The sequence below is a fragment of the Atractosteus spatula genome, chromosome 5, assembly GCF_055471065.1.
Source record: "Atractosteus spatula isolate fAtrSpa1 chromosome 5, fAtrSpa1.hap1, whole genome shotgun sequence".
Lineage (NCBI taxonomy): Eukaryota > Metazoa > Chordata > Actinopteri > Semionotiformes > Lepisosteidae > Atractosteus > Atractosteus spatula.
Genome location: NC_142710.1, coordinates 18,859,546 through 18,911,896, shown reverse-complemented (window position 1 = coordinate 18,911,896; position 52,351 = coordinate 18,859,546). Strand labels below are relative to the sequence as shown.

The following is a 52,351-nucleotide window of genomic DNA, read 5'->3' as shown; positions in this document are numbered from 1 at the left end:
AGCACTTAATTAAAAAAACTGAACCCTTAGTAGACAGCATGATAGGTTTAATTTAAACTCTCAAATTGTTTTCAGTCTCTAAAGATGTAGGGGGTTGTATTTTAACCATTGCGCTTCTTTAGTAATGGAAAATCTCCAATCAAGCAATCTATTGAATCAATGTTAGTAAAGAGAGCGGCTGCAATGAAAACCAGCGGGTGTGGGGGTCCCCAGAACCAGGGCTGGGAACCCCTGTTTTATGGTACACACTCAGCTGTGCTAATGAAATAAGAGAGGCAATAAAAAATACATGGCATCTAACATGCGCTGGACTATGCTCACAGAATTGAATGCATTTAATCCTTGACTTTTAATTACAACTTAATTAATTAAATCTGCTACAAAAATAAGACTTTTATATATTTTACAAGGGCTGCAAAAACTTTAATATTGATTTTCAGAACTGAAATGGTATTGCTTCATGAATCGTATTTTATTTACCATCACTTACGTCTCAATGAAAATGCACACCTTTGTAAATAATGCCAAATTCTAAAAACACAGTGATTCCTATGAAGCTGTCACAACCCCACCACTGGAAAATGGAACCTTACTGTGCTCACAAGCCAACTAGTCCCAGACAAACTGTATTTGTTTCACAGCAAAGGCCACCTGACAAAGATTCACACATTGCTGTAGGAGCAGGTGCACTTCCTGAAATAGCGAATGATGAAAGGACTTGACGGAGAAAACTAACAAGATGCTGACTAAACTGTTATTTGCAGAAGGGAAGAGTGTGATTCTGGAATATTTTTATTGTGAGCATAGCTGCTTGTTGTCACTTGGTATGCAGGGCACAAGAATGGCAGACTGGTGATGAGAAAGGGCAAGTTATTTTCATACTTCTTTCCCGACCCTGTTCGTACTGTATGTTAGTCGCTGTTTACTTGGAGCTGTGAAGAATGGAAGCTTCTAACACGCTGAAATCTTGAATTCTGTGTTGGCAGTCATATCCTGGCATTAGCACTGAAAATAGTATTGGTAATTCAAGCTAGGCTATTAGAAATGCTTTGTTTTTCAACCTGTCATGATTGTTCATAATTACAGCTTGCTCAGAAGTTAGGACAGAAACAAATCTGCTCATGAAACAGTTACTTGTGTGGGCAGAATATTGCATTTGTCTTATTCAGTCAGATAGATACTTAATAAACCTTAAGATAATGAGTGAGATAAGCCACATTAAGTGTGCAAGATTTCATTATTAGAAACTGTTTTTAGCAAGGCCTCAGAAGATGCGCTACTGGAGAAAATGCTCTAGTGCCCTGTAGTTGTTGATTTCAGATGATGACTGAAATTTCTCATCAGTGTAAATATGATTGGTACAGGTTTTACTTTCAACTCTGATTTGCTCTGTACTGCATTTTAAGGCTTAGGAGAGTTTAGTAGAAAGCAATGTGTGAAGTTAAAAGACAAACTTCATCAATGTTGATCAATTAAACAGGGGAATTTTTTAGAATTAGAATTAGAATAGAACATTGTAACATTCAATTTTCTATTGTGGTTCAGATTTAAAATGCACAGAAGTATTAAAAAGAATAATGAATGAAAATGACATCACTTTCAACTTGAGCTAATGTGCTGTGTTTGTACAGTGTACAATACATTACAAAGGACATTTGTTATGGTTTGTGAAATATTACCTGTTGATGAGATCCAAATGGATTGCTTAAGAATCTTAATCGCCATGTAATTATCTCTGAATGTTCCCGTTTGGTAAATGCACTGCAGATGTCCTCCAATTAACCTTTAATTATTAAAGGAGTCAAATGAACTGTTCATGTTTAATTGAGTATGTTAAATGAATTAATTGTTAAAAGTCTGTAGCCTTTAAATAAGGACACAAACGTAAGCAAGATCTTTGCTTAAACTAAATAGACATCGAAGGGGCTATGGTTAGAGAGAAAAAGTCATGACATACTGTAATCCTTCCGACCCATAAGAAGGCTTTAAATTGAATCTTAAGATGACATATAGTAGTGACATATGAGCTAGGAGGATCAATTTCTTTAGCTTTTTCTGGGAGGACAATTTCCTCCTTTTTCAATCTGGGATTTTAAAAAAATGGAGGAATTAACTCCTGCTGGTTTTTAATCTTCTTGACAAGACCATCTTCATAAAAGTAAAAAAAATTAGATAGGTTACATTTCAAATTTTAAATATTCATTGCTACATCATGCACATCTCATCATTCTAACACTACTATAGTAGAGCTGCAAATTTAACAATGATGCTGATCAGCAGAGAGATTGATTATTCTGTAAATAACCCAAGAGGACCATGTTAATGTCACTAGGTGACAGGGGTGGGCAAATCCCATTACTGAGGGTTGGAGTCCTTCTGGTTTTATAGGTAGTTATCAATTTGCAACTGATTCATACCTAAACAATAGGTGATTGGACTTCGCATCCAAACAGCGAAAAAACAGAGGTCTCTGTAGCTCTAGGGCTGGAGTTGCCCATATTATTAGTATAATAGCACTTTGTTATTATATTTTATATTTTTAAATAGTAGTAAAAAGGTGTATTTACACCAAATGAATGTGTATAATAGCAGATACAGTATGTTTTGTTTCTAGGCAGAACTAGTTATTTTAATTCAGCATTGTATAATACACAACAGGAATCAACCTTCTTTAAGTGGGCGGTATCAGTTAATAAAAGTATTTTAAAAGTTAAAGTAAGTTAATTATTAATATAAAAGCACTAAATGTCTGAGAATGTAAGGGCCTGAAGACTGCTTTCCATATTGCTATCTCTGTTCATAGGCTTCAGCTCAGCTAAAGGGCCATGTGAGATTACTTGAATGCTGCCCCCTGATTGTCCATGTTTCCTCTAAGGAACTGAACCCTCTTTGAACAAGGAAGGTACAATATTCTCCATTGTCGCTGGATTTGAAGCCTCTTTTCTTGCTGCAGTGCAGAGATGGCAAATTCTTTGTTAAACCACAGCCCTGGTAAAGATGCCAAGTCCACCCAAGTGTTCAGGCTTCATTCTACATCTGGGCAGCAGCCTTGAAACCTTTGACTACTTCAGATGTATTTTCAGCCTCCCCTTCTCCCTGTCCTGTGGGGTGACCTCATTAATCTTTTTCATAGTTCAGAGATTTCGCCACCTGAATGCTTACCTAAAATTAGAGCACATCTTAGCAGGAACGCAGAAGACAACTACTGTATATGAGAAAAGCTCCTGAGAAAGAATGTTAAACATGGGTAACTATTCAGTATGAGCCAGATATAACAGCACTATTCCAGCAAAAATATCATAGAAATTGCATTTTTTTTTCTTTTCTTTCCCTCCTACCCGCTGAAATGGTTATGCTGTTAATATTTAGAATCCAAAAAACAAAGGCAAAACTGATGCTGTTGAATGATTACTTTCCAATTCTGAATTCTCCAGGTGAAGTAAAGAACGGTGGCCTTTTAATTGATCAAAATGGACATTTTAAAAATAGATTGAATATTTGTATATGGCAGCTGCAAAAGTTTCCAGTCGAATTTTAGGATGACTAGGTTCATCACAGAATAATCTTCAACAGCTCCAATAAATAGCACTAATCATTTCTCTGTCTTCTCTAAGGATGATCCATTAGAACAAGTTTGCATTCTACATTTGAACTGTGAAAAACAAATGATATATAGATTACCAGTAATATTAATTTCGAATGGCAGATGATGAGGAAAAACAAACGTCTTTTGTCGGGCTAAATAAGGTGTCTTTATTTGATCATTTGCACTGGGCTGAATACTAAAGCAAAGCAATTTCAGTTGACAGGGAGAATGTAATTCAGTTACATCATGTGAGGATTTTTTTATTTCATCAGGTAAGTCTAGTAGAACAAATTCTCATTTACAGTGATGACCAGGGGATCTATTTATACATCAGAGTGTTTACAGGAGCAATCTGTGTGAAGAACCTTGCTCAAGGGTACAAGAGCAGAGTCTCGCCCAGGATTTGAACCCATGATACTCTGGGTGGGAATCCAGAGTCCTAACAACTGTTCATCACTCCTGCCAAAATGTGGAAAGAAGCATCTAGGAAGCTACGATGTGAGGAAAGAGTAATGGTCAAGCTGAAACTTATACTTACTGTACACCTGGTCTGTCTCAAGTGTCAGGCTGTTGAAAACAGCTCTTATCCTTTTATGCCTACCTCCTTTCACTTTGATCCCTGTTAATTCTGTTAATCGAGAAGAAGATCAGACTGAGAGCTTAGCGCTTTTTTTCTTTTATTGTGTGATTTCTTGTTGTTTTCAATACACAGGAGAAATACATTTGAAGAAAATACTTAAAGCAAACATAAGCAGGTAACAGGGTGGTTTTGATTTTCCAAAGAGGGGTCGAATTCTCTTTTGATACAATTTAAGCATCTGTCTCAGCTATTGAATTAATAAAGAAATGTTGTTTATTTTGGAAGGTCAATAGGAATGCTTCTTTTTTTTAAAAGAGGACAGTATTGTTTCCACACTTCTGTTTTCAGTCTTTAGGCTTGTTCCTGAAGAGACGATCCCTTTTTAAAGTTCAAGCTCCCTGGCCTTCACACCTTTACTGGCCTGCTGTCTGCACAGTAATTGTAGTGGAGACAAGCAGACACGTTCTCTTGTGATCACTGGGTCATAGACACACTGCATTTTCTTAAACTGGAGGAAATTACACTAGAAACACTCTTAGTGGCACCAGCAATACATTTCCTATTGCATGGCTGTTTGTTATCTTGAAAACCTGACGTTTCTGACATAGTAATATTCCCAATAATTTCCAGCTACAACACTTTTTTGTTTCCCTTTCTTTCTTTTCTTCCTCTTGGTCTTTCTATTCTTGCTTTACCTTCTGTGAATTATTGAACTTCTCTGAACTTTTAACTGTCAGTATTTATTATGTAGTGGAGATTATAAATATTCACTTTTAAAAATGTACAGTATAATGAAATTAAACCCCACTACCTGTATTGGATAAAGCTGTTAGAAAATGGATGAATGGATGGAAAGTAATCTCATACTCTGTACACTATGTAAATAGACATATAGAAATATTGTCATGTGGAAATGTCTATCATCTCTTCAAAATGCCGTAAATGTATTTTTGTTTTTCTTGGAAATCAATAAAAAACAGAAATAATGCACACCAGCACACCAGCAGGTTCGGGGCATATGAGCACAGAAACGCATCGTACTTCTTTTTGTAAAACAACTAAATAAACTTTCATGTATTTTAGTCACTCTCTTAAGTTCTACATAGCTGCCAAAAATGTAGTAATGAAGAGTTCTTCATGTCTAAAATCTTTTTCATGTCTACTTTTTGCCTTCCGGCTACATGAAAATGGAATTCCAATATGCGATTACTGAACACAGTCATTATGTTTCTTACTGAAAAACAAGCACAGGGTCTATGTCTGTTTATTCAGTACTGCATCTGCAACACGCTCTGGTTACACCATCAACATCCCAAAAGAAAACCATTAAAAAGTGGCAATCTGAAGCAATAAACAGATTGGGTTGTAAATTTGCATGTTAACTTCTGTAGATAGACTTAATGTCGTGGTGACAGCATGAGTCATCTTTACAGAAGATCACATCCAAGGCTAGAAGGTGCCAGTGAGTCATCTGAGATGTGTTCTCCTGGGTATGAGCATAAGCTTTGGCCCGGGATAGAAACGCTCATGTTACTGTCGGGAATCTTTCTCCTAGTTGCCACATTCCATCAAGTGACCTGAAATGGTAAAAACCAGTGACAGCAGAGCAGTGTAGGGTCGATTCTGACTTTATGGTAACCAATCATAATGCTTGGAATCCAAATATGAAGACACAAGCACTGGATGCTAGGTGATTCATACCTATAGCTGGGTACAGTCCATACAAGTAAAAGTGACATCACTTGTATTTTCAGCAGCGCATCAGCTGAGGAAAAAGCTGTCAGTCACAGGCTTTGGGGAGCAAAGGGGGCCTTCTGCTGCGATAGCAGGAATTACACATGCTTATTCCTGTCTATTGGACAGCTTGTTCCACAAAACCATAATTCTCAATATGTTTTGTAAACATGCTAATTGGGGGTTAAAAACTTTTCCGGTTGGTCTCAGAAGTAGTCATATGATTATGTGTTATATCTAGTTTATGTGATCAGACCAACGATTTGCACTCCTTCCAAGTTCCCAAAATATTCAGTGTGGCTGCTGTGTGATCCCCTAAACATAGGGGATTACAACTCTTTTGAGAGCGCACTGTAGTGACATCATCAAGAGGGACTCACTGTTGAAAATACATCCTGTTACATTTAGCCAATAACGCCCTTAAAGTAGAGCCTGAGAGTGACATCGCAAACATACTGTACAAGGTGACTGAGACTTGAACAACCCGGTGTCACAGTTTACAAAGGTATATTTTAATTAGCAAGTTGAAAAAATACAAGGGAAAATAATTATGCCCAATTAAGCAAACAATTAGAGTAAACAAGTAAATGTCATGATCAGAAGACCTAAATGCTGAAATGCTGAGCCCATCACTTGTAAATGAGTTTCTGACAAATCATGTGCCCTATGTAAGTAATCAATAGCTAGAATATCCATCTTCAACTTGAACACAAGCCAGTAAATTATGTACCCTGGACTGACAGGGACACAGCACAGCACGCTACAGAGATTCTCTTTCATTCCTTCTGTTATGTGGCTACCAGATCTCCAGTGGTACAAAGGTTTTCATGTTTTAGAGTTGCCTGTTACCATTCTCTTGTGAGCCAACAATTCTATAAATGCAGCCTATGGATATAATTGTATTTACTGCAGCTAAAAGAAAAGGTGTTATTTTAGAATGGAAGCAGTGAAGCTGGAAAAGCAATCATTTACAAGAAGAGAAAATCAGCAGACTTTTATAATTCTGTTCTGTTACTAAAACAGCTTGAAGTGTAGAATCCCAATTAATTCAATTCCAGTGTTCTATTTAAAGACTGAATCCTGAAAGCCTGGCCAGAAAAATAGTGTATATAAAGTGTATATACAGAGCCTAGTGAAAGTATTCACCCCCTTCCAATGATGTCTTTTTGTTGAATAACAAATGCTGTATACATATTTTAAAGAGAATATTTTAATTAAAACTTGAATGCTCAACCTGAAACTTTTTATGGGTGAAAGACATTAAATGTTGGCAACAACTATCAAGAAATATACATCTAAAATATATTTGTTGCACCCAGAATCAGCACTGGTGGAAGCCCATTTAGCAGTGATTACAGCCAAGAGCCTTTTAGGATAGTTCTACCAACTCTGCACACCAGGATGGTGCAATTTACACTCATTCTTTGTTGCTCCAGCTCAGTGACAGGTGTGTTTATTCTGATATAATGTAGTGTGAACCACTATTACTGCACACAGGCGATTGTACTAAACTTGTACTAAACCATTTTTAAAAGTCATTTTGTGCCTCTGAACCAGTTTAAGTTTGCCATACCAAAGTTTTCATTTTTTAGTTATTTTTTTATTTTTCTTGGCAGTTTATGTAGACATTTAATGTATTTCATACATAAAAAGTGTTTAGTTTGAGCATTTAAGTGTTGCTGAAAAAATGAAAAATATTTGTTTTAAAAATGTGTATGCATCATTTCTTTTTCTATAAAATGGGACCTAGCCTAGGTCTGGTGGTCTCATGGATCTGTACACATAAAAACTCCACAATGACAATGAAAGGTAGTACAGGAGTCTGTATTGAAGGCTTGTTAAAGTTTCACAACACAAAGTTAAAAAAGTATTTGAGCCCCCCTCCCTGTATGGATGACCTTTTCATATCAAACAAAACCACTAATCACTCCCATACGAAAATGTGTATTTCTATACCCATCGCCAATTATCTAATAAATAATTCTCACCTAGTGTGGCTATTTACAAAATTTACAGGCCCTTAGATGGCCTCTAGTATCAGGCTAGTTGAACTTACATTAAAAGTTCTCATAAGAATACACCTGCTTACATTAATGTGTTACAGTTGCATAATTAATAATTAGTGGTGAAAATACAATTAGGATGTTTTGTGAAAATTTTCAATGCACGTTCTGCTTTTTTGGACTGTCGGGAATGGTAAAAGAAGATTTTAACTTTGCTAAAGGTGATGAACAGCCCAACCTTGCTCATTATGTTTAAAAAACATTAAAGCTTTAGAAAAACCTAGGCTTTGGGTACTAACTGTCCTTAGTTAATTGGCTCTGTGGGTAGTTAAGTTTATGAGGATTGTGCTGTAGACGTTTATAGAGTTATTAGCCTTCACAACATACATTCTCACTTAACGTTAATTATAACTGTACGGAATACAATCATAAGCCAGCAACATGGCTGGGTATCTTCTTTCAGTCTCACTCAACTCATTGTGTAAAAATGTGTGTTCTGTTCTCCTGTTTTGAACTCTATAATGTCTAACAGATAAAAAAAAAAAATATTTAAAACAGTGCATTCTTTAAGGGCAACAAATGCAAATCTTTTTGCTGAATATTGTAAAATGATTATCACATACACAAATCTCTCATACATATGATGTGATGACAAAAGATAACAAAATTACAATTTCTACTTTAAAAGAGGCACTTCTAGTCCTACTGCAAGAACAGACTACAGTCTTATGACAAATCACAACGTCAGAAAGGCCATACCACAGATAAGAGTCCATTGAGCACATATATCTCCATTTCTCTGATTTCCCACAGTCAGTGGTGGGACTTTTAACTCTTTCAATATGAAATCCCCACGAATCCCCACCCAGAAAGAGTCAACGATGAAGTAGCAAATCATGACAAGCCAGTCTGTCTTTGAATGTGCGAGGATGCTCTGTAAAAACCTATACCAATCACACGGGAAACATGCAAACTCCACACAAACTGACTCCCTGAGCTGGAATCAAGCCCAGGCTGTGTGGCAAAAATGTTAAACACTATGTCACCCTAATCAAGCCCTTCTCAAGATGTTATCCTGAGGAAGGTTTACACAATGAATTTTATTACTTTTATTAGCACTTCTACTTAAGTACATTACCCAGTAATTATTAATACTTAGCGGGGATGTAAAACTGGAGGAGGAGATCTTTGTCGCCATCTGCTGGTAGTCTAGAACTACAGTGCTGGCTGAATCAATCGAGTACTTGATATTTTTGGCATTAAAGCATCACAGGCTGTTCTCATCTTTCTGTTATTTATTTTATAAGGTTGGTGCCTTCTTGAAATATATCTCGATAACCTTGCTCAGTTTCTTGGGGCTCTGCAGCCTCATGGGTTTGGGAATAAAAGTGTCAAAACAGAAAAACATATGCTGCAGAGAATCCCGTAAAGAAAGATGTTTGCGCCGGTATATCTTTAATGCGCTGTTTGTGTTTGTCTCTGGAACAGCAACTGTGTTACAATCAAAGTATGCCATTTTTCTGCACAAATTCTACTACTGTAGTGAGAATTACTACAGTAGTAAGCTTTGAAAATGTTGACGGGGGAAGGTTTAGGCGACGACTGCCTCCTCGTGTCCATACGGCTACAACTGCACAAATGATGTCATTATTTTTATGATAATTCTTGATAGTTTACTACCTTAAATAGTTAACAGTCTTTATTAATAGATGCAAATACAATTTTAGCAAGTTTATTTAAAGATACAACATTTCAACATTTTCGTCATTAAAATCCTTGGATTATAAATAATAATTCCTTACATCTATATAGCGCTTTTCTGGACACTCAACTCAAAGAGCTTCACAGGCAATGGGGACTCTCCTCCACCACCACCAATGTGCAAAACCAGTACACTCATCTACTAGCAGTGGGGAAGAGAAAAGAGTGATGAAGTCAGTTTATAGATGAGGATTATTAGGAGGCCATGATTACTAACTCCCGCCTAGTATTTTTAATGACCACACTGAGTCAGGTCATTTTTACATCTCATCGGAAGGACAGCGCCTGCCTTTTTACAGTATACTGTCCCTCTCACTATACTGGGGCATTAGGACCCACACAGACCGCAGGGCAAGCACCCCCTACTGGCCCCTCTAATACTTCTTCTAGCAGCAACCGTGGCTATCCCAGGAGGTCTCACATCCAGGTACTGAACAGGCTCATACCTGCTTAACAGCAGTGTTTTGCAGGGTGATATATAGCTCACTCACAGATATAACCTCACTCCTTAAATCCTACCTGAGGTAAATGAAATTCTACCTTTAAAAAAAGGTTGTAGGTTTACAGTGATTATGGTAGGCAATGCAGGTTTCTTTGTCAGTGATGTTCACTGTTAGGAGTGTAAGCCCTAACATTTGCCCTTTAAGAACCTAATTTTAAATCTGTTTTCTGTTTTTAACAACCTGCTTTTATATGGGATCAAAATTTATTCCCGATCAAAAAAAAACGGAAAAACTAAAACAACAAGTATATTTTAAGAATCAGAAGATTCCGAAAATACTTTATGTATAAAGTATTTATCATTGGTTGTGCCCAGGGGTGAAGCCGGAATTTTCCAATTTCCTTCCCCCTCACAGCGATTATTGAGAGAGTGTTATAAAATACTGTACTTGCAGGGATACTGTTCGTGTTTAAGAGGAACAAAGTCTTGTTTATAACGGAAACACTAAGATCTCAGTCTAAGAGCTTAAAAACAGCCTCAAAATACTAGTCTTACGGGTGTCGTACTCCCACGTTTTATGTTGCTAGGAATTATTCAAAATATTACTCTAACAACCCGCCCACACGTGCATTCAAATCACTGTAGCGCTGAGTAGAGAGAAAAATAAAACTGCACTTCTGTCCTTAATAAGTAGGCGCTGAGATAGTGACTTGGGCAGCGCACGGATGCGATAGGCTATCTGATCAGTTATAGTTGAGATTACAAATGGAAGATGGAGAATATTTTATTATTTATACAGAATAAGGGTCAAAACACTTTGCATTTCAGGATTCGGTGTTGTATTTGCCAATTTGAAGGGTATTTTAAACTACATTAGGTTTAAGATTATTCATCAATCTGTGGTTCTTTAGGTTTTTGTGGATATGCTCAAATTCACATTAAAATCTTTTTTCCTTATTGTCCGCGAATTAACTAATTATAATACAAGGATAAAACCGCCTCGGTTTTGCCTCTATTCACTGTTGTTGGTCCCTTTTGTCAGGACAATGACATAAAAGCAATTATAGCTACAAAAGCACAGCTGCATACTGTATGTATGACATACTCCAAACGTCCCTTGCATTCAATTATAAATTACGTTTCCATTCTAGGGGCGCTGCGCTGCCTAATGACATTCACGGACGTTTTGCGTCGAAGCTAGCGCCCTTTGGTAAACCCAGAGATGCACAGTTGCGCTTCTGACGCGAGCCGCCCGCTTTTCACGTAGAGACGGTCGCGGTCTCCAAGCTCGTTTCTATGAACCTCCTTTAAACAACATGGCGCCAGTTTGCAGCTGGGCTGCCGTCGATTGTAGCGATAAAGCTGTTTGTTAAGGCATGGCAATAGCCACATTCTGTGTAACCGCTGTTTCCGAATACCTGGAAAGGCAGCTTTTAATGTGACTAGTCTTCCTTCTTGCTCAGCCTGGTGAGGATTTCGCGCTGTGCAGCGGCAGCATCTTTCAGACTTGCGATGACAGGTTGCGAAGACTCACCTGCTTAGAAAGACGAAGAGAGCTGTTTTGCTGTTATCTCTCGGAGTGACTTAGGCTAGCTAATGGTAGTGGCTGATCCTGCTGACTGGAAAGAGATCGTGCTACCAAAAGTAAAAGACAAGGGCACCAAAATGCAATATCGGCAGTCGCACGGTTTAAGCAGAGCAAGACTTTTCAACAAGTCTTTCCAGGGTTGAAAAATTGCCGTCAAACATGAATGAGGACACTTTTTATTCAGTTTCTCAGGAAGGAAAAGGACGAGAAATGCTGCCTCCAATTCTGAATGCTTCAGCTTCTGGGGTGAGTACAGTAGTTTTGCTCTTTTTTTCTTTCCTTTTTGTTCTGTGATGTACTGTATTTCACCTTGAATGTTCAAAAAGAGGAATAGCGTTTGCGAAAGTGAAGTCCTCTCGTTTTCAAAAGGAAGCCTAAAGATAAATAACTAGAATTGCGTTTCTAAAAATGCATTATTGAGTGTTTGTCTTTATTTTTGGGTGGATTTTTGTTTTTATTCTACAAGTGCAATTACTGATAAATTTCCCGTAACGGTTTTTTATATGACTATGTAGATTTGCTTGGAACTTCATGATTTGATTTGTTTAATCTATGTATATTTTATGTATAAAAAAAGTTAACCACTCAGAGATTTCAGTAATATTTAGGTCCAATAGCAAAGAAGGTACACATTTTCAAACTAAGAAATTCATGTGGATAATAATGCTGCATACTATATTTTAAAAGTAACTTTGGACTATGCAGTTATATTGAAAACGATTAGATGATTGAAAAAAACTAAAAATGCCATACACGTCATAGTATTTAAAATAAATATTTGCTTCTTCTGGGATGTGAATCTTGATACGTTTTACATTTAAATTGGACTGTCCGAAAGAATGACGTTGTGTATTGACAGCAGCGTTTGTTCACGTTACCATTGTGTATCAGTGGCCAGTTAATCACAGTACTCCCAAGACAGCTATCGCCACAGCTTGGAGTGAAGCAGTACTCACCCATCTCAGACAGAGCCCTTTATTCCATATTAAACCCACACACACCTGCTTAACATACTTAAACGTTCTGGCGTTTGTCATGCATTTTAACATTGTTAGCATTACTTCATTTTTAAATTTAATTAAATTGTAGGTTAAAAACGATCATTTGGACGTGTTTACCAGTTTTTAAAAACATAAAGGACCTATTGAACTGGAAAGAGTAGTTATGTTTTCTTAATACTATTGGACCAAGAAAAACAAAGGAGAACAAAGATTCAGAAAAAGCACTACTTATGTGGTGTGTTTTTGGAATATATAACCTGTGGCTACTGAAACTTAAACCATGACAAAATCAATTATTTCCCCGCGTTTCACACCTGGAAGATTTCATTTTAATTGTGATTGTTTCAGAACTGATTTGACAGACTTAAATAAACTGTTTTAAAATTCAATATTTTAATTCATTAAAAAAACTATTTTACATAGTTCAATGAAAATACATGAGGCAAGATTTTAACACAAGCATTTTAAGCTCTGAACAAAACTTTTACTGTACTGTGAATCTGTTTTGCTTCGGAGTTAATATTTTGAAAAGGAGGAAGGTGAGATTTAGTTGAATAACGTCAAACCAAACTTAACTGTGTCAGATGATGCTAAATACTTCAAATATTTACTCCATGCTTTCTCTGTTACTATGGAATTCTGTTTACTTTATCAAAGCTGTTGAGTGATTTTGGAAACTTCAACCCGGTATAAAACACTTCACTGGCAGGAAGGTTTAAAGTAACAGATAACCAGCAGTCCTTGTTTGACTGGTACATTTGATTTGAAGAATATACATAGTAAATATTCTTTTACGCATGCCATTTTCTTGGAAGACCTGGCTATAATATTAAAGTTGAATGGTTTAAATTTTAAACCGAGAGTTTTGTATTAAAGTAATGCTTACTTTTGGCTTGTAACCTACTGTAACACTCCATAAACAGTACTAAAATTGTTTTTTTTAAATATATGACCACATTTTCTTTTATGCACCTTGTGATGCTTTGGAAAAAGCTCTTAAAAAGTTATATTTTTACTTCAGTGAGTCTATTTATTTGATCAAAATCTGTGTTTTTATGGCCATAAAGTGAAGCTCGGTCATCTTTCCTGAGCGTGCTGGAATCTCGGAAAAAAATGTCTTCTTAAAATACCTGGTGTCTAAATTACTGACGTCCTTATAGTTAACAGAAGGATATATATTTTTAATGGAAACAATTCTTCAAATTTGCACTTAAGTGCATTTCAGCTGTAATAGGGATAAGTTGGAAGTGAATTAACAAACCAGTGGGACACATAATTTTTTAGACTTTAAGTCATGTCTGGAAATGTCATAACTAGGTTTCCACTTGTACAAGTTTTTTTCTAATAAATACAGTTTAATCTTCACAAAGTAGTAGATGAAGGGAGAAACTTGGAAACACAACATATTTAAACCAATGTTAGAATGAGATAAGCTTAATTGTTCCACAAACTCTAAGGTGACACTTTAACTTAATTTGGCAAGATTTAGCACTAGGCCTGTGGAGTGATGCAGAGCCGTTTTCATCCAGCAAGCTGAGTTTTATAAAGGAAATGTTGTAATCTGGTGGACAGGAGCCACACCAAAAATACTGAAAACATCAGTCTGCTGTGCATAATTAGACTGTACAGAAGGACTGATTTTTCAGCCTGAAAGGTAGTTTCTGGTGTGAATCCGAGTCTTCTTCTCTGACCACGCTGGCATCTTGTCAGTACTAAGCCATAATTTATTGAATGGTCCAAATAAATAAATATGATTTTTCACTGAATGGGAATGAAAAACCATAGCTGTAATGGGTACATTTTTTTTTCAGAAAATTAGTCAGAAACAACTACAGATCTGAAGAGGTCTTGTGGAGATCAGCTGTTATAATTTTATTATTTTGTAAGTAAGGAGTTGGTTTTAAGCTCCATGTGGCGAGCTGAGCATCTACTCGGAGGCTTTGTAACTTTAAAGGCATTATTTCTGCAATGTTTTTAATTGATATCTGGCTTTATAAAGTTTTTTCTGACGGTGTTTATTGTAAGCTTATCATGAAGTTAAAGGAGGATAAATAGTAGTTTTACAAAAAGTAACATCTAGCAATTAAAAAAAAGGGTAAAATAAAGCGTAACACAGTAATTTAACAGGAGAAATGTAAAAAAAAACTTTGTTTCTGCTATAAACAAAGTCCTGTTTCACAGACGTACTGTTTTAAAGGGAAAGAGTGACCAAGTGCAATGATTATCCTATGAAGGGAAGTGTTCTCCACGTGGTTTTAGTAAAGGGAAAGAAGCCTTGTTTCTTCATGTCAGCTGTCTGGCATATGCTTAACTTTATTTTCCATATGCCTTCAACACTGTCCAACCTGTCAAAGTGTCAAAGCCTTCTGGTGGACTTGAGGCACTCAGCTTATCCTGGCAAAGAGTCCATGTTTACTGGTAACAACCGAGATAGCAAATCTTATATCCCACGTGTGAAAGCCCCCAGTTCAATTGGATTCTTTAAAGTATTGGGTCTTTAAAGTGGCATTTTTTAATAGACACCTAGAAAGGTCAACGTACTGTATATACTGTCTTACTCTCTTTTGTATCAAGACTAGCTCTTGTGTATCACACCTAGTTGTTTCTTAAAATTAAACGTTTCTGTTGCTGAATGTACGTTTCAAAAGAATGTCCTGGCTGCAAAATATCCTGGGCCATATGTTGTAGAAAAAGCAGTATTTTCCAGCCATTATAAAAACCACCGGGCAGTGATTCCGCGTGATTTCTGAAACGTACTTGTTACTTAGGACTTTTACGTGGTACGCAATGTGATTTCTCATATGGAATGTTGCACCAGGTTATATTTTGATCTCAGCAGCTGGCGCAGGGTATTATGAAAAGACAGTAATAAGCTCTCATTTGTTTTTATGAATGGGAACATGCGTACTATAAATTTTCATTCTATTTAGATTACTTTCAGAAAATTTAATAAAACAATATCATGTGAAATTTAGTACAAACTAAAGTGATCAGTCGTTATATTTGTGTTTTTTTTTTGTTTTCTGCAGGGCCACTATAAGAGAGACCATATAAAACACATTACTACACAAAAAACAGTGAACCAATTATCAAATTAATTCTGTTCTACTATAGTGCAACAAAGATACAATGCATAGAAAAATATTTTTTCAGCATACCAAGAAGGAAATTGTAGACTCTTTATTGTTAAATAACATTTTTTTTCAAAGTGAAAACACATCTAGTAATCTACTGTAGATATTTTTGGAAATCATAGAACCTATTCCCTGTAGTGTGGTGTGACCCAGAAAGTAAGAAAAGCTTTTTTTTTTAACAGGTCATAATTGTTCTTCAAATTTATAATGTTGAAAAAAAATAGTAAATGCAAAACCTCTAGTGAATGTGTCTAAATCTGGTGTTCTGGTATAGTTAATTTTCCCAGGAATTTGAGAGAATGAGTAGTTAAATTGATTGGCAGGGTGGTGTGGATTTCAGTCTTCCTGCCTCTCAGCTCTTGACCCAAGTCCTGAAATCCTAGGTTTGAATCCAAAATGCAAGACCTTCTGTGTGGAGTTTGCATGTTCTTCTCGTGTCTGTGTGGGCTTTTGCCTAGTGCTCCATTTTCCTCCCCCCTCCCAGAAACATGCTGGCTGGGTTTAATCAGTGTCTCTAAATTGTCCCCGTTTGTTTATGTGTGTGTGACCTCTGTGATGGGCAGCCATCTTTTCCAGGGTTTATTCCCTGCTTTCTGAATATGTTTCAAGATATGAACATTATCCAAAAAGATTCTTTCTCATTTCTGTCAAAATGATTTTCTTTCATTTTCAACTGCGTGTCTGAACTTTTTTTTGTCCTTTTGTGCTACTATTGCAGGGTTTTAACAGGGGAACAAAACAGCAGTTTCCCAATTTCAGCAGTTTTATCTCGACCGTAAACAGGAGGAGAGAAGTAGTGAGCAGCCGAAATTTCTCAGCGCAACTTGTTATCCCCAACGGAAAGCCTGGTAGGTCACACTCTTCAGCTCCTTAGGGCCCGTCCCTGCCGTGTTCCTGTGGAGCGTTACGACACTGCTTGCCAGAACCACTGCCTTGAGAAACCTTGACACATTTGAAATGCCCCTGGAGACATATATATCCATTCAGTCGTCAATAACTGGTCACAATGATCCTGTTATCCCATCTTTATTACAGAGAAGCTGTTTCGAACTATGTCATAGATCGTTTTCTGTGATGACCACATCAAATGCACATGCTACCAACATTTGTTTCTCTTAAAATTCTTAACCTGCCTGTGTTTTGGAAAAAGGTATGAAAGTATGATCTCCCATAAAAGATTACAGGCTTTAGGCTCTCAAAAAGAACTGTTGCTGTAAATGCACACTGAATTCTAGGACCCCTTTCCCTCTGTGCTCATTTACTAGAGAATGGCTACCAGGCAATGTATGTATTTTTAAGTCCTTAAAAACAAGTTAAGTACAATTCATGCCACATCTAATCTTAATGTAATAATTTCAGTGATTATTTCAAAATCATATTGTTTTAAAATACCATTTGGAGAATTGTATTAACTATAATTGCTAACAACTTTTTTCTTTTATTTAAAGTGAATTGGATGTGGCTATCTGCAGTAAATTGAATGCAAAAAATGCCAGTTGTCATACAGCGGATCTGAATTTTTTGTTTCATCAATGCCCAAAAAAGATATTCAAACCATCTTTCAAATTAGAGCCTTATGTTAGTTCTTACTCATAGTTAAAGCTCAGAGCACAGTAGCATGATATCATAAATAGAATGTTTCCTAGCTATAAGCACATTTAGATGTATTTATATTTTCTTGATGAAGTTGCCCCTGTAATTTCTTAGTCCTTTGGATAATGTTTTATTTCTATTTTGTGCTTCTGCCAAGTGCTTTGGCAAATAATCAGTATGGGTCAAAAAGTGAATAAAAGACTTGAGTTAAAAGACTGAGACAAGTCATTGCCAGAATGGTGATTAGCAGTATTGTTACACAGCTCCAGAATCCCGGGTTTGATACCGGCTTGGGGCCTGTCTATGTGGAGTCTGCATGCTAGTCCTGTGTTTCTGTGGTTGTGCTGGTTTCCTCCTTTTCCCAAAGACCTGCTGCTATGGGGGTTTGGACTACTGCCTCACAGTTTCTCGGTCCTGGGTTCCATTCCAGCCTGGAGCTCCTGTCTGTGTGGAGTTTGCTGGTCAGGGTTGATGGTTTCTTCCTAAATGATCCCTTTCCAGAGTGGTTTCAAGGAGACTTCATACCTGAGGGCAGGAGGGGGAAGTTGTTCCCAGTATAACCGGTACTGGCTATAGGACTGTAGAGAAACAGAGCCACATGAGCACAACAGATCATTTGAAGAAACAGATTTCTGATGGGATCTCATTACGTACAAAAGTGATTTCCTTCATGAGCTGATTTGCAGAGCTGTTTAACAGAGGAAAAACACCCTAATAAGTAATTTGCTTTTCATTTTGCATTTGGCATATACTGTAGTGTCAATCAGGAACACAAACTTTAAGATTTGATCATTTTAGTCTTAGGACAAACAAAAAAAAAAAACATTATATTCCCCAGGAGCTTCAAAGGTGGTGTTGTAATTGTGGTAATTATGACTCAATTGAATTTCAAAGTATCTCATTCACCTACTTTGAATTAATTTGTGCTGCTGTATGAACCAGATGTTTGGTTTTCTTTTTCATGTAGATGAAAGGGGTTATGTTTAAGATTCATGTAATAACAATGCTCTATAAAGATGAAGCCTTTTGCCGTTCCTGTTTTCCTTACTTCAGCTTCCCAGGTTGAAAACTGGATCTAGCTGAATCAATGGATACTGAATCTGGATACTGTAAGGTTTAATAATTAAGCTCTTTTATGTGCTCTAAGCAGTATTTGTCAGCATGTCATAAGCAGTGGCACAGTGTACTAAGAGCAAATCATTTTATCAAGTTCTAATCTAAAAAGTACATTTGTGGTTTACACATTTAAAGCCTTTTCCCTTGGAGAGAAACATACACTTTTCCGCTTGCCAGTGCTGTAGGGACTTCTGTTATAAAACTTTCCAAGTTGAATTATTGAATCAGATGTTAAACTGATACTGCATGTCATGTTTGCTGAAGGACAGACTTGATTGTCAGGTGTTCTCTGGTATCAGTGTAGACAGCTCATTGGCTCATCTGAAAGGCTGTCATTGTTCCTGCTGTCTGGTCTGTGCAGCCTGCAGCTGTTCTCTACTGAAGATGTTTCCATGACAACATGAGTACCTCATTCTTCCAGGTTGTGCTGCTTTAATTTGAAGAGAGTCCCGGTTTTGCTACAGTACATGTTGTACTCGGCTTTATAAATGAGTCTCAGTGTTAACATAATATTTTTTTAATTATAAAAACTTTTTATAGCGCTACATGTACTGTATGTCCTCATATCACTGGTTAAAAATGGCTAAACCGAACTGCTTTTTAGCTGAACCAAAGTAATAGTTTAAAAAGTAAAAAAATATATAGTGCCGATTTCTTGACTTACTGTAGATCACCACTAGTACTATGTTTGTAGGTTACCATACTGTAAAAAAAAGTCATAATGTGGTCTTTGTTTTTTATTGGAGCGAGAGAGCTGCCACCTATCCGACAGAAACATCGGATCTCCATAGACACACTTCCTCCAGAGGTGAAGGCCCCTGTTCCCCCTGAACCCATCATTCCCCTCCGCACAAAAACCGTAAAGGAATTCCAGTGAGTGCTATTACTCATTTTACATTATGCGCAGTGTATGGCAGAGTTTTGGAAGTTGTAAGATTGGGAAAGTTATGGTTGTGTTAGTTTTGAGTTTCTTAACTTAACGTTTTGACTGTAGTTTTGTCTTTGGCTACATTCCTACATGTTCTACTGAAAATATGTCTTCTGTTTCAATGCATATTTTTTAATTGTGACATCCCTTTTTTATTTCCAAAACAAGATGAGCAGCTTTTCACTTAAAATCGCAGCCGCAGGGTGTTTTGCAGTGTTTACAGATTAAACTGATCACTGATCCCAGAACCCGTTGACCTCACTTTTCAGCTCCTCCAGTTTAGAACTGAACCTGAAGTGGATTTTTTGTGGTTTTTTAATTATTATTATTATTATTATTATTATTATTATTATTACTACAGACGGTTAACATTGCCATAGCCTTTGAGGATTTTCTTTCTAGTTTTCTCTGTTGAAGAATATAAGGATTCAGACGCCTGTCACAACTGGATATCCCTTTGAGCCTGGAATGTACTGTACCTGGTTACAGGTTTACTCCAGAGCAGCAATGTGTTGTTTATATTGTGGTTACTAAAACTGAACACAGTATTATACATTAGGTTTTATGAGTGAATTGTCATCTTTTAAATAACCTCTTGATTTTGCTCGATCCTATGAAAATTTGCAGAATATGTATACTTGAATTTAATGCATATTCTGCAATGTGTTTTTAAGAATGAAATTTTTAGATTTATACAGTTTTTTATGGCAATATTTTGGATTTATTTCTGATCAAGAGTCCCCTTGCAATGTTAACTAACTGTAAAACAAAGGAATATACTGTACCTGTCATTTTTAAACACAGTTACAAAATAGCCTTTATTCTTTCCAATATAAACCCTTCTCAGGACTGAATTACTTCTTAAACAGATGCTAAACAAATGAAAACCATTTTCCCATTCCAAACAGTCCATTACTGAACAAGTGAAAGTCAACAGTCCTTTTCATATAGCTGTAGAGTCGGTCTCTTTGGTGATCAAATTTCCTGGAATTATCTGTTCTTTGATGTCTGTAATAGGAAAAAGACAAAGATTCCTAAGAAGAGAAATGCTTCTCCTGTCTTCCTCTTCCTCTGGTACTAGATTACTCTGTATTTTGTTCTTCCTGTTTCTTTGTAGACTTTTTTATCCTTTCCTGAGACCTTCTTTTCCCACATCTCTTACCCCATGAAGGCTGATTAAATAATTTGTGAGCAACTGGTTTAGTCTTAGTTAAACATTAGTAAAATTGCTATTTGTACTTCTTCAGATACATAATAAAAGGATGCTCATTATTTTAAATTAAAAGAATCGGGTATTTTGATGTTAAATGTAAACATTTTGTTCCCTGCCGGCATGTAACATTACACTTGAAGAGGTGTAAGTTAAAGCCAACTGACCTCTCTCGTCTTCTAAATGTGATTAAAAGTATTTGAATTGAATGTACTCTGTTCTAGGGAGGACATTGAAAAGGCGATGAATTCTGGGGACTGGAAATCAGTACATGATTTCTACGTGACTACCTTTGACTCTTTCTTGGAACTGAATGCTGCCTTTAAGGTACATAAAACTTGAGTTGGCTTCTGTAAGAACTTAAATGTTGACTCAGCCTCCAATTTTAAAGATTCATTGCTTTCTGAATATGGAGGTCTGAGTCTCAATGAACAAAGGCATCCATAACATCTGGAAAGTAGCACCAAATCATGATATATCGAGCAGAGATTGATAAGGAGCTCTGATTCTGGAATGCCTGCATTTGTGGCTGTTAATTACATGTGATTTAGGAACATGTGGTGTGACTGTTTTGGTCCTCTTCTTCACAGAGCTGGATGAAATTGAAACTGTGACAGTCCTATGCCATATTCATAGAAAAAAAAAACTAAGAAAATTTAAATTTAAAATTCTACAAGTCTTCTTGAGCTTAGTTGCATTAGATGCCAAATAATTTAAGCACGTGAGTGGTAAATATACTGCAAAGACTATGTAAAAGTTGGAATGAAAGATAACAGTTTTAATTAATGTGGACTGTTTTACTAATAATTAAATGCAGAACATACTTCGGTAGTCTAAAATGGGTCTTTTTTCTAGAATATCCAGGAAAAAATAACCCTTTTTACAAACATATGTCTTGTATTTTCTTACAGAAAGATCCAAATGCTCCATTTAACACTATTGAAGATCCAGGAATTAATACCAGATTTGTAAATGCTGTTTACGATGGCTTACTCAATACAGTAAGTATACAAGTGCTCCAACTGAAGTTTATGGCAGAATTTAAATCACTATGTTGATCACTTTGGTTCTTGTGACACTGTTTATAAATTTTGCACTGAGATATTTCAGGTAAAGTGTTTCTTTTTCAAATGTGTCTTATTTTTAATATTATGTCAAAACATTTTATTTAAATATGTTTTTAAATTTTTCATGAAATTACATGTAACTAGATGCATTTTTTTACTTTGAAGTTAGCTCGGCCTTCAGATGTAATTTTACCTTATTGTGCTGCTTTAACATTTTTTCTTTTTTAACTTCTTGTAGCCACAAGACATACAAAAGTCAGTGCTGAAAGGAATAATTAACAGTTTATTAAGAGAATGGAAAGGGTGAGTTTTAAATGTTGCAGCATCTCTTTTAAAAATGAAAAGTGTAATTTGCTTATTATATTTGATTGTGTATTGTTCATTTTAAGTTAAAGGTGATTTGTGAAGTTGAGAAGAGATTTTACAGAAGTCATGTTGTTAATATAACTGTTAATTCAATTCAGATGAAGGTGAATTATACAGCGTGTTTGAGCCCCTAAATGTACAGGTGTCCCACCCAGAGTCCTGCCTTTCACCCTCTGCTTCTACCTACAGTATAACTAAAATAACTAAAAAGTTATTTTAAAAGATAATCTTAAAATAAAAAGATAAGATAAAGAAAAAGAGAAGGTAGTACGAAGAAATGTATTGTTCAGTAACTTTTAAAATTATTTTTCATTATCTAAAAATGACCTGTCCTATAAACAGCAACCTTTTCTCTTGATTCAAGTAAGACTAGGCTTCATTCTTGCATACTGTACCAGTTACACACCTTATTCAATGATTAACATTTGCCTCCAGCTTGCTGCAGTTATTTTTCATCTGTTTTTCTTTCACAAAAGCAGAAGGTTTGTGACATTGAGGAGTCCTGTAAACTGCTGGTTCAAATGTTGGCTATAGTAACTTTTATAGATGGTGTCGGGCAAAAGAACGTGTTCAGTTCTGTCACTTGGTTTCTTGTGTCTTTGTTGTTAGACCACGAACAAAAGATGACCTAAGGGCTTACTTCATACTTCTCCAGGTAATCTTAAAAATAAACTAGCATTTCTAGCCACGGATACGTTGATTCTAGAAAACTAACAAATTTTCAAAAACCATCTTGTGAAAAGAATGATAAGTTATGATGCAACTTATCATACTTTTCTTAAAAAACAGCAGTACACTTAATCTTCTCTGGGAATGTATTTCAGTGTACTTTTGGCTAGCCGACCTCTCCAGGCAATTTGTTTTAATTCTGAATGTTGTTAATGTTCAGTGGTGCTATGCTAATGGTTACACCCGTGTTTCACTTGCGGCTGGTTATGTGCCAGCTGGACAACTCTATGTAACAGAGCAGAAACAAACCTGACGGGAAAGTTACTACTGATAAACCAACTGCATACCCAAATGAAATAGAAAAAAATCGCATTTTTATGACTAAAGGTTCAAGCAAGCCCTTTGTCCTAAAAAGTGTTTTTCAAAATATAATACAGTTAAGTCCTTTTAAAACTCATCTGTGCATTTTTATATTATGCAGAATCCCCAGTATACAAGCACATCCACTTATGTCATATATGCACACCTGCTGAGGCAAATGGCATCTTTGGCTGAGGCAGATCATCATTTCTTGGTTCACTGGTTTAAAAAGTAAGACAAGTTGTATTTGCTTTGCCTTGTACAGGTTTAACATTGTCAGTCGCCATCAATTCTCTAACTCTCAGATAAATGTCAGATTCTGGATACTATGGCTGTAAGACATCCTGTTATTTCAGTTGTCAAAAGATATGTAATGATATGTAAACTGACTTTGGGGTCTTTAAAAACTTCACAGTAAAATATTGATAATAGACCAAAATGTTTTTGAGTTTTGCATTTTAAAAATAAAATTACTTTAGAGGTAAATCTTCAAGTTGGTTAATTTCATGATGCAACAGACTATTTCAACTAGTAGTAAAATAAATTAGCACTAAGTACTAAATGTTCACTTATGGTTATAAACTGTACTATTCATACAATCTGCACGTATTTCATTGCTACATAAGTAAACTGCTATTCAGACCTTTTAATGTAAATCTGAACACGTTTGCTCAATTAAGCTTTTTCCAGTTGAGAATATAATCAAAGGAAAACTATCTTCTATGTTGATGTTTCTGGGGGGGATAAGTAACTGATTTCCTAGCCTGTTGCCATGTTGTGTGCCCCAGGCTGTCTCAGAGGAGATTCAAGCAGCTGGTGGACAGGCTCCTCCAGTTTATTTCCCTGCGTCTCTTCCCTGCCAAGCCTGACGAGCTGCCCTCCATGGTAAAGTGTGCCTGGTGGATTCCTTCAGCAACCAGAGTCCTCTCCTTGCTCAGTGAGTGTCTGGATTGTTATCGGAACCAGTGCCTGTTCTGCTCTTCTTGGAGAAGTACAGTATATTTACACTACATGCATGTCCTGAAGCACATAAAAAAATACAGTAGTGTCTTGACATTCGCAAGGCTTTGGTGCAGAGAACTGTCACCTATAGCCAAATTCGCATATAACTAGTCCATCCCTATACCGTCGCATAATGTCCTACAGTATGTAGTATGTACGGTTAAAAGACATGAGTAAACCTCCGTTATGTGAATATTAAAGCCAATGCATTAGTACTTTAAGCTGATTTGAATAACATTGATCAACTAAAAGAAACAACAGTAATCACAAATTTATAGTAATCAGCTAAAATAAACCACATGAATCACTCCTCTGTATCCAGTGGATGCCCGCACTTTCTCTCTCTGCCTTTATGATTAGCACACCTTACTGTAATGAAACAGGCAATAAAATTGTCATTCAGGCTGTAAAGTCGTCTTCAGTTTGTCATTCACCACACCTCCAGCTCAGAACTGGGAGTGTTTATTACAGTACACCAACAAGACCACATACTTTGATAGGCAGCTGGGAGAGGATCAGTCACTGCTTAGATTTGTGGCACAATCCTATTCTGTTGCACCGCTAAATTGAAAGTTGCAGTTAACAGCCTTTTGCTTGGTTTCATCCTCCTCTACGGTTTCTTTCATACAAGACCTGTCAGCCAGACTGAATAGCAAATTTACAAATGTTAAGTTTGCAGATGTCTAAAAGCCTACTCTACTTGAGTGTGCATGGAGTAGAGCTGATTTACTTTAATATTGTCTCTTTTATCTTATCTCTTTATCTTATACATTTCTATGTGTACAACTATTCTACCAACACACATGGAACAAATATAGGTATAGGTCCTGTAGCATACACGTTGCTGTTCAGGATCCTTACTCCAGCTGGTTTTCTGTGCCTCTTAATTTATTAATAATTCTTCACCTTGGAGAAGAGTTCAAAACTACTTATGTGAATTCATATTGTTTTTGTCAGGAAGACTGTCACCAGCTTTGCAGCTGCAGTAGAATAAAAGACACAATAAAGGCTGATTGATGTTTTATTTTTGCCATTCTCTTCAAATGCCCCCAGTTTTCTGTTCTGTTATTTTAAAATGCTCTAGACCATGCAGCATAACCGCTTCCTTAAAATTGAGTTTGTTTCTGTTTTTTCAGACGCCGCAAATACCATTTCTAATCCTCCACTTATTCCCTTCACGGATTTCTATAACTCATCCCTGGACCACATTGACATCATGGAAGACTATCAGACTTGGCAGTGCTATGGAAATTCACAAAGGTGAGCAAAAAAGAAAAAAACAACAAAACCTGCAGGTTATCATCTACTCAGTTTTTTTTATCTTTAATTGTTTTTTTGAAAAGGTAGAATGATAGTGCCCTCTGGTGTTCTTAATGTTGCATGATCTGTTAAAAGGGAATTGTTAAAATGAAAAAATGTTTGAAGTATTTTTTTTCTGTGTATTATGTAAACATACGTATAGAATATTGTTGTCAGAATTGGAACTGTGATATTTAACCATTAAATAACCAAAGACTGAAAAAGAACAGTTTTTGTTCTTCTCTATAAAGCAAAATCAAATGAATGACAATAAAACATTGTTTTGCAACTGAGCACATTATCAGCATGTGATTCCCTGGTATTTTTCTCTCCCACTAGGTTCTCTTTCTGCCAGTTCCCTTTTATTCTCTCTATAGGGGCTAAGAAAATGGTCATCCAAAGAGATTCTGAGCAGCAGATGATAAGCATAGCCAGGGTGAGTGGCCATCAAATATCAGGTATATCAGGGCTCCTTTACCTGTGGCTGTTCCAATCCACTTCAGCACTTTGATGTAACCTGCTCCTTAATTGTCAAATTCTTGCTAATCATTAATTCAATAATTCAGGAGCTGGCTGGAGAAAAATTGTGGAGTGGCTTCGAAGGTCTGCACATTGCATGTGCAGAGAGAAATACTTTTTCTCTGTATTTCAAGATAGAATGAAATGGTTGATGAATTGGAAAATGTTTATGACCAACAGCAATGTAAATAATCTGTGAAGTCTGTATAAATAACATTTTGTTTATCCCCTTACTGCATTTCAAGAGTGGAAGGTATGGTCAGTTGCGTAAATTGGAGTTCCCTCAATCCTGGTCTTGGAGATTCCAAATCCACATCTTATAAGTCGCCCTGATTCACCTCTTTCTTTGAATAGAAAAACTAATAAAATGTTAATTAAGCAAGTGTTTTGTTCAATTCTAAGAGAACCATAGTCCTCACAGGCAGAAGGGTGTTCAGATTTTTGTTTCCAGTGATCTAAATTAATTTAAAAAATCAACTGTTAGGAATTGTAGTTTACGTGTTTCAGGGCTTTAGAATTGGATGGTGACCTATTGTATAAAAGCCCTAATCTGAATGTATTTTTTAGTAATGTCATGTGTACTGTACTATACTGTATAGCCTGTTCCAGGCTGATTTGTTGTTCACCCAGAGAAACATCTGCAGCAGCTGTTGCACACTGCCAGATCAATTCTGCCTGATACACAGAGTTAAACATTCTGATATATTTCACTTATTTCAGCAAAGCCTTGTGGACAAAGTGTCTCGCAGGCAGAGAGTTGACATGAACCTGCTATTTCTCAACATCAAAGTACGACGATTGCAGCTAGTTAGAGACTCACTGGATGAGGTAACATCTTTACTTTCAATGAAACTCTTTTGCTCTTGAAGTTTCTTTTGAATAGTAGGCTTACTTTACTGCTGAACAATCTTCACTTTAATCTAAACATTTAAATTTGTTAAACATGCAGTAATCTAAAAACTACACTAGTGTTATTTGTTAATAGAACTCTGCTTCCTTTCTGCACAATTGTGACCTAGTACTTAGAAATATATGGACATCTTCCAACTGCTTGTCTGTGTTTCATGTTCTCATTTTTCTTAATGTTTAAACTATAAAATCATTTAGATAGCTTATAAGAACATCATGACATTTTGGAATTTTTTTTTCCAGTTAAACACCAGCTGCGTTGTGTTCGCTTTTTAGGATTTGTAAATGTTGCTGCTTAATTTGGAAATTAAGATTTGAATTCATTGTTTAACTTTTTTCAGCTATCAAGAAAAAGGGCAGATTTAAAGAAGAAGCTGAAAGTTACCTTTGTGGGAGAAGCAGGTTTAGACATGGGTGGCTTGACAAAGGAGTGGTTTCTCCTGCTGATTCGACAGATTTTCCACACAGACTATGGTGAGGCCGATGAAATACACACATGCAGTAATCTCTGTGTGGCCCAGAGTCAGTGATTACACTATAGACACATGAAGAAAACTCCTTACTGAAGCAGCAGGCAAGGTTTTGCAAAAGAAATTGGAAATACACTTGTTAGTGAATTATTTTGATGTAATAAGGGCAATTCTGTTTGCTGTTCAAGGTAGTAATGAATGAATTACTAAAAAAAATTTAGAGTGCGATTCTAGTGTCTCCACAGTTGCTTTTAGATTAAAAGTTGCTTTTTCTTATCTGAGTTGTTCGTGACCTAATAATTTGTCTGCTTTTAAGTAAATTCAAAAGTGAAAATGTATTTTTAAATCTAAATTGCTTAACCTTTCTGTTTTGTTTTAATTAAACTCTTTTTAATTGTGTGTTACAGGTATGTTTACATACCTGAAGGAGTCCCACTATCACTGGTTTAGTAACTGGAAGTGTGACAACTACTCTGAATTTCGACTGGTAGGAACTGTATCCTTTAATGCTGGATAAGGAGTGATGTTTATAGTATGTCAATTACATTTCTTATGAATTTCACTACATGGTAAAATACACAGAATAACATAGAGACATATCTATAATGAGAGCAAGCATTTATTTAATGGCCATTTACTTTTATTTGTGATGTAACTGCATAAACTACTGCATTACAGTGATAGTAGCTAGCAGGACACAATTCAAGTATTATAAATCATTTGTTCATCACAATCTTTAAATGCCTTTGCTGTATACTGTATATATTGGTACTTGCAAATGTGTTTATTACAATTAGAATGAACTACAGTCTATTTGACAGGATGGGAAAAGGCTAGAAAAATATTTTGAGACCATTTAAGTGCACCTGAGTATTTTCTTAAGTTTTGGACAATTGATAAATTACTTTTTATTGTTGTTGTAATTGGATTTTGTTTAAAAATGGGACAGTTATAAAGGGTAAATGTAGATTCCCTAAATCAAAAAAAAGGATCAAACCAATTTCAGTTTGTTTTTTTACAGAAATCTGCATTGAATATTTTGCACAAAAAGTTGGCTCGAGTGTGGCAAAGGCGAGCCTGTATAAAAAAGGGAGTTTGAATGCTCACCAAGAGGAAACCTCAGTTTTGGAGCAGCTGTTCTGCCTTTCCTCAGGGTGTGGAGCAACTGAGAGATGAGTGTCAGAGTGACTGCGTTTGTTAAATACAAGAATGATTCTTTAGAACAAGAAAGAAAACTAAAATGTGACATCAGAGAGGAAAGCCTAAAACAGTAGATAAAATTTGACACTGTAAGAAAAAGTCTAGTTGTTCACGAAATGATCAGGGCATAAGCACTCCAGTCTCTCTACACTGAAATACCAGAAAAATATCTGCCAAATCAAACCCCCAGGTTTTTCAGAAGACTTTAACTGTTTGTGCTGTACTTTTTAAATTATTTAATCGTGCTCCTGATTTAACAGAAGCACATGCAGAATTTTTCTTAAATTGAATTTCTGATGATATCTGATCCACCCGTTTTCTTTTCTTTTTTCTTTTTTTGTTTGGCATGATATGAAAAAATGAAGCTCATCGCAATTTGTTAAAATCAGAGTTTGTATAAAGCCAGCTGACTTAAAACCGGAATTCCCTCTCAATGATATCCCATGAGTGCCTTACTAGATGTATGAAAAACCCAGATCTCCAGGCCCGTCTGACACAGTGACAGCAGATGTGGCTCAGCCCTGGAGCCTGGAGCCACCTTTTGTAATTGCTTTTGCACAAGCCTTTGGGATTCAAGCTCTGCGCTGCATCCCAGTGCAAAATCTCTTTTCAGAACGCTTGCTAATCAGTTCAGTATTGCTTCTGATAACCTGTATATTATATGCCTTATACTATGAAAGTGCTATGTAACAAGTCCTGCTTCATAGAATCCTGCGTGTGGTTTGAATTGTAATATAAGCTGTCTGCTGTGATGGAGGTTTTTAATTTGCCTGGTTGGTCCACGTTCCTGTGGTTTGCTTGGCTTTTTTTATTACATCACTTCAGTCCTCATGGAATTTTCCTTCGGTCTGCAACAATGTATTTATAGTACGGTATATTAGAGCACAGCCAGTACCCTCAGCACCTCAGCTGTGTAGTTTAAGTGCTTCCATTGCAAGATACCTGCATGTGGCTGACAACCCTACTGCAGCTGTTTGCATTTTACAGAGGGCCCTTCTTCAGATCCAGTAGACTTCATGCAGTTACTTCAATATGTTGTATACATGCTGAGGAAAAAATAAGCTATTAATCCAACCCAATTAAAAATCAGCAGAACCAGTTATTAATTGATGCAAGCACAATAGTTTTCACCACGTGGACTTCAACATAACAACAAACTTTCCTGGCAGCATCTCAGTTACCACAAAAAAGTGATTTGTGTATGAACACAAAGAAAAACTATACAGTATATCAGAATTGAAAATCATTACTTGTTTACACCCTTACATGGAAATTTTGTGTCTTGTTTATGCTTTAAAATCTGTCTGACTTTATTTTTTCTACCACAAAATTGGGTTCATACCAGATAATCGTCTTCCTGGTATTGTTCTTAACAAGTGCTGCTTGTAGCTGATGGGTCTGGCTGTGTATAATAGCATCACCCTGGACATCAAGTTTCCCCCGTGCTGCTACAAGAAGCTGCTGAGTCCTCCCATAGTGCCTTGCGACCAGAACACTCCTGTGGGAATTGCTGCTCTCACCCTGAACGACCTGCAGCAGATAATGCCTGTAAGTGCAATATGCAGAGAGCCCTTCAGCATTTAGCTGGGTTCATTGTAAAAGTTTTTCTTTTTTTGGAATTTTTAAATGGCCGTATATTTTTCATCTTGTACCACAATAAGTTGGGAGTTTCAAGAGGTCTGTCTGCTCTAACCTTCCTACTGGCATGGGGACTACACGCAGGTCTCCCCAGTGACCCACAGGGCTCACTACTGCGCTCCAGCATGTGTGCAGCAGTGTGTTCAGCCCAGCCATCTCAGCATGCCACTGTGTGGGGAATGCTGGTCTCATTGGGAAATGACACAACCCATTCTTAGACCTGCAATGTCCGGACTTCTACTTTCCAAGCAAGTGCCTTTCAATGACTAAGCCACCTTGGAGCTCCTGTCAAGTATGTTTGTTTATTTAGATGTGACACTTTTATCCAAGGAAACTTGACATTTGCACCCATTTATACAAATGTATATTTTTACTGCAGCTGTTTGGGTACAATACCTTGCTTTGGTTGAAATTGCCTTGCTTTAACATCTTGCACTGAAACATGGAACAATGAGCAACTCTAAGGCTGTTTAGCAAGCATGTTTGAACCATGTGCTTTGAGGAAGAAAAAAGTTTGACGAGAGAGACATATAATTCTTACTGAGATGGCAAACTCAATACTATAATTAAGTTAATTTGAAAAGGTACTTAAGAGCTTAAAGGGCTTAAACGCAATTATGTTTTGCTTAGAGAGGAAAAGGAACCTTTTCGATATGTTAGAGTAGGTACTCGTTGAAAGTGGTGTAAAAAAACTTAACAGTATAGCTTTAATTATTCAGCTCACAACATCTAATTACTGTAATTTTATATAGCAGGCAGGAAAACATTTGAGATGCTCTCTGAGTAAGATTTCTCACAGATGTCTTTCTTAGCCTTGCCAAGAGCTCAGACTTACAGTAGGTGTAAAATGCCGTTTCATTGATATCATATCCAAAGCCAACATCCATTTCCGACCTCTTTATCATTACTCAGTTGAAGAAATCCTTCTGTCAAGAATGGTTTAATTATTGAGTATTATATACTGTAGACTGATCTTATAGTGAATGGAAACAGTTTATGCTGCTTTTGTTCTGCAACAAATGCTTCACTCTGGTTTTCTCTCACCTTCCTCAAGTCTTCCAAATGAAGGTTATACAAAACATGTTTGTTTCCTCAAACGGCAGGGCACTATGTGGTTTGCAATCTGTTAGGGAAAGGCCTTTTTGCTGAGCCAGCATGTTGAGATAATTGGGATGTGTGATAATTAGTCTATGCTTGGAGATCTGAATGCTAAACCGTTCTTTAGTCTGATTAAACTAGAGGTTTATTACTTATTTTCCAGCTTCTCTTGGGTTGTCTGATGCAGCTGGTGAATTTGCACACCTACAGTAGTTATAAGGATAGAATCACATGGTGTTGTGCCACCAGGGGTCTCTCTAGTTAAGCTTTTATAATCCTGTAGACAAGGACTTCATTGAAGTCATTTAATACACTAATAAACCAGAGACGATACTTTGTTACCAAATGTTTGTAAATGGAGTCCCTTTAATGTTTTGTATTAAAGATAATAATTCAGAAATTCAGTTAACTACATAAAACCATACATTTCAGATCACTGTCATTAGGCTTCGGAGTAGATTTTCAGTTCTGCTAGATAATCTGCTTCATGGGAATTGGGCATACTTTAGGGCGTTGCTTTCTTCCTCTTGCTTGCATTAGGAAGAACATTTTCCTCATGTGGTTAGATGAGGAAACTAAGCATTTGTAATTCTCAGGCATGGCAGGTAAACAAGATCTTGTTCAGGAGGGAAAATACTGTATAAAGAAAATAAGGTCCAATTTGTAAGTTTGCTTATAGATTTTATATCCATTTTTGGTTAAATTTATATTCTGCATTCATGATAATACTGTAGATTATTTTATCTGCATGACATAGCAAACACACCCTCTGCACAGACTACCCTAGTCAGAGAAACAAAGTAAAAAGAAGAAATGTACTGTCATCATGAAGAATGTGAGCTATATAAGACTTTAACATTTTAACAGTATTTTCTCTTATTCTGTTTTTGTCTGTAATTTCTGTACACAATCTGATGACCAATGAAAATGTTACGACATGATAATTTACAGTATGATCAAGATACACATTCTTTTCAGATTTTGGCTAGTGTTGCTTTTTAAATATGCATTTTCTATTCCATTAAGAAGTATCTATGTTGTATAATTTTAGGAGCAATACCCACAGGTTTGCCTCAAAAACTAAGGAGGCTATTACTACCTAATACTGAGGCTTGTGTGTTATATCTCTGCTTATCACAGAGCAATTTACCAAAGGAAATTGATTTCCCAGCAGTCACAGCTTTATTAAGTGTTGTCTCCCCCACTTCTCAAGGGCAACTTTCTTGAACTAGTTTATACTTTGTAATGGAGCCTAAAATTGTGATGAACCCATTTTCAGAGTCATTTAATTTTTTTTAAAGAAAGTAATCCTTAATGCAAGGCCTCTTTTACACCATCTTTGTATTTCTGGCTCCATTTTAATTGAACTCTGTGAGCTGTTTTAGTTAAAAACAACTGTGTCCAAATGTGCCAGACTCTGAGTATTTAAAGGACAACAGCATACAAGTTTAGATTAAGATTAATCTGCTCTCCTAGTAGCTCCAGGTATCTATATACGTTTTTAGTTATTTTTTACACATGAAAACACAGCCTCGTCTGTATTGAGACAAAAAGATCTTATGATGACCCACAATGTCACCAGCTGCTATTGTGAATACAGTACATGTCTTGTCTTTTGTAAGGAGATTTTACTGCTTGTTACTCACCTAAAACCACAAATATGAAAAAAATGTTTAGTATTGGAGATTGGAAGATGAATCTCCAGATTTCAAGTTATGGATTTAAGTATTAATAATATTTGCAGTACAGAATTGCAGTTTTTTGTTTTTCAATTTTCAGGAGCTTGCTCATGGATTTGAAGAGCTCCTAGCTTACGAAGGCAACGTTGAAGAGGACTTTTATTCAACATTTCAGGTCAGAAATAGAACCTTTGCTAGCTAAATTTAATACCTGCAGTTTGTAAAGTTTGTGTCAATAGGCAAAGAACATAAACTCTTTACAGATCCTCAGCCTGGCGAGGTAAAGAGCTGAGGTATAAAGAATCACGGAGTGTTTCACCTGTGAAATTCTCTCCACATTCTCCAGTGTGGACTGGAATGACTTCAGGTATACTTATTCCCCAAAATATTGTGTTTTAAAAGGTTAGGTTTTTTATTTGGAGAAAAATGACAAGACAAGTATTCTGATTTACCATAACTGTGAAGTTTGTATTTTTTTTAAGTGAATCGCAGAAAAAAAGTTGGGATAATAGGAATGTGTATTTCCAGGTTTACCAAGAAGAGCTGGGAGTTATAAAATCTTATAACCTCAGACCAGGGGGTGACAAAATTCCTGTTACGAATCAGAACAGGAAAGGTAAGTCTGCTACAGAGTGGCTAACTGTAAATTATTGAAAATAAGGAAATGCCTTTTATTTCTAAATTTGCAATCTGTAAAATCCGATTTAGTTTATAATAGCCTGAGAGTTGCCTTTTCATGTCTTGGCCTTTTCCCCAATGAAGAGCTGTTACCTGTATGTTTTTTTTGCAGAATACGTTCAGCTGTATATTGATTTCCTGCTCAACAAATCCATTTACAATCAGTTTGCAGCCTTCTATTATGGGTTCCACAGTGTGTGTGCTTCAAATGCCCTGATGGTAAGTATAATTGAAATTGATTTATGGTTGGAATTTTATTCTAAAGAGTTTATATACAAGGGTTCCCTTTGTGAAACCTTTAAAGAAAATTTCAACTTACTTTTTCTATTATAAAATGGAAAGCATTTTGAAAATACAAAATTTCAATGTTAGTGACAGTACTTCAATTATTTTTGTTGTTAGATTTCAATTAGAAAGTGGTCTAAAAGGCAGTTTTTGGCATTTTATTCAGAATTAGGAGGATTTTACCTCTTAAACAGGTTCTAAGGCAAGTGACAATAATGTAGATACAAGTACAGGCATGGTTTACTTTGCTGTGCATGGGAATGTATTATTAATTGAAATTTGATGTGTTTAAATATATCTCACAATCTTGGAGTCAAATCTGAATATTGATTTGCAAAGCTATAAATCTGGCTCTAGAAGAAGCACAAAACACTTGATAAAAAACACAACTAAAAGAAGGAAATTAGTCCTTGGTTTGCCTTGTAGAGGAAACTTCAACACAAGCCGTGGGTTTTGTTTTTAATTCTGATTGATCTTTTTGCTGAGCTAATGTCTAAATGAATCACGAGCAGCGATAGGAGTGTGGAAAAGCTTCTGCGGAGTGAGCAGGGTCTGAACCGAGCTCCCAAGGGTGGTGCGAATGTGATCACAGGGAACTCTGCTCTTCAGTGCGAATGTCCTTGACTAAGCTTTTTCGGTGCTTAGCTTGCCCTTGGCCTACAGTACTTCCGTGCTCATATAGTATCTGTTTATTGGAGGTTGGTTAGGGTAATGCGTATGAAACAACTCTAGAAAGCGTAGATTTAAACGTGGTGAAATACTGAGTGGGAGACCCTTCCCGCATTTCAATCAGCCAGCACACAAAGATTCCAGTGTGCTCATACTACGTCTGTTTTGGCAGAGATCGAAGGACTGCTCTGGTAAGAGAAGCATGGAAGCATCTTTCAGTGTGTCCTTGATCTGGGTCTCTTTGTTTTGCTAGACATCCAGTTTAGTACAATTTAATTTTGTGTCTCGGGGATTCTGCTATTTTGCTTTCATGCTGATACATAACTAAAACATATATTTCCAAACATGTATCAGTCAATGCTGCACACTTTTTTATAGTGCATTTTTTCGCACCACAGTTATTATTAGTATCAGCTCAGAAATAATGAGCTATGCTTGTATGTCTGTCAATATATTTGAGAAAGTCTAGCAAGGATAGCAGACATAGACCTAATATTCCAAAAACATTTCACAGGAATAAAAGAATACTCAGTAACTTCACTCAGTGAGTTAGGCCCAGTACAGAACAGACTACGTGTGTGCTGTCTCGGACAATGTAAATCACTGAAAGTTGTTAAAGACCCAAACCACAATGTGTTTGTTTTGGTAAAACTCCAGGTTAAATTTATCTGTGACACATTTCTGTTAATATTAATACGTTAGTAATATGTTAGTTTGCTTTACTGTAGGTTCTGCTGGTTGCAGACAGAGTGAGCTGAAATATTTTAACAATTAAAAAAAAAACATTTCAATGTCAGTTAGTTTTTGCAGTGCATGTACATAAGCCTTCTATTTTACTGCACATTGTTTGTGTTTTCGTTCTGTTTTACAAAAGCCCAAAAAATAGGAAACAGAGTTTAGGTTCCTCCCCCTTGCAACAAGACCTCATTCAGAGACTTTGTGTAGCAAATCTGAATAAACATGAGTTTAGTTGATTGTTTAGCTCCTTAAGTTGTTTTTATAAAAAGAAAATGAAGTGTATTAACTGTATATTTGGCTTAAATATTAAACTTTTTAAATAAAAATACATTTCTTTTCTGTATAAAGTATGTATACATCATGGAAAAGAGAATTGAGAACCTGGAAAGAAAAATATATTTTTTTAATTCTCTTTGCTTAACCCCCCTGAACTCCCTGGGCTTCTAACTGGACTATGAAAGCTGACTTAAACTCCACGGCTTCTGTTATTTAACTTGTATTTATCTTTCCACTGCCTGAATAACTAGCTCTGAAGCAGAAACAACTCAGCTCTATGCTCTAGGATTTTCTGAATTACTTGGTGCCTAGAGTTTTATCTCGCCATGACCACTTGATGAGTTTCTTTTTCAGAAGCCAGGCTTAAAGTTTAGTTAAATTTAAGTTGTTTTATTGTCATATCCATTTATAGACTCATTTGAGAACAAATAAAAAATACACACATTATATGTGATAGAAAACAATACTAACAAATGTAAGAAGGGTTGTCTTGGAAGTGGAGGGAGAAACATGTCTTTGCCAAGCTGTGGGATCAGTGGCGTTGGATCTTTGCATATTGAGAATTAGGAAAACCCTTGTCTTGCAGTGTTCCTATAGCAATAACACTGCCTGATAACAGAAGAAGACAACAGGGAAGGTTATCTTTCAGACTCTGTCTTCCAGAGACTACAGGTTGTGGTGGTGTAATATTCACATCACTTTACATAAGCAAACTAAACTGTTCTGTGTTCTGAGTCATCCACATACTGTACCTATAATTTCATCAGCTTTCTTAATTTGTTTTAGGCCAAAGCAACCATTATAGAAATGAACACACACAATAAGTGAGATGGAAATTTGTGATTGAGAGAAAGAACACTTCAGAATTGGAGGGTTTACATTTTTATTTTCTATTTTAAGTGGGTTCTTTTCTGGCTTGCAGTTGCTGAGGCCAGAGGAGGTCGAGATGCTGGTGTGTGGCAGTCCAGACCTAGATATGAGTGCCTTACAGAAAGTCACTCAGTATGAAGGCTACAGCAAGTCAGACCCAACCATTCGGTAAGCACAGCCGTGACTCACTGTGAAGGCATTCAGCTGACTAAGCCGCAGAATGATTGCTTACAGTAGTAGTGGTCTTTTTTAGCAGTTTGGTGTAGCATTTAAAGAAACATACTCACATAACAAATATTTTGCCATCCGTCTTTAGTATTAGTGGTACCAAAAAGACATGGAAAGGAGCTACAAGTCTGCAAGGATTCATGCTTCTCCTAACAAACAAGTCTTATGCACTAAGACAGAAAGAACTGTTACCGAATGCCAGTAGATTACTGGTGGTCTGTAATCATTTTAATGACATAGTTAAATTTAAGAGCACATGTAACACATTATCAGCTTTTTTATATAAATATAAGCATTGTTAATTGTTGAGAGTAGATTCAAGGAGATTTGAACTTTAAACAAGTGCTCATTCATCAAATTCTGTTTCCCTTTAAAACCACCAAACAATTCTACAGTTCAGCTGCATCTTCAGAACAGTATATTTGATCGGTTTTTACTATAGTTCAGTTGCACTAAATTCCACACCCTGCCAAATATTAGATGTTAAAATGGCTGAAATAATGTTTTGACTGATGTCCTTGTTTCCTTCAGCTTTTTCTGGGATGTTGTGCTAGGATTCCCCTTGGACCTACAGAAAAAGTTGCTTCATTTTGCCACGGGCAGTGACAGAGTTCCAGTCGGTGGAATGGTTGACCTAAACTTTAAAATCGCTAAGAATGACGTCTCCACTGATTGGTAATTTTTTAGTAACCATTGTTATGTGAAAGTTTTTCTTAATGTAATTATGGAATATATTACAAGGAACCTTATTTGTTTATGCAGTTTAAATAATTATCAGAAGACATTTCATTATGTTAAAGGCGCAAAGTACTTAGCTTTACATGTAAAAATACCTTTGTCTCCTCTGTGATATTTAGAAAGCAGGACAAACATTCTTTGCGTTTGTCCCTGTGTCAGCTTTGAGAAGGAAGCTGGAATAATTGAATGAATGTCTCTGCAGTAATAGGTTCTGAAGCTTCACAAGGAAGATGTGTATAAATGTAAAAGAACTAATTTGTAAGTAATAGAATGAGGAAAACTATTGTACAGAACTTCACATCCAACTTTAGAACATCAGAAGACAAATTTACTTGTGAGAAAAATATTTTAATGATACATAATAATGTACTGGTTTTCTGTCTTTTCTTCAGGTTACCGGTATCTCACACTTGTTTTAACCAGATTTGTCTGCCACCATACAAAAGCAAGAAGGAACTGAAACAAAAGTTAACTATCGCTATCTCAAACACAGAAGGGTTTGGCCTGGAGTGACTGCCACCTGCATAAAGCTTGAACGTTCCAGAAACAGATTTTTTATTTTATCCCAGCATTAGAAATACTATACTCCATTGAAGCTGGGTAAGATTTATAGTGTGTAATAATGTTGTATGTTTTTTAAGTGCCCTTGGAGAGAGATTGAAGCTTCACATAATTATTTAATTGTAGACTACACTGTACACTGAGTAATCACACCAATTACAGGTTTTTGCCCTGTTTTACAGAATAGCTTCTCCTCCACTGTCTACTTGTAAGGAAAAGACAAGGGTTCTTACCAGTCATTTTCACACAACAAATAAACAGAATGAAGGGGGAGACCTTTTCTAGAAGGGAGGTGATGCATAGCTGAAATGATGACCTTCGATTCCTGATTACAGTCTACAGGAATAATGCTTGATACTCCTGTTTACCTCACTAGAGACATGAAGTGTCTCTGGAGAGACTCATAAGCATATTTATAAGAAAACACATGTGTGCTTTGGAATGTTAAAAGTTAGAAGGCAAACAGATAAGAAAACAGAGGTTTCATTACATGTAGCCTGTTAATGAAACTGTCTTTCAACTTTAATGCCTCGATTACTTTTTATTTCAAGCTTGTGATTCTAAAATTACTCAGAACCTTAGTGCCTAGTCCTTTGCCTTATCTTTCTTAGTGCAATCAATCAAAATGCTTTTCTGAAAAGGCATTATTCTCCTAAACTTTTATCTATATTCCTTCTTCAATGTTTGAAGTAATGTGCCACAGTAAACAGACTAGGGAACTTTGTTGTTTTTGGAAACAGATGACTAAATCTAGCTAAGACAGGGTTTGGCTCTGTGATAAAATGGTAGGCAGACTGTCAGATTTGCTCTGAGGGAAAAACAATTAAATAAATAGGGTTTAAGACTCCTGGGGGAGGAATAGAGAAATGAATGTCATTTGAACTTGTAGAAAGTGTTTAGTATACAGAAAATCTGTATCTCTGCAGGATATCATTTTTATGGTAGAAAGTGATTGCTGTGATTCTTGATACAAATTTTAGACAAACAGCTATTTATGCTGAGATTTGTAACATTTTATAAATGAAATGCTTTATACTTTCTAAAATAGTCTTTGCTATTATTATGTATGTCTACAAAGTTGTGTCACTTGTGTGTTTTTATTTAAACTTAATAAGAATATTCATAAAACATTTGCTATAAGTAAAGACAGATTTAATATGTGATTTTATCTGTAGAACTACGCTGCATTGAAATGTAATCTTACATACCTCCACCAAGCATCAGTACAATGGTAAAAATGACACTGGTTTGTGCAATGGTTATGTAATATTATTACCCATGACAACATAAAGATAGAGTAGCTCAATGTTGTTAAATTGTTTTTTGAACATTAGCAATTTAGGGGTATGTTATGAACAAGCACCTCATGTAATTTTGATGTTTTAAGTGATTTTAGGCCTAATAGTAGTTCAGTACTACTGTATGTGGTGAATATGTACAGTACAGAAGACAGGACAAGGAGAATTTTCTGACTCTGAAAAGGTCACTGATTTTTCCTTTCTTTTTTGAAGTGGCCAAGATTCTTTGAGATTCTGAGGTGTGAGACAGACTTCTAAACAAAATTATTTTTTCTGTTTTTTTTTACTATACACCATGGTTAAAGCTGCTGAAATTTCAGACTTGTTTTTAGTTTTTTCTTCTTTTACTGCCACGAGAATCCTGCACAAAGACCATAACTCTGATTTTTTTTTAAAGTAGCTTATCAACATTCATGATTTTCTTTTCAGTTGGCTTAACCATGATATAGACCCTATTTTAATGGGAAGAACCACATGAACAACACGAATCAATTTTATTTCTTGAATAAGTCACAATTTCAAGTAAAACAGAAGGGATTGACAGTAGTCCTAATCGAGTCTGATGGAGTCTGGAGCAGGATACCCTGTTATTTGGTATAAAAAAGGAGGACCATCATCTTATTGAAGAAGTCATTGAGACAGCTTTTTCAGCCTGGTGTTTGTGCAGCACAGTCATGTTCTTGTTAAGAATGGAGTCTGTGTATATCAAAGTGTTGTATTTATTATTTATTCTAATTGTATAAGTATTTGTCTCAAACCATTAAATATAAATATAAAGACAGTTTCACAGGTGCCTTTGTACGTGATGGCTCTGTCAGATTTGTTTACTACAACATTCAGTCTTCCATTTTCTAGGACCTGTGAATGTGCAGTAAACCTGAGAAGGTCCATTGACAACTGAGTATATTTTAAAAACATTATTGCATTTAATACTTTCCCTGGTTTCCTGTTAAGGGCTCATTATTTATGTTGCACATATGAGTTTCCATTGAGGGAGGGAAAAAAAACCAGTAACTAATATCAAACGTTTATGAACAAATCTATAGTATGAGATATTGCACAATTGTAATCACCATGAAATTTAAATTTGGTTTTATAGAAGAAAAAACCAACAGGTTCTCACTGTTGAGCACAAATTATTATCATGACAGAAAAGTGTTTTCATCTGAAAACAATGCTTTTATATTGGTGATCTGAAATTGGCAGTATGAGATCTACTTAGATCTCATCGGACTATAAAAGAATCAGCATTTATAAAAGAATCAGCATTTTATAACTAGGTTTCTATCACATGAAGTTTGCACACCTAAGAAGGATGACAGGCACAGCTACACTGAATGATAAACATGCTCTGAAATGGAATATGAGAGAATGCCTGGCTGGCAGCAAGTTCTGTCCAGGCGGAATTGTTTCTGTAAATGGATTTTAATTTCATATTCACTCTGCACGCCACCTGCTTCAACCTGCACTGTAGCTGTTATCGCCTATTCGCGTCAACCGCAGAGGACAGCTCTGACCTACCACCCGACAGCCTTTGTCACAAGCGCTTCTGTAAAAGACAGACCCCATGAGAAGGTGCTCAGTGCTTCTGGAAAAGTGCCGCACCTATCCGGTAGCTGACATTTCTAGCTTGGTCTGATACCTGATACTGTGACAGAGTGACTGGGTCTTTAAAAGACACTACAACTCCTGCTGCTTTATGTGCTGCAACTTTGTCTTATTAGAAGTACACTGGAGTTGGATTAGTCTCTGTGAGAGGACAAAAATAGTGTTTTTTGTCAATCTTAAAACACTGATTCATGCTTTGTAATTCTTAGCATTTTGAAAGACGAACAGCAGAATGGCATTATTTTAAAGATCACTCAGCTATTTGAATATAAGCTTTCTTTTTAGTTGTATGTTTAAGCATGGCTGTGTTTCAATAAATAAGGTAACAACCTCCCTCTCCCTCCCCACTATGATAATGCATTTATTTGCACGTAGTTACAGTTGTATAAATGCACGTAGTACAAATAATTTCCAAATAGTGCCCAGACCTGTTCAGGCATGTGGGCCGCTGAGACTCCTGCACTCCTGTGACGCTGCACAATGAATCCAGCATAGCAGAGATCTGGGTCAGGATTTAACAGCCTGCAGCCCTCAGCCATTGGTTTCAAATTGTCAGCCTGACCAGTGCTTCTTTGAGGAACCAAAGAGAGATTAGTGGGTTGCAGGCCAGAGCAGTGAAATGGGTGGTCTATGGGTGCCTCCTAACCTGTCACTACATACTGTTAATGGGTGCAGCTGGAAGTGTGTAGCCTGGTATTATCATGGACTATGCCGTGATGCAGAAAACCATGTCTTCCTCATCTGGTACAGTGTACGACAGTGCTTGGCCACATTTGCACTAGGCCTGCCATCTCTTAACTATCTGACCATCTGCTCCCATTGGCTCATAGCAACACAGACAGTGGTGTACTTATTGAAATCTGCTCAGGAAGTTGCTCCCAGCCTAATACTCTTATTTAGTTACCTTATTTAGTGTAAAAATCCATTTAAATTCAAGTCATGCAAGAGAACTGGCCTTTACAGTATATCAATAACTGACTACATGGTAGGAACAGAGGGGTTAAATTACCACAGAGCCAAGAGCCACAGCTTAACTGTTGATAAGCGGGGTAAACAGGTAGTTTCTGTGTGCTTTGGCTGCACATTGTATTATAGCAACAGAACTGCCAGTTACCACTTTCACTAGATGTCCAAAGTTGTGTACATTGTATACAGCTCATGGACTAATGTTGCAGCTTCTGTAATGCTGGTTGGGGGTTGGGATGTTCAAAGAGGAGGGTCTTGAGGATGGCAGGACACTGCTGTTGTACCTTTGAGCAACGTTACTTCACCTAGATTTGTTCTCAATTGTCTTTTCTAGTTCAAAAAAGGACTAAAACTGTAATGTAACTATTGAAACATGAAAGCAAATATGTAAATATATTTTAACAAAACAAGGCTTGAAGTATAGGCTGGAAGTCCAGAAAGCAGTCCAGCCTTGAGTCCTATTCCTATTTTGCTTGTGCCTTTCTCACAACAGTTGAATTAAAGCATGTAACATGGGATCAAAAATAAGGTCACTTGGATGAAACGTCTATGATATGATGAACCACTGTTTTGTTTTTTTCCAAAAGGGCAAAACATCCTCTGAAATTCTGAATATGAAAGGAATAGATTACATCCTGCCATAAACTGAGTCTATTGCTGTTTTAATCTTTTAATGATTTTGTATGGACCTGAATTTTTAAAACCTTTCCTTATGAATCCAGTATGTTCTAAGCCTGTGATAAATAGGTCTCCTTCCAGGCAAGGACTGAAGTCTTTAACCAGACTTTGTCGCATAAAACAATATTGTCCTGTAAAGCACTGAACTGAGTACGATAACAGCTTCCATTAACAAAAGGGTCCATGTGAAATTAAACAAGGCAAGCTGGCAACTGCATAATGTCACAGAGGCCACAAGTTCACGTTTTTTGGAAGAAAGAGGTTTTGTAGGAAAATCTAGCAAGGTGCAGTGCCAAATTTACAGTTATATCACACAGTACGAAAAAAATGTTGCATAAGACAGATGTTAACATTTTTTGCACCTTTTACCCAAACCAAAGGAGTAAAGGTTTAGAATGACTATTCATTAAATGCATAAACAATACTTTGTACAGACATTTTGTTAGAATGCTCAAATGGCACCCATGTGGCACCAGGCAGTTCTTCTGATTTTGTGGGTACAGATTTGAAGTTGTTGTCTCATGCTCTGCTTTTCAGCCATTTTTATTTTCTTCTGTTGCCATAAATAATGCTGCTGTTTTATATAATGTTGTTGTTTTCTGTAGTCAGAAACGTAAGTGTAAATGTCTTACTTTTCTGTGACAGTGACAGAGCCTCACATTGGACAAAGATAACTGTGGATCGCAAACTGGCATTTAAAAAAACAATTCAGCCTTCAACATCACCCTCTTCAGCAACCAGTCCTCCTGCCAGTTCTGTTCCTTTGATTACACGTTGCAGCTCTGCCACGTTTACTGGAGAAAACGTATTGAAAAGAATTTAGTTCCTTTTGGTCTATTCTACTTCTGTGTCTGGGATTCGTGCACAGGACACATTGTTTTATTCAATTTTATTTCTACTTTATGCAGTTTCTAAGACAAATTCTGTTTTGTCTTTGATTTTTTAAATGTTGGTGTTCCCTTTGGTTGTGTCCCTGCAAAGGAAGGAATTGCTTAAACCATTCCAATCCCCTTCAAATTACAATATACTGTAATGGTGTTGCGTTGTTAAAATTACAGTATATCTTCTGTTTTAATGGATAATTGAAGTGGAGACCACTGTCTCCAATCTCCACCTCTTATATAAATGTTATCATAGGAGAAAACACAAACTTTACAACAATGATAAGAGCTGCAAATATATCTGTATATGTTAGAAAAGTTTGTTCCTTTTTCAAGAAAATCTATGGCAGTGTTGTCTTCATCTAAACACTATTACAGGTCAACACTATCGTAATTGTAAGTACTCTCAGGATGACACTATAAATGTAATTGTAATGTATTCCGTAGTAAAGAATTTAAAACATTTTAAAACATTTACAACATTTGCAAAACTTAGACTGAAAGTTCTACAGTCCATCTTTTTTTTTTCTGGAATGGAACACAAAGTGTGGATTTTAGTCGAGGGTCACTTTGCTCGGTTGCTCCTGTGTGCTGCCAGGTCCTTGTTTTCTTCATTTAAAGACCTGGGTGCATCCCTGCACACTCAGCCAGTGTGGTGTTTAATTTCAGACGACATGAGAAAGAAAGTATCTGTAGTGACACTGATATGAATGTAAAATGAAACGAAATACTTCTGACATATCACATAATAATTTCAGAGGTGTGTGGTGAATCTGTCAAACACACTTTATATCACTTTTACCTCCGTATAATAGAAGAAGGTGGTTGTATACCTGTTGTTCGGGAATTTTTAGCAGTTGAAATATTTAAGATGATTGCACCCTCAAAACATCTGCCCTCTGCCACGCCTTGTTTTGATATGAAAGAGTACAGCTCTGTTCATTTCACTGTTTACTTTCCTGTAAAGTTCTTAACTAGCCATTAATTGACCTCAAGATGAAGTTCTTTTGCATGAGTGTGTTGTTTTTGTTTAAAAAAAAAAAGTTTTCGTTTTAAAAAAAAGTAGAGCCTCTCAGCTTAGTAACGTCATTTTGTTTGATCCTGTGCCCATTGAAAATATCATCTCACTGTTATTTAAGCTAAAGTCTTTTTTAATTGCCTCTGACTGTAGCTTGTATTTGACCTACGGTAAGTGTTGATTCAATTAGCACATATTTTAAATGTCATATCAAAACATGTGATCACACCTCCATGATTGCAAACTTAGTGTTTTTAAGAAAGACAGTCTAAATGTATACAGTAATTGAAACCAAGGCATTTCAATGGACCACTCAATCACAGTCTTAAAAATGGCATCTTGTTACTGTTGTTTCATTTTAGACCAATATCCAGAGGAAGCATACAGTGCACATCTGTGGAACCAAACTCAACTTGGCTATCAGATGATCAGAGCTAAAACTGAAGAGAAATGCTGGTGAAGTTTCAAACACATGATTTGTTTTTAAAAAGCTCTCCTTCTCAAAGCCTTCACTGTTAAGCTTCTAGTGAAAATGTGAAGTGTTGTTGTAAAAGTCTTCTTTCAAGGTCTTTCACCAGGCAACAATAAATGACCTATTCAGAATGTAATACCTAACAGTTCAAGGAATGCAGGGACTAACACATTTAATAAAGTAAAGGTCAGACCAGAATTAAAGAAAATATTTTACAAATTTTCAAAGGTTTAGTGACGTTTAGTCAGTTCAAATATGAATGCGGCATGATTTAGTAATATTTTCAGCATGCCGAAAGCAACCCTCTGTCATTAGAGATGTTTTTTTGAGTTAGCATAAGGAAAGCTTTCTTAATAATTAAGTTTCTGCCTCTAGCTGCTAATACTACAGACTTTACTTCTAGCAATGGCATTCTTCTCAGGCCTGCTTGCATCTGAATTGGAACAAACATTGCTTTTTATTTTCCCAGTAGATGTATTTAACTATATTTAACTACACACTCTTTGGAACTTCTCAGAAAATGTCACGCAGGGTTACATTGGCTGTTTCAAAGCAGACAGAGGTGTGGGAGTCCCAGGAATACTCCTTCTAGTGCCAGATGGCAATGGGAGTGCACTTTGCAGTCTGATTTGAGAGCAGAGAATGTGATTAAATCAAAATTATATTCCCAGGCAGATAATGTTGTGTTATAGCTTTTGATTATGTGCCTATCAGTACGTACTTCAGATCAATATTTGTAAATGAGAAGAGGCAATTTGGCCAAACTATCTCATTTGGTTGTTAGTGGCTAATTGATTCAAGGATCTCATCCAGCCATTTCTTGAAAAGCATAGCTGGTTAGACTCCCACAATCATTTGGTTAAAAAATGTCTCCTGTTGTCAGTTTGACAGGCAGCACTGTGGCAAGCATTGCTGCTTCTGCTGACAGCATTAAGTCCCTGGGTTCAATTCTACACCTGTGGTGCTGTCTACATGGAGATTCTCATATTTATGTGGGTTTCCAGGTGGTGTGGTTTCTTTCCACAGTTCAAAAATGTACTGGTAGGTTAATGTGCTTCTGGACAAATTGGCCCTGGCCTGGCGTGTGTATGTTTGTGTCTGTGTGTGTGTGCCCTGTGATAGACTGGCAACAAATCCAGGGTGAGCCCTGCCTTGAGCCCATTGCTTGCTGGGATAGACTCTGGATGCCCTGCAACCCTGTATTGCGTATAGAGGTTTGAAAATGGTTGTATGGATGCTGTCAGTTTCAAATGCACTTCCTCATAGTTTTCATTTCTGTCCTCTTCTGTTTTTGGCATCCATGATGCCATGTTTTTGAAGATTTTGAATACTTTAATCAGGTCGCCTTGTATCCAATTCTCATTATTGATTGTGTAGTAAGATGTTACTGACATTACAAATTATAATTGTGATTTAATTTACATTTGTCACATTTTATTTTTTTTAATTTGTGTGATTATTTCAGTTATGTAATACTTCAGTATACATTTAATAAAATGTAAAAATAAACCATTTCTGCAATAAATGTACAACCACATACAGTATATAGTGCATCTATTCATTTATATACCTGTTCATCCATTCTTTTTCCATAAACACTTAGTCCAAATCAGAATCACAAGGAGCCAGGGCCTAACCCATTAACTGAAGAAAATATTCCTGCTTTATTCTTTTCTTGGTGAGATCTATTTATAGCAAGCAAATTCAAATTCATGTGTCTCCCACAGGTGATAAGCTCCACTCAATGGTAATGGCTTTTCTGATGTTTCTGAATGTTAGGTACTGTACATCAATTCAAACACTTCAGAACGATCATTTATAAGAACTATCCTATTGTTTGTCTTTTCCTAATGACTTTTTTCAAAATTTTACATTCCTTTTTGACAAAGTTATGCTATAATCTGAGACAGTGAATTCTCATTTTAATTTTTAGGACTGATTAAGTGATGACATTGAATCCCATGGCATTCCTTTTATTTAATTGGACTTTTAATTTTTTTCGTTGGGGTTGCGAGGTTGAGAAGGAGTATTGACAATGCAAACCTCACCAAACTGAGAAACTCACTACTTCAAAGGTAGTTTTTCTTCTTATGCCAAGAGATAACTGCTTTTGTGAAACACATTTTAGACATTTCCTAATTGCACATGTCATAAAAAACAAAAAGGCATAAAAAGATGACGGTAGACTTAGCAATAATTATGCTCTATAACAATGGAATGAAATCTGTACTGAAAACAAAATAATTTCTTTGTTATATCTCATAATAGTATGTACAGTGGAGCCCAGGTTCCTGTGATTACATATTATTAAATATAATATTGGAAATAAAACATTGCATAGAAATCTGAAAATTCATACTTAATTCATACAGTAAATATTGAAAAAAACATTGCATAGAAACGTGAAAATCCGTACTTCCAAAGCCCAACAATAAAAACCAGCTGTCTTTAAGTGTTGTTTTAGACTGAATCTCATTCAGTACCCTGGAGAATGCCTACACCACTTTGGTTCTCAAATATGTTCTTGTACACCTTAGCAAAAATCATGAAAGTGGGTCAGTTCTTTCAACCTACGGTAAGATATGTCTTAAGTGTAGAATGAAAGAGATAGAATTATACAGTATATTTGTTTGGATTTTGCAGTCAAATTAAAAAAAAACATTAAAAATTACAAACTTTTTTTTAGTTTTACCTGAAAATACCGAAAGTTTGATTAAACAAAGTAGTTGAAATTATGTGCCTGTGCTTACTGTGTGTTTTTAAAAAATAAGCTTCTAAAAGAATGCGGTCATGTCTCATACACCCAGAAAGGGCATCTTACACCCCCAGGGAATGCATGCACCCCAGGTGAAGAACCACGGCTGTCGAAAGTCAGGGATTTTAAGCCAATTTCCTGCTTGGGCAAATAGCAAAATACCTTTCAGGGCAGATTGCTTAAAATCTCTGTATATTGTAGTCTGAACAAATAGGAAATACCTTCAATCACAAAAAAACAAAAGTTAATCGCAAAAGGTCTGTATTACGTGATTGCTACCAAATAGTTCAGTGACTCTGGGTGTGTTTTGTGGATGTGCAGAAAATCGTCCAGCTCCCTGTTTCCAGTGCCGTCTGTACAAAGGGGGTGAGGCAGGGTGTTAGGGAGCTTGATCACTACAGTAAGTTAATAAAAAAAATTAGGTAATAATTTCTAAGATCCTTGTGAGATTTGATTTTTATTTTTAAATTGGCTCCCTCGTGTTTTTTTTTTTTAATTCATTAGTTTGAACCTCTTTTATGTAGCTTCTAGCCTTACAAACAAAATGTATATTATTTTGGTTATTATTGGATTTGAACTGACCTGAGTTACATTTACAGATTTACTTTGTAGAGGCTGCCCAATAGCCCCTGGCCATGACGTGATGGTCTAGATCGAAAGATATTAAAGTCATCACAGCTAGAGCATCAGCCAAACCCGTTGCCCTGCAATCAGGCGATTTTGTAGTTGCGTAACGTCATATCACTTACAGGCACAGAAAAAATATACACATTGAGTATTACATCCCTGTGTGACTGAGCAGTATGCTGAGTCTGTGCCTTCCTAGACACATTCTTATTTTTACCTGTCTCCAATATTTATTACCCACTGACACTAACACTGTTTCTTTTTCAAGGAATAATAGCTAGAGCTTGACATAACTGTGGTGAAAAAATGTCTTTAAAAATCCAAAAGGAGAAGGTATCTACTTATTTACTACTTTATTTAATTACCCCTATTAATCTGTTTTCAGAATACAATATATCAAGAGTCCATAGGAGAAACAGACATACACAATATATTTTAATAATAGTAATACTAAATAAGATCAATATGTAATAACACGTAATTGCATGTTTTTCTGTAATGTAATGTTGCTTATATTACCCAGAAGACCAATATTGTATTTTTAGCAGTGTCATGACCTTAGAGAGGCCTTTTACTGCATGTTCACATTGCTAAAAGATTTAATGCTGCACCAAGGGGAGTCATGCAGAATTTCTGCATGGTGAGTGAGACTCTAAAGATTGCAGCCTGTTCCAGTACTAACATACAATATGAGCCTTACAGCCTCACTCGGGTAAAAAGGGCAGCTCAGGCCCACAGGGCTTCAAATGTTGTACTTGTTTTTAAAAAACGAATTACACATTTCTTGTAAACCCCCAGGACTGCTTCCTTCAAACAGTTTACCTGGTGTGTATGTTAGGTGATCAAGGGGTCTAAGGATAAATGGTATTCCAAAACCTTTTTTTTTATTGTTTACAGTGTCATTTACAGGTATAAATAAGCACAACACACTATGTAACACCAAAATGACAAAACTTACTCTTTCTCTCTCCCTTGTGTCACCTCAAAACTGTCCAGATTAACATGAAATGTTAAGCTACATATCTGGGACAATATAAAATATTGTACTGTATATATAAAATATTCAGATAAAAAATAAGGTTACCTTTTTTGCTACACAGTTGTTTAATTTAAGCCTACCTCTAGTCCTGGAGAGCCACAGTGTCTGCAGGTTTTTGATCCACCCCTGCTCTTCATGACTTAATTGATCTGATCATTAGCTTAGTGGAGTACACAACATCCCGAAATCAGTTAGGACTTAGGACAGTCGTGTTCAGAACCACAGCTGTTCATAGCTGTCTGTGTGCACATGCGTGAGGTACTGTATCTGTGTTGTGTTCTCAGGTTTGTGGCATCATAAGCTGACAGGACTGTCAATTGGGCAGACATCAGCATCTTGAGAACACACCATCCCCCTTGTGTATCTCTGCCCTACCACTGCTCAGCAGCTGCTACACAAACCCATCAGGGGTATTTCTATCCAGCTCTGAAAAAAACAGAAATGGAGTTTTAAACAAATCCTCAGGAGGAGGTCAAACCCTAGTCTCGCCCAATTCCACCTGCTTACTTACTGTATAAACACCATGCTAACTCATTTGCACATTTAATTTTTGAAACCTCTCAAAAGCCCATTTTTGCCCATGCAGTTGTAAGCTTAGGTTCTGTTGGTGTTTTGTTCAGTTGTGCAGTTTGAAATATTTTTGAGTCGTGTGGAGTTCTCTGTTTCAATTGGTGGCTAGGTTTACAGTAATGTGACTCTATGTTTTCTGATAGGTTATGGGGGACAACATGACTAGGAAAGGGGAGAGAATGAGCAGTTGTAAATGCGGCCGTTCAGTAACAAACTGCAGAAGAGAAAAAGAAGAATATCCGCCTCCATCCAGCTACCATCTGTACCAGCAGGGTGTTGAACCACCATCACACGAACCCTACTGTTACACAGTCGTTCCCTGGGTCATCTTTCATTAGAAACAAAGGTGTGTTACAACCACCCCATCCTTATAGAAAAGTTGTCATTTTCCTCAGCCAGGTGAGTTTGTCTAATAAAGCTCACTATTCAAATCATTCCTCTTCTCCACCTTTATTAGGGTTTGACCAAACTACTGAACAAAGCATCACAACAGTCATATATCATCTATATTTCAAAAATGTAAAGAACAAAGGTTCCTACCATTTTACAGGCAATTGCACTAGTTTGAGATTCATCTTTCAACAAACTCATGTTTCACGGGTAGGGTTTACACTGAGAGACGATGACTGCTGGGTATTAAACCCATGACCATGTGTTAGCCCTTAAGTGAAATATCATGTTACGGTGGAGGGTTCTAGCCCAGAGAAGGAATGAATGACCACCATGAAGTCATTAGAGCAGTTCAGGAAATCACATCTTGTGTATTTCAGGCTCATTCAATAATTAGTTGATCAGTGATCATCTCAAATTATGATCAGTATTAACAGAAGAAAACAACCTGTAATTTAAAATAAAAAGCTACTGGGAGACTGCCTTTGTACTTTCTGAAAATGAATTTAAAATCCAGAGTCTGCAAATGTATACATACTGTATTTTGTTCAATTGTGATTTCTTCTTATTCAAGAATGTTTGATTTTTAGAAGCCTCCAAACAATTGAAATGTCAATTTAGCATTTGTTTTCTCCAAAAATATGGAAAATGGTTTCAGTTAATATCTCAAATCACCAGACTGGTCATACTTTGTCACTTTTCAGGCTTTACCAGTAGGCAAGAATATATTGGAGTGTAAAACAGCTTGTGAAAATAAATGTGATTTTCTGGTGCTGCGTCATGCAACACTCCCACATGTTGCAATACAGACAGGCAGGCCTCTCTTCCAGATTAACAGTCTTCTGCTAAATGCATCAAGGGCATTTCTAAATGAGAGCTTGCTCTCTCTCTTGCCAAGCAATATCTGTCATTCCACATTCATCAACAGCTCCAAGGTCATTCCAGTCTTAACAACTGTCTGAGCAGCACAGTCACATTGAATATATTTACAATGCTCACTGTGGCAGCAGCTGCAATGTTTGCCTATACAAAAAGGGAGCTTATTTTGAATCGTTCAGTGAAAACGAAGGTATCATAAAAATATTGTTTCCACCACAGCAATATAGCCCAGACAGGAGAGTGAATCTGAAATCCTTTCTTGCCTGCTTGCTGAAAACTGTGCACCTGCACTGCAGTCAAAAAGATAGTGTTTGTGCATAGAAAGGCAATCTCCACTTCCCAAGACTCGATGAAAGTAGAGATTTGCTGTGATCCAAGGAGGGATGGTCAATTTTTAAAATGCTAGTGTTCTGTTTACCCATCCAAAGTCCTTTACAAACCAGTACAGTATAATTGTTCTGCTACTGCCTTAAATAATGAAGGGCGGCAATCCAGACTGGTGCTAACTTGTACTTCATCATATTCACTTCAGAAAAATATTGAGTGGGACCAGATTTGTGTCTGGTACTGTAATTGTATCCTGTTGAGATGTCAAGAGCATTGACATCTGGGACTAATTTCTGTCAAAGGTCAGTAATTAAGGTTATATCATTACTTCTGTTATTCTAGTAAGACATTCTTTGGGCAATAGAAATCAGAAATCAAAGTGAAATAAGATATACATAATCTTTTTTTTAAAAAAATACATCACCATCATTTTGAATTACTCCTTATAGTGATCATATTTGTTTCTTAAAAAGAGATCCTGTAGACAAAATCTGAACAGCTTAAGAACATGAAATCAAAGTTAGATGTTTTTACTGTCTCTAAAGTGAAATGGTGTCTAGTATTTTAAAAAGTGGTTTGTCTGTTTGGCCTTTCAGGGTAAAGAGACCTGGTAATGATTTTTAATTATATGACAAACGAAAAAACAGAAAATTAAGGGTGATAAAACTAATCTGAAGCCCCCAAAATATCACTTAGGACACAACAGTTTTCATGAACATCTGTTACACAAAATCACCTTCAGCGATAATCTATTTAACTAGCAGGCAACCTATAAAAGGCCATTGTTCATTAGTACAATTACTGCTCTCACTACAGCTGAAAGGGAACTGTATAAAACGCCCCTGATT

General features: G+C 36.4%; 1 protein-coding gene across 1 annotated transcript; it reads left to right on the top strand.

Annotated features, from left to right (window-relative positions):
* The first annotated feature begins 11,799 nt into the window (after positions 1-11,799).
* Positions 11,800-39,040, top strand: hectd2 (HECT domain containing 2). Its single transcript, XM_088916321.1, has 21 exons — positions 11,800-11,940; positions 16,548-16,677; positions 19,285-19,411; positions 20,901-21,003; positions 21,588-21,677; positions 21,982-22,046; positions 22,719-22,764; positions 23,260-23,369; positions 23,927-24,075; positions 25,277-25,400; positions 25,779-25,875; positions 26,679-26,786; positions 27,209-27,341; positions 27,745-27,833; positions 29,927-30,085; positions 33,053-33,127; positions 33,481-33,568; positions 33,743-33,849; positions 36,521-36,636; positions 37,228-37,371; positions 37,827-39,040. Exons 1-21 carry the CDS (start codon positions 11,854-11,856, stop codon positions 37,945-37,947), a joined length of 2,268 nt encoding a protein of 755 aa, XP_088772447.1. The 5' UTR covers positions 11,800-11,853; the 3' UTR covers positions 37,948-39,040.
* The last annotated feature ends 13,311 nt before the right edge of the window (positions 39,041-52,351 follow it).

Coding starts and splice junctions, on each gene's coding strand:
- hectd2 (XM_088916321.1), top strand. CDS start 11,854: ATGAATGAGGACACTTTTTATTCAGTTTCTCAGGAAGGAAAAGGACGA. Junction 26,787..27,208: donor TTAGAGACTCACTGGATGAG/GTAACATCTTTA, acceptor AACTTTTTTCAG/CTATCAAGAAAAAGGGCAGA. Junction 33,128..33,480: donor ACTTTTATTCAACATTTCAG/GTCAGAAATAGA, acceptor GTGTATTTCCAG/GTTTACCAAGAAGAGCTGGG.